This window comes from Ranitomeya variabilis, chromosome 4, assembly GCF_051348905.1.
Source record: "Ranitomeya variabilis isolate aRanVar5 chromosome 4, aRanVar5.hap1, whole genome shotgun sequence".
NCBI lineage: Eukaryota > Metazoa > Chordata > Amphibia > Anura > Dendrobatidae > Ranitomeya > Ranitomeya variabilis.
Window position 1 is genome coordinate 711,810,373 of NC_135235.1, and position 72,089 is coordinate 711,882,461.

Below are 72,089 nucleotides of genomic sequence, written 5' to 3' on the forward strand. Positions count from 1 at the left end.
GGGAAAAAACGCATCCAGCAAAAACTTTTGCTGGATGCGTTTTTTCTGAAAAAAGATGTTTTTAGACGGTTTACAGTTAACGCTAGTGTGAAAGTAGCCTTAAACAACCACAGTATAGCCGGATTAAAGTGCAGAGCAAACATTAAATTAAACATCCACAAATTGCAATAAAAAAATTAAAAAATAAAACACACATAAAAAAGAAAATGCGCAGATACATTCTATACTTAGATCTCTTGAAAGCAGATCTGAGCGAGAGCTTGTCTTGTGTGTGTCCTATGCTGCAGGCAATTGACAAACTAAGAAAAAACTTTATCTATATATATATGGGTTGTTTTGTCACTGTCTAGACACCGTCTAGACGCTTATCTTGTTATTTTATTAAACGACGCATGCGTCACACAACGCGCTGCGACACACGGACTTGCGCCCTCTGCGTTCTCAATTGACTTAAATGGGGTTTTTGACGCATTGGCAACGCATGCGTTTTTAAAAAAAATTTAGACGCTACAAAACTGCAACATGTAGCGTCGGCCGCGCCCTGCCAGGTGCGCCCAAACGACGCATGCGTCGGAAAACGCGTGAAAACGCATAACAACGCATGTCCATGCGCCCCCAATGTTAAAGATAGGGGCGCATGACGTATGCGTCGACGATGCTGCGCCCAAAGGCGCAAATGTGAACGTAGCCTTATTCTAATTTACTGAGATAATGACTTATGGGTTTTCATTGGCTGTAAGCCATAATCATCAACATTAACATAAATAAATACTTAAAATAGATCACTCTGTTTGTAATGACTCTAGGTACTATATGAGTTTCACTTTTTGTATTGAAGCACAGAAATAAATTAACTTTTTGATGATATTCTAATTTTGTGAGAAGCACTTGTATTTGAGTTAGTCCTGAAAAGGGCTGTTGGTTTAATGTAACACCAGCAGAAACTCTCCCTACACTATGTCCGTGTGCAATGCTCCAAACATGGCGTCACCAGGTCCTATACAGACTTGATGGTACTATACGGCGGGCAGACAGAGTAATGCCAGTAGCCAACATGTTTATGGCGGGCAGTCCGGTCTAATAGCCGCTAAACACGTGAGTATAACACCCAAATACCCGGATACTCGATCACGTACTGAGCCCGCTCTCCCATCACCACACATCAACCTTCTTGATGCATAGAAAACCCCCAAAGGCTGATTATAATCATGGCTCCGCTCCATACACCTCGTACACACACGGCTCCGCTCCATACACCTCGTACACATGCGGCTCCGCTCCGTACACACATGGCTCCACTCCGTACACCTCGTACACACACGGCTCCGCTCCGTACACCTCGTACACACACGGCTCCGCTCCGTACACCTCGTACACACACGGCTCCGCTCCTTACACCTCGTACACACACGGCTCTGCTCCGTACATATCATACACACACGGCTCCGCTCCGTACACCTCGTACACACACGGCTCCGCTCCGTACACCTCGTACACACACGGCTCCGCTCCGTACACCTCGTACACACACGGCTCCGCTCCGTACACCTCGTACACACACGGCTCCGCTCCGTACACCTCGTACACACACGGCTCCGCTCCGTACACCTCGTACACACACAGCTCTGCTCCGTACACCTCGTACACACACGGCTCCGCTCCGTACACCTCGTACACACAGAGCTCTGCTCCATACACCTCGTACACACACGGCTCCGCTCCGTACACCTCCTACACACACGGCTCTGCTCCGTACACCTCGTACACACACGGCTCCACTCCATACTCCTCGTACACACACGGCTCTGCTCCGTACACACACGGCTCCGCTCCGTACACCTCGAACACACACGGCTCTGCTCCGTACACCCCGTACACACACGGCTCTGCTCCGTACACACATGGCTCCGCTCCGTACACCTCGTACACACACGGCTCCGCTCCGTACACCTCGTACACACACAGCTCTGCTCCGTACACCTCGTACACACAGAGCTCTGCTCCATACACCTCGTACACACACGGCTCTGCTCCGTACACCTCGTACACACACGGCTCTGCTCCGTACACCTCGTACACACACGGCTCTGCTCCGTACACCTCGTACACACACGGCTCTGCTCCGTACACCTCGTACACACAGAGCTCTGCTCCGTACACCTCGAACACACACGGCTCTGCTCCGTACACCTCGTACACACACGGCTCTGCTCCGTACACCTCGTACACACACGGCTCTGCTCCGTACACACACGGCTCCGCTCCGTACACCTCGAACACACACGGCTCTGCTCCGTACACCTCGTACACACACGGCTCCGCTCCGTACACCTCGTACACACACGGCTCTGCTCCGTACACCTCGTACACACAGAGCTCTGCTCCGTACACCTCGAACACACACGGCTCTGCTCCGTACACACACGGCTCCGCTCCGTACACCTCGTACACACAGAGCTCTGCTCCGTACACCTCGTACACACACGGCTCTGCTCCGTACACACACGGCTCCGCTCCGTACACCTCGAACACACACGGCTCTGCTCCGTACACCTCGTACACACACGGCTCCGCTCCGTACACCTCGTACACACACGGCTCTGCTCCGTACACCTCGTACACACACGGCTCCGCTCCGTACACCTCGAACACACACGGCTCTGCTACATCCACACTGTAAACCCCTCCTGACCCCACACATAAACTTCCCCTCATCCAGCACCATGACAACCAGCACAGCAGAGTCCTGCATACACTGAGGCCCCTGATCATGTGACCACTGACTCCTCCCCTCCTGTGACCTCATCACAGGTCCTGTGCACAGAGCAGCCGTATAGGTGGAGTGCGGGTCTGCGGGTGGAGGTCGGTGCTGGAGGCTCCATTATTCTCTATGTGGAGTGCGGCTCTGCGGGTGGAGGGTCCACACCAGAACTGTAGCAGGTAAAGACCCCAATATCCACAGGTGTCCCTTCTAATTGGGGGAAACTATCACCTCTAATAATCCTCGGACAGTTCTGACAAACACAGAAAAGTGCCCCTTTATGGAGGTGACAGAAAGTCTGTTTAGTCTCTTTAGCTCCATAGTATCAGCTCTAATCCAATGGTGAGAGAGCGATTTACCCTGAAGAGTCACAGATTGTGGGGTTGTTATAAAATGTTATATTTAGGGGGTTTTGTGTTGTCTCCTTATAAGAATCAAAAGAAAACCAAAAACAATACCAATGGAATCCTAGACTACAAAAACAAACCAAAACACAAGGATTCCTAAAATATAACTTTTAATAAACAAAGTTAAAATGCAAAGTTCTAAAATTGAGGACAATACAATGAAAATAAGTAACAAGGGAACTAACTGACCCCTATCAAAAACCCTACTCCTATCCACTACCTATTTGCGGGGGTAGGCACCCTAAGTTTCTGCGGTTGGTGCCCCCGCTCCTCGAAGACTGGCCCTGTTGGCCCTACAAATACCCTATAATACCTAGAAAGGTAATGTCACAATTACTTTTCTAGGTATTATAGGGTATTTGTAGGGCCAACAGGGCCAGTCTTCGAGGAGCGGGGGCACCAACCGCAGAAACTTAGGGTGCCTACCCCCGCAAATAGGTAGTGGATAGGAGTAGGGTATTGTCCTCAATTTTAGAACTTTGCATTTTAACTTTGTTTATTAAAAGTTATATTTTAGGAATCCTTGTGTTTTGGTTTGTCCTTATAAGAATCACAATGGTTTTGTTCCTTTTCGCTGATAGATACAAACGACTATGAAAGACGGGAACCAAGGAAACCTGTATTACTCTCATAGTACGGGGCCTCCACACAGTATTGTCGGGAAACCTCCATATAGAGGCCGGTGGGGATGGAGTCAGTGACCGACTCTGGACAAATCTGTTCCTAGAGCCGCAGTAGAAGATGAAGATGTCGTCCTCATCATGAAGTCGTTATTTCTCCTGTCACGTGTAATGAATATCTCCTGCAGTATTACTAATGCCGATTCCAGGGTCGGGAAATGAGACGAGAATTAGCGTTATGGAAGATGAGCCTATGAGGAACGTATTCAGCTGCCGACTGCGAGGGAGAAACTGCTTGTTGTCTGTGGCCTAAATATATAGGTTTTATTAGTAGATGGAAAGAAGAAAACTAAACACTGTAAAATAGCAAATATACCATTGCTGCTTGGGTCCCCTCCAGTCTCTGTATTTTCTGCTCAGTCCTAACGAAGTTATGATTCTTACAGCCAATCAGTCACCAAAGCAGTGAGTAACATAGGCAGTGATTGGCAGCATGGAGGAGATGTCTTAGTCAGCAATTCAACTTACGTTCCAGTCCATACAAGACTAGAGAGTACAAGATCTACAAGTTTTATCTTTTTATGTTTTCCATTATTATCGCCAGGATTTTTATGATGTTACATCGGCTCATCTTTTTCTCATTCAGGTCTCTACAATATCCAATCCTCTGTGAAGATCTACTATAGAAGAGAATTTTCCTGATTTACCCATCAAAGATGGATATGGACAGAGACAAGATGGTAGAGAGGATATTACACCTCACCCTAGAGATCCTCTTCCGGCTTACTGGAGAGGTGAGAGATTCTGATGACATCACATTACATCATTCTTATCTATGGAAATAACAGATGGACAGAACTGGAGAGGTGAGGACTCTGGAAATGTCTGTAGTGAGATTTATTAATGTGTCTCTCCATAACCAGGATTACACAGTAGTGAAGAAGACCTCTAGTGAACGCTGTCAGGACCCTGTGTCTGAGGGATGCGGAAGACCCCTGAGCCCAATCACGGGGCCTCCACCTCACCTCCTGATACATGAGGACATCAATGACCAGAAGATCCTAGAACTCACCTACAAGATGATTGAGCTGCTGACTGGAGAGGTGACACTGCTGGGAATGCTGGGACATTATACAGTAACGCTATGAAGGGATCGGGGGGATGACGGTGTCATTGTGTGTGTCAGGTTCCTATAAGGTGTCAGGATGTCGCCGTCTATTTCTCAATGGAGGAGTGGGAGTATTTAGAAGGACACAAAGATCTGTACAAGGACATCATGATGGAGGTTCCCCAGCCCCTAAAATCACCAGGTAATGGACTGGACTAAATACAGACGGCCTATAATTATCTGTATGTAAATAATGAATTCAGTCCCAGTATGTGTTTCTTCCAGATCTATCCAGTAGGAGGACAACACCAGAGAGATGTCCCCGTCTTCTTCTTCCACAGGACTATAAACAAGAAGATCCCAATGTTCCTCAGGATCATCAGGTAGATAGAGAGGTGTCATGAGATCTCCCCTATGATGTGTAGACAACTGTGAAGGTTTTGTGCTCAGTTTTGTTTTATCCACCATTATTATGTTTTGTTTTGTTTTTTTTATTATCGCTGACCGCACCCACTGAGAGAAGGGATCCGTCCCCAGTAACAGGAAACCTACAGATGAAAAGGGGCTCACCTCCTCAGTTGGTTTCTTGTTCCTGCGGGAACCTGCACAGGAAAGGTTACCTTGGCCTGTTCCTGCCACCTGTGCGGTGTCTGGGGAACGGCTGGGGCTGTGGCACCAGAAGCAGCGTCTGGAGATCCCTGCCTGTCAGTCTTCACCCTCGTCTGATAGTGGATGATGTGAGGCCAGGATCCGGAAGAGGCTGTCCTGGCTCACGCGGTGCAGTAGGACCAGACCGGCACTCATCTTGTGGAGGGGGATGCGTGCATCGGCTGCCCTTCTCTTCCATCGGGCAGTGCTTCCGGGTTTAGGCCCATGCATGCGCACTGCCCATTCAACATTACTGAACTGAAATTGCCTGGGTTCACTTCCAGGGGTCCGGGGAGGCTTGTTCCGGAGATGGACGGGCTGTAAGCATAAGATCCGGCGGCCTCCTGCTGCCAATGTGTCCCAAAGATGTCCTCTCCAGGAGAATCTGAGGTGCACCCACAGGTGGTGGAAGTGCAGCCGGACAGCAATTTCAATAACAGCAGTGGGCGCTCCCAAGAGGGCAACTCCACTAACAAGAGTGTACGGAGTAAGCTGTACCATCTAGAACTCGTGCTGTGCCTCCGCTTCCAGAACCGGTACCACATCACAGCTTCACTGGGTGAGTGTTACATAACTCTGCCTACTAAGCTGACTCACCTTCTTTCTGTGTACCTCCCTATCAGGCTAAGAAAACTAAAAAAGCCAAGCACAAAGAATGTGCCTTGTGCTCACAACCCCTTCCTGACCTCTATCTTAAAACACTGTGTCAGAGTTGTATCCGCCAGACTTTAGAGGAGGAGTCCTCAGTTAGATCCGCTGATATATGATTAATGATAAGAGAGGAACTTCAGTCCTTAGGATGTTCAAACAGGCATAAGAAACATAAGTCTAAAGCAAGGAGTGTTACCCCTGTCTCCAGTTCTGCTTCCAGTAGTGACCAGGCTGGATTCTCTGGTGCTTCTGATTCATTGTCATCTGGTGAAGAAGGGCTATCTTTTTTTTCCCATAGAGAGTATGGATAACCTGGTGAAATCAGTTAGAAATAGTTAGAAATACCATGGGGCTTTTAGAGGTGAAAGAGGTTAGATCTACAAAGGAAATTATGTTTGCAGGTCTCTCGCAGAAAAAGAGACGAGCTTTCCCGGTTATTGGTGTGGTGAAGGATTTGGTCAGGATGGAATGGAGCAAGCAGGGACAGCGCGAGGGTTCCTCCCTTCATCTTCCAGGAGGAGGTATCCCTTTGTCCCTTTGAGGAAGATGACCGGACAGCTTGGTCCAAGGTGGACTCCGCAGTGGCCTCGACTTCTAGACATTTTGTCCTGCCTGTAGAAGATTCTGTGGTCCTATCTGACCCTCTAGACAAGTGTTTCTCAACTCCAATCCTCAAGACCCACCAACAGGTCATGTTTTCAGGATTTCCTTAGTATTGCCCAGGTGATGGAATTAATGCTTGAGCAGGTAATGAAATTATCACCTGTGCAATACTAAGTAAATCCTGAAAACATGACCTGTTGGTGGGTCTTGAGGACTGGAGTTGAGAAACATTGCTCTAGACTGCAAAGCAGAGACATTACTTAAAAGATCATGGGAGTCCTGCACCAGAGCCTTTAGACTGGCTATATCCAGAACATGTACAAAAATTGTACATGTTCTGGATGAAATTGTACAAAGTCTAAATTGTGCACAATTCCATGCCAAGGTGAGTTCCTGTTTGGCAGTGTGCTCGATTAGATCCTCACCAAGGCGGGAAAGAGAAAGAAGGGGTTCCCTAAACAGTCTGTTCCGTCCTACAGGAGGGCCTTCAGAAAGTGACCATTCGGTAGAAGGTGGCCTTATGAAAACCGAGATCGCTGGGAGACAAAGGAGACCAAACAAAAAGGTGCCCATTTTAGCGGATCCTCTCCCAGGAAGAGTAATAAATTCCATTGACCTTGACCTCCTGTGGGCGGCAGGTTAAACATTTTTTGCCACAGATGGCGGGAGATCACTTCTAATCCCTGGACCCTGGGCTTAGTAACATCGGGGTTGAAACTAGAGTTTTGTCGAATCCCCTCAGATTCCTTTGTCATCACCTCTCTTAGATCCCCGGCACAACAGGAGGCTCTTGAGTTGGAGGTTTTATGTCTATTATCTAAGCATGTCCTGGTGGAGGTCCCGGGAGACCAGGAGGGAAGGGGATTCCATGGGTAGTGAAACCGTCCAGGATAGTTACTACGAATGCTAGCCCTGATGGATGGGGAGCTCATATGGACGATAACCTGGCCCAGGGGCAGAGGTCCATAGAGGAGGCTGTTGACTCCTCAAATCTAAAGGAATTAAAGGCAGTCAGTCATGCTTTACATCGCTTTCTCCCACAGCTGCGGGGGACGCATGTGAGAGTTTTGTCGGACAATACCATGTCAGTTGCATACGTAAATTGGCAAGGCGGAACTTGATCAAAATTGCTGATGTCTACTGTGGTGGATGTTCTCGATCTGGTCGAAGCCCATCTCTTGTCCCTCTCAGCCCTTCACATCAGGGGAGTGGAAAATCTTAAAGCGGCTTCCTCAGTCGCCATACGTTATATCAGAGAGAATGGGGTCTCAGTCACCAAGTATTCAGGAATTTAGCGGACTTGTGGGGACTTCCGAAAATAGACTTGTTTGCTACCAGGGACAACAGAAAGGTCCAAAGATTTGCCTCCCTGGACAGAGCAGATCAGCCGGAGTTGGTCGACTCCCTCCAGTTCCCTTGTCGCTTCAGTCTGGCCTATGCGTTTCCTCCAATGATGGTGCCTCCACAAGTCATCAGGAAGATCAGGGACGAGAGAGAAAGGGTAATTCTCTTTGCTCCTTTCTGGCCCAAGAGACCTTGGTTTTCATGGCTCAGAGCCATGTCCATATCCGACCCCTGGCTCTTCCCACCAGATCCGGGCCTGCTCTCTTGCAGTCCATTCTGTCATACTTGGGTTAGAGGTCTCCACTTGACGGCGTGGAACTTGAGGCAGTTGTTGAAATTAAGGGGGTTTTCTGACAACCTGATTAGTACCAGTCTGCAGAGTAGGAAAGAATCCACGACCAAGATATACAGTAGAGTGTGGAGGAAGTTCCTTAATTTTCATACTGGGCCTTTCTCTAGTGAGGTTCCAGTTGCTGCAATTTTCGAGGGTTGGGAGCTGGGTTTTTCAGTTAACACATTAAAGGATCAGATATCAGCTTTTGGGAGCCCTATCTAGTCGTAATATTGCAGGAGATAGATGGGTTGCACGGTTTATTTCAGCGTGTGAGCGTAGCGACTCTGTACACATTGCTCGCTTGCCTCCCTAGGACCTGAATCTGGTCCTTGATGCCCTGATAGGTCCGTCTTCTGTCTTGTCGCATGAAAGTACATATCATTAAAGTACATATTAAATATCCCTGAAGGCAGAGTACGGCTCTGTTTGTGTCTTTTCAGAGCCACAGGAAAGGGTTTGGAGTCACAAGGAGCACTTTATCACATTGGATCACAGATACAATCTGTCTGGCTTACTCAGCAAAGGGTGAAGGTCCTCCGGATGGAATAAGGGCACATTCGGCACGGGCTATGGCATTCTCCTGGGCTAAGAAGGCGGACATCTCGATTGATCTGATATGTAATGCTGCAACATGGTCTTCACCATCTATCTTTTACAGCCACTATAGACTCAATTTGTCATCTGACTTTGTTTTCGGGAGACCTGTCCTCAATACGGTGGTCCCTCCCAGATGATGGTTCTCTGTAAGTCTCTCAGTGGGTGCTGTCATGGCGAGAATAAAAAAGGATTACTTACCGGTAATTGTATTTTATGGAGTCCATGACAGAACCCACTTCCCTCCCTTAGTAGCACATAATAGAGATGTGTATGTATTTCACTCGGGTGATGGTAGTATACGTTGAAGTATATGTTTATACATATTGAGTAGTTTTTATGAAGATGTTCTAATGTTTTCTTGGCGGTTCCTCTTGTACTCTGTAATCCAACTGAGGAGGAGAGGGGGACCACCCCTTTTTATCTGTAGGCTTCTTGTTCCTGGGGGTGGATCCCCTCTCTCAGTGGGTGCTATCGTGGACTCCATAAAATACAATTACTGGTAAGTAATCCGGTTTATCCAGTTTGTAATAAGAACGGTGGAGATGGCAGGATTAGAGCTGATCATAGATGTGACTTCTCCATCTGTCTGTGACTTTTACAATATTTGTTTCAGTGTGAAGATCTGACCCGTATTAATACTACAGAGACGTATGTGAGGGGTGATGACGAGTGGTGTAAAGAGGAGATTCCTACATATGACTACCCAGGTGAGTAGTAACCACTAAATGCAGAGAAGTCACAGATTCTTCTCAGCCACTGTCTGTGGCTGTTTTATCGGTGGTGTAGTCTGGCTGGATCACAATCGTGTGATCACCATTTTGCCTCGAGACCACAACATTCTCCTCCACCCAAAACTGTTCAAATGACTTTGGACTTTAAAAGCCCTTTTCTATAGAATATATAGCCTGGAGGGCCAACCTACACCCTGAAATTAGGAGACGATGGTCGTAACCTGCCCAGATCTGTAAACTCAAATGACAGTGTACGTAGAATGTGCTGACAAGTTAGAAAATCACTTGAAGAAAAATACTATGATGGGCCTGTAAGAGAAATTGGAGGGTAATGATGCTGTTGGCTTCCTATAACCTGTTATCTTATTGGATGAATTTACCTTCTTCCCCTTCTGTGCTGCTGAATGTGCTCATATGGTCCCCACAAGACCAGGTCCAGTCTTTCTGGACAAACTTTGCTTTTATGATCGACAACATTAAATGTGCAGTGAGGGCCTAGTGTGAATTTCTGTACTGTAAGGGTATGTGTCCACGTTCAGGATTGCATCAGTATTTGTAAGCCAAAACCAGGAGTGGGTGATAAATGCAGAAGTGGTGCATATGTTTCTATTATACTTTTCCTCTATCTGTTCCACTCCTGGTTTTGGCTTACAAATACTGATGTAAAATCCTGATGCAATCCTGAACGTGGACACATACCCTAACAGTTTCCCTTTTATACTGAATTTTCAATTTTACCTCTCGCCACGACAGCACCCACTTGAGAGAGGGACCCGCCCATAGGAACAGGAAACCCACAGAGATAAAAAGGGCTGTCCCCCTCTCCTCCTCAGTTGGTTTCCTGTTCCTATCAGAAATCCCTGGATTCCTACAGATGGAGGTGGTTGGAGCACCTCCAGATTACCTGAGCCTGTGCACCTGCCTGTGTGGTCCTCTCGATGACAGCAGGGGCTGCGGCATCAGTAGTAGCGGCGGGGGAGCCACTGCATGCAGCCTCCCCCCTCGTCTGTTCACCATTCGGCAGGTTCCGGACAACAAAGCCCGGCCTATGGAGGAGGCATGTGTGTGGGGCCGATCTTCCAGTTACCAGCGGTGGAGTGCAGTGCTAGAAGGCGGCGGAGGCTGCATCGTACGGGTAAGTCCATGCTGCTTCATTGAACCGGAAGTGGTCGGAGCACTTCCGGTTCGCGGCGGGCGGCGCGCTGCAGATGACCGCGCAATTCAAATGGCTGTCCCCGGCGCATGATGAGCATCCACCAGCGGTGGAGCAAGATAGCGCTGTCAAAATCAGCACTAAGGGTTCAAAATCATCGGCAAAAAGGAGTTGTCGTTCCATGGAAGGATCTGACACTCGCATGAGAAGTAAAACGAGGAGTAGAGATGCAGATCTACTCAGACCCCACACAGTGTGTCCACCTCCAGAACCGGTATGATGATGATGAAGATGATAGCTTCACTGGGTGAGTGTTTATGATCCTCTACCTATAAGCTGATCCCTTCCTTCTCTGCCTCTCCCCTTAGGCTAAGAAGACCAATAAATCTAAGTATAAGGAGTGTGCCCTGTGTATGCAACCCGTGCCCGACACGTATCTTAAAAGGTTGTGTCAAAGCTGTATAGATCAGACCTTACAGGATGAGGCGGCTGTTACGACCACAAATATCAGAGCCATAAAAAGGCAGGTGATCCAGTATCTGGGATCAAAATCCCTAAAGAAACATGGAAGTAAGCGCCTTTCTCCCGTTTCCAGTTCAGAGTCTGAAGAGGGCTTAATCTGATCCTTCAATACCTCAGGATCATCTCCCAGCTCTTCTGAGGATGAAGGCGGAGCATGTTTTCCAGTCGACAGTATAGACAACCTTATAAAATCCGTTAGGAACACTATGGGGTGTCCAGATACTAAGGAGGTCAGGTCGGTTCAGGACATCATGTTTGCAGGACTAGGTCAGAAAAAACTGCGTGCCTTTCCAGTCATATCCGCTATTAAAGACCTTGTCAAAAAAGAATGGTACAAACAGGGCAAAGGGTTTCTCCCATCATCTTCCAGAAGGCGTTACCCTTTTAGTGATGAGGAATTAGCAGTGTGGTCTAAAGTCCCTAAGGTAGATGCAGCGGTAGCATCCACCTCAAAGCAATCTTCCCTTCCGGTAGAAGATGCAGGAATCTTACTAGATCCACTAGATCGTAAGACTGCAGCTCTCCTTAAAAGATCTTGGGAGACGAACACGGGAGCCTTTAAACCGGCCATATCAGGCACATGCACAGCTAGGTCACTATTAGTTGGATAGACCAGCTGGAGCAACAGGTAAAAGGCAAGATCACAAGAGAAAAAATTCTCCAGACAGTTCCACTGATCAGAAGTGCTGCGGCATTTTTAGCGGACGCTTCAGCGGATTCTCTCCGTCTGGCAGCGAGATCAGCAGGCCTGGTCAATGCGGTTCGTCGAGCCCTCTGGCTGAAAGGATGGAAGGGGGATGCACAGTCAAAATCCAGACTATGTACAATCCCGTGCCAGGGTGAGTTCCTGTTTGCAAAGGTTCTTGACGACATACTCAATAAAGCAGGAGAAAGAAGGAAGGGATTTCCTAAACAGTTTCTTCCTTCTTATAGGAGAGCGTTAATAGAGTAGTCACAAACATTTTACATGTACGAATATATAATCAATATTCTATCAGAAGAAAATTTACTGTGAATGTCACCTGCATGCATGTCAGGACTATAATCAGGAAAAGTGCCAAAACTCCATATATAAACATCACAAAAAACGCAGTTAAATGCTCCCATAAAATGTATAAGTTTATTTAGAAACCAATAAAACATATATCAAAACAGAGGACAGATTAATCGATAACAATGAGGGGAAGTGAAGCGCTATGTGGCGGTACAAGTTGCCCAAGGACTACAAGGCTCCATCACTGCACAACCATACCAATGATTATAATTAATAAATAAACGACCCATGGCCATATCAAGTAGAAAGGATCAATATCCCTATGTATGGAAGCATAATAGCAATACACCGGGGTCCGGGGTGGACTCTAGGCTTCCCGCTGTAACACATACCAGGTATTATTATTGTTGCATATTTAGATGCATGTGGCCATGATTTGTGTATTGCTATTATGCTTCCATACATAGGGATATTGATCCTTTCTACTTGATATGGCCATGGGTCGTTTATTTATTACCGTATATACTGGAGTATAAGCTGAGATTTTCAGCCCACTTTTTTGGGCTGAAAGTCCCCCTCTCGGCTTATACTCGAGTCATACCCAGAGGTCGGCAGGGGAGGGGGAGCGAGGGCTGTCTAAAAATACTCACCTAGTCCAGGCGCGGTCCCTGGCTTCCCCGGCGCTGGCAGCAGCAGCTTCAGCTTCTTCCTGTACTGAGCTGTCACATGGTACCGCTCATTACAGTAAATGAATATGCGGCTCCACCTCCCATGGGGGTGGAGCCGCGTACTCATGACTGTAATGGGCGGTAACGGTGACCGCTCAGTACAGTTAGAAGCTGCAGCGCCGGGGAAGCAGGGACTGCACAGCGCCAGGACCAGGTGAGTATACGGGGAGGGGAGCGCAGCGCTGTGCGATAGTCACCTTTCCTCGTTCCGGGCGCCGCTCTGTCTTCAGCAGTGACTCTCAGGTCCGAGGGCGCGGTGATGTAGTTAGTGTGCGCCCTCTGCTGAACGTCGGTGCTGAACATGGAGTGGCGCTGGAACGAGGTGCGGGTGACTTGAAAGTGCCGGGGTCCTGAGCGACGGAGAGAGGTGAGCATGTGATTTTTTTTTTTTATTTTTCTTTTTTTATCGCAGCAAATGGGGCAAATATCTGTATGGGCATCTATGGGGCCATAATGTTTGTGCAGCACTATATGGGGCCATAACGTTTCTGCAGCACTATATGGGGCCATAACGTTTGTGCAGCACTATATGGGGCCATAATGTTTGTGCAGCACTATATGGGGGCCATAACATTTGTGCAGCACTATATGGGGGCCATAACGTTTGTGCAGCACTATATGAGGCAAGTGTCTGTATGGGGCCATAATTAACGTTTGTAGGGCACTACAGTATATGGGGCAAGTGTCTGTATGGAGCATCTTATAGGGCCATAATCAAGGTTTTTGCAGCACTATATGGGGCAAATATCTTTATAGAGCATCTTATGGGGCCATAATCAGCATTTGTGCAGCATTATATTGGGCAAATGTGTCTATGGAGGATCTTATGGGGCCTTTATTAACCTTTATGCAGGATTATATGGGGCATATTTTAATATGGAACATCTTATGGGGCCATCATAAACTGCATGGAGCAATATATGGGGCTCCTGATTCAATATGAATATTCAAAAACACTTAACCTACTGATGTCTCAATTAATTTTACTTTTATTGGTATCTATTTTTACTTTTGACATTTACCCTAGGCTTATACTCGAGTCATTAAGTTTTCCCAGTTTTTTGTGGCAAAATTAGGGGGGTAGGCTTATACTTGGGTCGGCTTATACTCGAGTATATAAGGTAATTATAATCATTGGTATGGTTGTGCAGGGATGGGGCCTTGTAGTCCTTGTGCAACTTGTACCGCCACATAGTGCTTCATTTCCCCTCATTGTTGTCCATTAATCTGTCCTCTGTTTTGATATGTTTTATTGGTTTCTAAATAAACTTATACATTTTATGGGAGCATTTAACTGCGTTTTTGTGATGTTTATTTATAGGAGAGCGCTTAGAAGACGGCCATTTAACAGGAAAAGGCCGTATGAGCCACAAAGGGATCGCTGGGAAACAAAGGAAACAAAACAGAAAGGTGCCTTATTTAGTTATCCCGAAACATCCAGACGTGGTAGATACCATCAGTAATGAAATCCCAGTGTTTGGAAGACTGAAATATTTTCACCACAAATGGGAATGCATAACTTCAAACCAGTGGATCCTTCGTCTAGTAAAATCCGGACTAAAATTAGAATTTTCCCAACTACCAAGGGATAATTTTATTGTAACATCACTGAGAGCGCCGGAACAGCAAGAAGCGCTTCAGTCAGAAATTCTGAGTCTTTTGGCTAAGAATGTTCTTATAGAAGTACCAAAGCATCAGGAAGGGAGAGGATTTTATTCCTCTTTGTTTCTGGTTCCTAAACCGGATGGTTCTTTTCGTACTATAATTAACCTAAAAAGATTAAATTCCTTTTTGCATGACCACACCTTCAAGATGGAGTCAATAAGGTCCACTGTTAAATTTTTGTTTCCTAGATGTTTCATGACTGGTCTAGATTTGAAGGATGCGTACTACCATCTTCCCATCTATGCAGAACATCAACAATACCTCAGAGTGGCGGTCAACCTACAGGGCCGGATCCGTCACTTCCAATTTACGGCTATGCCATTCGGCCTTTCCATGGCTCCTCGGGTTTTCACAAAAGTCATGCTCGTGGTGATGGCTTATCTGTGTCATCAGGATACGTTAATCGTACCTTACCTAGATGACTTTTTAATAATTGCAAATTCAGCCTCGCAATGTAAAGAACGTTTGGCTAATACCATTTCATCTTTGCAGGCTTTAGGTTGAATTGTGAACTTCAAAAAATCCAGGCTTCAACCAGAAACACTTCAGTCCTTCCTAGGACTAATCTTGGACTCTGTAAGTCAAAAATGTTTCTTACCAGAATCCAAAAAATTAACCATAATTTCAAAAGTTACTATGGCAAGGTCTAATCCTCAAATGTCCCTAAGAGATGCCATGTCTCTTTTAGGCTTACTCTCCTCCTGCATCCCTGCGGTTCAATGGGCCCAATATCATACTAGGGCCTTGCAACATGAGATTCTGTATGCACAATCACACTGTCAGGGTCCTTTAAATACAAAAATTACCCTATCAAAAGACATGATTAATTCACTGCATTGGTGGTTAGATAAAAATCATTTCTCCAGAGGTGTCTCATGGACAATAATCCCCTCTAAAATAGTCACCACTGACGCAGGCCCAGAGGTGTGGGGAGCCCATTTCAGTAAAAATATAGCTCAAGGTTGCTGGAATACGGTAGAGATTCAGCAGTCCTCCAACTGGAAGGAACTAAAAGCGGTTAATTATGCCTTAAATGCTTTCCTTCCTCAGCTCCAAGGATCCCATATGAGAATCCTATCAGACAACACAACATCCGTCGCATATTTAAATCGTCAAGGCGGAACGCGATCAGGAAGTCTGTCTTCAGCGGCAAACATTTTCAACCTAGCAGAACCCAATTTTCTGTCACTCACGGCTCTCCATATTAGAGGAGTAGAAAATTCAAATGCCGACTTCCTAAGCCGCCATGCACTCCGCCAAGGAGAATGGACTCTCAATCCTCAAATATTCAGGAGCATAGTGAAGATATGGGGTCTTCCACAAATAGACCTGTTCGCCACCAGAAAAAAACAGACAAGTGCAGATGTTCGCCTCTTTAAATGTAGTAGATCATCCAGACATAATAGACTCGCTCCAGTACCCGTGGAACTATGACCTAGCCTATGCCTTTCCTCCAATGATGCTGATTCCGTTGGTCATCAAGAAGATAAGGGAAGAAAAGGCCAGGATCATTCTGATAGCACCATTCTGGCCAAAAAGGCTTTGGTTCTCTTGTCTTCGAGCGATGTCAGTTTGCGATCCCTGGATTCTGCCAGTGATCCCAGACCTACTGTCTCAGGGTCCATTTTACCATCCACAAGTGAAAGGTCTTCACCTAACGGCGTGGAACTTGAGAGGCAAATACTGACATTAAGAGGGTTTTCTCAAGAACTAATTAACACCTTAATGTAAGCAGGAAGAAATCTACAACTTTAATATACAGTAGAGTATGGAAAAAGTTCCTGACTTTCTATACAAAACCCTTCTCTAGCAAGGTTCCTATTAAAGCCATCCTAGAGTTCCTACAAAAAAGCCATGCATTGGGTTTGTCAGTCAATACGTTAAGGGTTCAGGTGTCCGCTTTAGGAGCCCTCTATAGTGCTAACATAGCGGGGGACAGGTGGATAGCAAGATTCATTAGAGCATGCAAAAGATGTACCCTAGTACATATCCCACGTTTACCTCCCTGGGACTTGAATCTAGTTCTTGATGCTTTAAGTGAACCCCCTTTTGAGCCCTTACATTCTATTCCTCTAAAAAATCTCACGTATAAGGTAGCCTTATTGATAGCCTTGACCTCGGCCAGAAGAGTAGGGGACATCCAAGCTCTCTCCATAGACCCTTCTTTCTTAATGATATACCAGGACAGGGTGGTTCTCAAGCCTGATCCATCATATCTTCCCAAAGTAGCATCCTATTACCATAGATCTCAAGAGATCGTGTTGCCTTCCTTTTATGACAATCCATCAAATCCAGAGGGAAGAGAAGCTACATACAGTGGGGTAAAAAAGTATTTAGTCAGTCAGCAATAGTGCAAGTTCCACCACTTAAAAAGATGAGAGGCGTCTGTAATTTACATCATAGGTAGACCTCAACTATGGGAGACAAACTGAGAAAAAAAAATCCAGAAAATCACATTGTCTGTTTTTTTATCATTTTATTTGCATATTCTGGTGGAAAATAAGTATTTGGTCAGAAACAAAATTTCATCTCAATACTTTGTAATATATCCTTTGTTGGCAATGACAGAGGTCAAACGTTTTCTGTAAGTCTTCACAAGGTTGCCACACACTGTTGTTGGTATGTTGGCCCATTCCTCCATGCAGATCTCCTCTAGAGCAGTGATGTTTTTGGCTTTTCGCTTGGCAACACGGACTTTCAACTCCCTCCAAAGGTTTTCTATAGGGTTGAGATCTGGAGACTGGCTAGGCCACTCCAGGACCTTGAAATGCTTCTTACGAAGCCACTCCTTCGTTGCCCTGGCGGTGTGCTTTGGATTATTGTCATGTTGAAAGACCCAGCCACGTTTCATCTTCAATGCCCTTGCTGATGGAAGGAGGTTTGCACTCAAAATCTCACGATACATGGCCCCATTCATTCTTTCATGTACCCGGATCAGTCGTCCTGGCCCCTTTGCAGAGAAACAGCCCCAAAGCATGATGTTTCCACCACCATGCTTTACAGTAGGTATGGTGTTTGATGGATGCAACTCAGTATTCTTTTTCCTCCAAACACGACAAGTTGTGTTTCTACCAAACAGTTCCAGTTTGGTTTCATCAGACCATAGGACATTCTCCCAAAACTCCTCTGGATCATCCAAATGCTCTCTAGCAAACTTCAGACGGGCCCGGACATGTACTGGCTTAAGCAGTGGGACACGTCTGGCACTGCAGGATCTGAGTCCATGGTGGCGTAGTGTGTTACTTATGGTAGGCCTTGTTACATTGGTCCCAGCTCTCTGCAGTTCATTCACTAGGTCCCCCCGCGTGGTTCTGGGATTTTTGCTCACCGTTCTTGTGATCATTCTGACCCCACGGGATGGGATTTTGCGTGGAGCCCCAGATCGAGGGAGATTATCAGTGGTCTTGAATGTCTTCCATTTTCTAATTATTGCTCCCACTGTTGATTTCTTCACTCCAAGCTGGTTGGCTATTGCAGATTCAGTCTTCCCAGCCTGGTGCAGGGCTACAATTTTGTTTCTGGTGTCCTTTGACAGCTCTTTGGTCTTCACCATAGTGCAGTTTGGAGTCAGACTGTTTGAGGGTGTGCACAGGTGTCTTTTTATACTGATAACAAGTTTAAACAGGTACCATTACTACAGGTAATGAGTGGAGGAAAGAGGAGACTCTTAAAGAAGAAGTTACAGGTCTGTGAGAGCCAGAAATCTTGATTGTTTGTTTCTGACCAAATACTTATTTTCTATTCGCCACGACAGCACCCACTGAGAGAGGGGATCCGCCCCTAGGAACAGGAAACCTACAGAGAGATAAAAGGGGCGGCCCCCCCTCGCTCCTCAGTTGGTTTCCTGTTCCTAGAAGGAAGCCCACAGAGAAGATCTCTGTAGACACTGTACAGCGGTGTCTGAAAAGAGGAAAAACTCGCCTGGATGCCGCCTGTGCGTCTCTGCTGAGCGGCAGGGGCTCCAGAGCGAGTAGAAGCAGAGTCGGGGATTCCTGTTGGTTCCCTCCTCATCTGCACCGGCCAAATAGTGGGGCCTGGAAAGCTCCAACGATCTCCCTGCTGGGACATCGTTGTGGAAGGAAGACCATGGCGGTATGGTTACCTGAGATCCCGGTCTGGAAGGTGTGGTACGGAACAGCGGTGGCTCCCCCCGGTCCCTCAGGTACGATGCGTGGGGTTGTAATGCCGGAAGAAAGCGGCAGACGCCGGCGCATGCGCAGTGCGTCCGGAATCCCGGATGTAGTATGGCCGACCCCCGGAGGTCGGCATTGCATTTCCGGGGTAGCGGCCATATTGGATTCCTCCTGGCGGTGTTCGCAGGTGTCCTGGTGCAGGTAATTAAAAAAAAAAAAAAAATGGGTTGCAGCTGCGGGGGCTGAGATTGATAGCCCACACTATAAAAGTCTGATAGGAAGGGAAAAACAGTGTGCATTATGTCGTCCCACGAGGAAGTCAGTGAGCACCCTGTAGAAGAGCCACAAAAGCAAAGTGGTAATGCTGCAAAAAAGAATAGTGGACACTCCAGGAAGAGTGATTCCACTGAAAAATCAGGAAGGAGATCATCCCGTTCCACATCCCAGACCGGACGATCCACCCAACAATCGGTATAGTATGCTTCAGAATGTTTGGGTATTCAGCTCCTTCAGAGCTTATATTGGTCTCCTCTGCTCATGTCCCTCTAGGCAAAAAGCAAGGAGAAGACCAAGCACAAGCAGTGTGCTATATGTATTGAGCCCCTGCCTGACTCTTATCCAAAAACGTTATGTCAGGCATGCATAGATAACACCCTGCGGCAGGAGGAGTCCGTTAAAATGGACGAAATACGGCTCATGATTCGGGAGGAACTCCAATCGTTGAGTGGTGGTCCCTCAGGCAGTGTTGAGAAGAGAAGTAGGAGAAAATCCTCACCCAATGCTGACACGTCGGCGGAAAGTGGGGAAATTGATTCAGACGTCTCCCACTTGTCTGGTTCCTCAGATGAGGAGGAATATGTCTGTTTCCCGACTGAGGGAGTAAATAGTCTAGTCAAATCAGTGAGGAAAACGATGGGGGTGTCGGAGGTTAAAGGACCCCAAACGGCCCAGGAGGTTATGTTCGCAGGTCTATCTCAGCGAAAGGGCCACGTATTCCCAGTGAACCAGACTATAAAAGACCTCATTAAAAAAGAGTGGAGCAAGGGGCAGAAAGGGTTTACACCAGTATCCTGTAAGAGACGTTACCCCTTTGAGGACGAAGATTTAAACACCTGGACTAAAGTTCCAAAGGTCGATGCGGCTGTCGCATCCACTTCCCGCCGTTCTTCCCTACCAGTGGAAGATTCAGGCTCCTTATCTGATCCCATGGATAGGAAATCGGATGCACTTTTGAAAAAATCGTGGGAGGCCTGTGTCACTGCATTTAGGCCGGCAATCTCCACCACATGTACCAGTAGATCTATGCTGGTTTGGTTAGACCAGCTGGACCAGAATATCAAGAATGGTATATCTAGAGAGAAATTGAGGGCATCCATCCCCTTAATTAAGAGCGCTGCGGCATTTATTTCCGATGCCTCCGTGGATTCTCTCCGCCTGGCGGCCAGGACAGCCAGCCTCACAAATACTGCCCGCCGAGCCTTATGGTTAAAGAACTGGAAGGGGGATGCCCAGTCCAGATCCAAGTTGTGTGCCATACCCTGTCAGGGTGAGTACCTCTTTGGAACTATTCTGGATGAGATACTCACTAAGGCGGGTGAGCGTAAAAAAGGTTTTCCTAATCCCTTTGTTCCTGCTTACAGAAGGGCATTTAGGAGGCCAGCATTTGGCAGAAAGGGAAGCTTTAAAGAGCAATGGAGGAACAAAGACTTCAGGCAGAAAGGCAATTTGTTTAACAAACGTCCCTTCAAACCAGCTGAAAAATCCCGAGAACCCTATTCCACCAGTGGGCGGTAGACTACTGGGATTTATCAATCAGTGGAGAGAAATAACTATCAACCCATGGGCCATAAAATTTATATCCTCAGGCCTTACTCTAGACTTCATCCGAAAACCTCCGGATTCCTTTCGGCTCACCTCCCTAAAGTCCAAACTACAACAAGAAGCATTGGAAGTAGAAGTCAAGTCCCTTCTTGCAAAACGGGTCTTAATAGAGGTTCCGTCATCTCAAACCGGGCAGGGGTTCTACTCCCCCTTGTTTCTGATTACAAAACCTGACGGATCCTATAGAACTATTTTTAATTTGAGAAATCTAAATATGTTCATAAAACCCACAACATTTAAGATGGAATCCATTCGATCAGCCATTAAAAATTTGTTCCCTAACTGTTACATGGTAGTACTTGATCTCAAAGATGCTTATTATCATCTTCCCATACACCAGTCGCACCAGCAGTTTCTTCGGGTAGCAGTAGTTATAGACGGTCAAGTTCGTCATTTTCAATATAGAGCAATGCCCTTTGGTCTGTCTATGGCTCCTAGAGCCTTTACTAAGCTGCTTTTGGAAGTAATGTCCTTCCTACGGTTAAAAGACACATTGGTCATCCCATATCTGGACGACCTACTAATTGTGGGGAAAAATTTCTTACAGTGTGAGCAAAGGTTGGAGGAGGTGGTATCCTCTTTACAAAGGCTGGGTTGGATTATTAACTGGGAAAAATCCAGACTCCAACCCGTCACTTGTCAGAAATTTTTAGGTCTCCTCCTGGATTCAGTAGACCAAAAATGTTGGTTGCCTGATGATAAAAAGTATTCGATAATTAGTAAAGTAGATTTAGCTATCAAAAAGTGTAATATGTCACTGAGAAATGCCATGTCATTGTTAGGTTCACTATCATCATGTATCCCTGCGGTTAAATGGGCTCAATTCCATACCAGGCAGCTGCAAAAATTGGTATTGCAGGAAGACACAAAAGATAGGGTACATTTAGATCGAACAATTTTCTTAACGGCAGAGGTAGTACACTCCCTTACATGGTGGTTAGATTGGGGAAATCTATCAGAGGGGGTACCATGGGTCATCACCCCTTCTGCCGTAGTAACCACGGATGCTAGTCCGGAGGGCTGGGGAGCACATTTTGGTGGTCAGGTGGTTCAGGGCCTTTGGTCCAGGTCAGAGTTAGCTAATTCTTCTAATGTAAAAGAATTAAGAGCCATATATTATTCCCTACTCAACTTTCTTCCCCAGCTACGAGGCTCTCACACAAGGGTCCTCTCAGACAACACCTCGGCAGTAGCCTATTTAAATCGTCAAGGAGGTACACGATCAGAAAATCTTATGAGAGTCTCTTCAGACATCATGACGTTAGCCGAAAGTCATCTGTTGTCCTTGTCAGCGGTGCACATCAGAGGTATAGACAACATCCGTGCCGATTTCCTCAGTCGCCATACCCTTCATCAAGGGGAATGGATGCTCAGCAGAGAGATTTTCCGGCAGATAACAGACCGATGGGGCATGCCACAAATAGACCTATTCGCAACAAGGTCCAACCGTCAGGTCAAAACATTTGCTTCCCTTTGCAGACTGGACAACCCCGACATATTCGATGCCCTTCAGGTACCATGGACATTCGACCTGGCCTACGCATTCCCTCCATGGAATCTATTACCTATAGTAATAAGAAAAATAAGGGAGGAGGGGGCAAGAGTTCTGTTGGTGGCCCCATTCTGGCCCAAAAGGCCATGGTTCTCCTGGCTCAGGGCAATGTCGACTACAGACCCTTGGATCCTGCCTCAGACCAAGGACCTGTTGTCTCAGGGACCGTTTCTCCATCCTCGGGTAAAAGGCATGAATCTGACGGTATGGAATTTGAAAGGCACTTACTAACTCTAAGGGGTTTTTCCAGTGGGCTTATAGATACTCTTATGAAGAGTAGAAAGCCTTCCACTACCCAAATCTATGTCAGAGTTTGGAAAAAATTCCTTAAATTTCATACTGCACAACTTTCCGCTGAAGTTCCTATATTTGCAATATTGGAGTTCTTGCAAAAAGGACTTGAATTAGGACTGTCGGTAAATACTCTAAGAGTCCAGGTTTCAGCTCTAGGAGCCCTCTTTAGTTATGATGTGGCGGGAGATAGATGGGTTTCTCGTTTTATATCAGCATGTGAACGATCAAAACCTATTCATATACCACAGGTGCCTCAGTGGGATCTATCTCTGGTCCTAGATGCCTTGACACAAAGCCCGTTTGAGCCGCTACATGAGGCCTCATTAAAGAACATCTCGCTAAAAACAATACTGTTAGTAGCGTTAGTATCCGCTAGAAGAGTGAGTGATCTCCATGCCTTGTCTATTGACCCTCCTTATCTATCCGTGACATCTGATAGAATAATTTTAAAGACGGACCCTTGTTATCTCCCTAAGGTAGCCACTAGTTTTCACAGATCCCAGGAGATCCTGTTACCTACCTTCTATGAAGACCACTCGACTCCAGAAGAAGCCAGGCTTCATACCCTAGATGTTAAGAGAACTATTCTAGCCTACTTAGAGAGGACTAGGGACTGGAGGAAGAGTAGGGCTCTCTTTGTCTCTTTCCAGGGAAAAACCAAGGGTTCCAGAGTTACAAAGAACACGCTATCACGCTGGATTAGAGATGCCATTATCCTGGCGTATAAAGCTGGAGGAAGAGATCCTCCAATGCATGTGGGAGCACACTCCACAAGAGCCGTGTCGACCTCCTGGGCAGAAAGGGCGAACGTGCCGATAGATCTTATATGTAAGGCTGCAACTTGGTCTTCACCAAACACCTTCTATAGACATTATAGATTAGATCTGTCTGCTGCTTCTGACCTGACCTTTGGGGTTTCGGTTCTTGATTCAGTTAACCCACCCAGTATATAGTCTCTGAAAATCTCTCAGTGGGTGCTGTCGTGGCGAATAGAAAATATCGGATTACGTACCGGTAATGCTCTTTTATAGAGCCCACGACCGCACCCATTCGATTCCCTCCCTTTTCTTTATTTAGTTGCACGTGGTGTCTTGATAGGGAGATGTATATAATAGAATAATATGGTATGAGGTTGTAAATATGTATATATGCCTAAACCTAATAAGACTAAAAAACCTGGCGGCGGTTCCTCCTTTTTCTCTGTAAAACAACTGAGGAGCGAGGGGGGGCCGCCCCTTTTATCTCTCTGTAGGTTTCCTGTTCCTAGGGGCGGATCCCCTCTCTCAGTGGGTGCTGTCGTGGGCTCTATAAAAGAGCATTACCGGTACGTAATCCGATATTTTCCACCATAATATGCAAATAAAATGATAAAAAAACAGACAATGTGATTTTCTGGATTTTTTTTTCTCAGTTTGTCTCCCATAGTTGAGGTCTACCTATGATGTAAATTACAGACGCCTCTCATCTTTTTAAGTGGTGGAACTTGCACTATTGCTGACTGACTAAATACTTTTTTGCCCCACTGTATGTTGGATGTGAAAAGAGCAGTCTTAAATTACAAATAGAGAACCCAGTCCTGCAGACAGAGTAGGGCTCTGTTTGTATGTTTTCAGGGTCACAGAAAAGGCCACGAGGTTACGAAGGCTACCTTGTCCCGCTGGATCAGAGATGCCATCTGTCTGGCCTACTTATCAAAAAGCAAAAATCCTCCAGAAGGAGTGAAAGCACATTCGGCCCAGGCTGTATCATCCTTGTTGGCAGAGAATAAAGACATCTCCATCGAGCTCATATGTAAGGCCGCAACCTGGTCGTCACCCTTGACCTTTTATAAGCATTATAGACTTGATCTATCTTCTACATCTGACTTGGCATTCGGGAGAGCTGTCCTCAGCACGGTGATCCCACCCAGGTGAAGGTTCTCTGTAAATCTCTCAATTGGGTGCTGTCGTGGCGAAGGGTAAAAAGCCGGATTACTTACAGTTAATGCCCTTTTAATGAGCCACGACAGCACCCTGTCACTTCCCACCCTAGTTGCTATGTATGGTTACATATACGGTATATTTTGTTCATGGGTGAATATAAATAAGATAAAACGTACAAAAGTTTACGGACATATATTAATTTAACAACGGCGGTTCCTCTCGTACTCTGAAAAACAACTGAGGAGGAGAGGGGGACCCTTTTTATCTCTGTAGGTTTCCTGTTCCTATGGGCGGGTCCCTCTCTCAAGTGGGTGCTTTCGTGGTTCATTAAAAGGGCATTACCGGTAAGTAATCCGGCTTTTCTTTTAAAACCAAATTAACTTCAAGGAGAATTGTGATAAACTACATAAAAAACATTACACCTGTGCCATGATATATCTCTAAGCTGTGTGGCGCTGATGGCTGTAATATACAGTACAGACTAAAAGTTTGGACACACCTTCTCATTTAAAGATTTTTCTGTATTTTCATGACTATGAAATTTGTACATTCACACTAAAGGCATCAAAACTATGAATTAACACGTGGCATTATATACTTAATTTCAGTTGTTTCACACTTTTTTGTTATGTCTTATATTCTAGGTTTTTCAAAGTAGCCACCTTTTGCTTTGATGACTGCTTTGCACACTCTTGGCATTCTCTTGATGAGCTTCAAGAGGTAGTCACCGGAAATGGTTTTCACTTCACAGGTGTGCCCTGTCAGGTTTAATAAGTGGGATTTCTTGCCTTGGTGGGGGCCATCAGTTGTGTTGTGCAGAAGTCTGGTGGATACACAGCTGATAGTCCTACTGAATAGACTGTTCGAATTTGTATTATGGCCAGAAAAAAGCAGCTAAGTAAAGAAAAACGAGTGGCCATCATTACTTTAAGAAATGAAGGTCAGTTAGTCAGAAAAATTGGGAAAACTTTGAAAGTGTCCCCAAGTGCAGTGGGAAAAACCATCAAGCGCTACAAAAAAACTGGCTCACATAAAGACTGCCCCAGGAAAGGAAGACCAAGAGTCACCTCTGCTTCTGAGGATAAGTTTATCCAAGTCACCAGCCTCAGAAATCGCAGGTTAACAGCAGCTCAGATTAGAGACCAGGTCAATGCCACACAGAGTTCCAGCAGCAGACACATCTCTACAACAACTGTTAAGAGGAGACTTTGTGCAGCAGGCCTTCATGGTAAAATAGCTGCTAGGAAACCACTGCTAAGGACAGGCAACAAGCAGAAGAGACTTGTTTGGGCTAAAGAACACAAGGAATGGACATTAGACCAGTGGAAATCTGTGCTTTGGTCTGATGAGTCCAAATTTGAGATCTTTGGTTCCATCCACCGTGTCTTTGTGCGATGCAGAAAAGGTGAACGGATGGACTCTACATGCCTGGTTCCCACCGTGAAGCATGGAGGAGGGGGTGTGATGGTGTGGGAGTGCTTTGCTGGTGACACTATTGGGGATTTATTCAAAATTGAAGGCATACTGAACCAGCATGGCTACCACAGCATCTTGCAGCGGCATGCTATTCCATCCAGTTTACGTTTAGTTGGACCATCGTTTATTTTTCAACAAGACAATGACCCCAAACACACCTCCAGGCTGTGTAAGGGCTAATTGACCAAGCAGGAGAGTGATGGGGTGCTACGCCAGATGACCTGGCCTCCACAGTCACCAGACCTGAACCCAATTGATGGTTCGGGGTGAGCTGGATCGCAGAGTGAAGGCAAAACTGCCAACAAGTGCTAAGCGTCTCTGGGAACTCCTTCAAGATTGCTGGAAGACCATTCCCGGTGACTACCTCTTGAAGCTCATCAAGCGAATGCCAAGAGTGTGCAAAGCAGTCATCACAGCAAAAGGTGGCTACTTTGAAAAACCTAGAATATAAGACATATTTTCAGTAGTTTCACACTTTTTTGTTAAGTATATAATTCCACATGTGTTTATTTATAGTTTTGATGCCTTCAGTGTGAATGTACAATTTTCATAGTCATGAAAATACAGAAAAATCTTTAAATGAGAAGGTGTGTCAAAACTTTGGGTCTGTACTGTACATTTATTCACACCTGCAGGAGATGTGTTGGCATGGCTCGAGCCCTGGTTTCATGGATTCACTCCACATCATAAATTACCGTATATACTTGAATATAAGCCGAGATTTTCAGCCCATTTTTGGGGGCTGAAAGTCCCCCTCTCGGCTTATACTCGAGTCATACCCAGGGGTCGGCAGGGGAGGGGGAGCGGTGGCGTCTAATTATACTCACCTGCTCCTGGTGCGGTCCCTGCAGGTCCCTGGCGCCCCAGCTTCTTCCTGTACTGAGCGGTCACATGGTACCGCTCATTACAGTAATGAATATGCTGCTCTACCTCCCATAGGGGTGGAGCCGCATATTCATTACTGTAATGAGCGGTAACGGTGACCGTTCAGTACAGGAAGAAGCTGCGGCGCCGGGGAAACAGGGACAGGAGCAGGTGAGTATAACGGGGAGCGCAGCGTTGCGCGATACTCACCTCCCCGTTCCGGGCGCCGCTCCGTCTTCAGCGTCTTCTGCAGTGACGCTCAGGTCAGAGGGCGCGATGACATGGAGTGGCGCCGGATCGAAGTCAGGTGAATATTGAAAGTGCCGGGGGCCTGAGCGACGGAGAGGTATGTTGTTTTTTTTTGTTTGTTTGTTTTTTAAATCGCAGCAACAGCAAATGGGGCAAGTGTCTGTATGGAGCATCTTATGGGGCCATAACATTTGTGCAGCACTATATGGGGCAAGTGTCTGTATGGATCATCTTATGGGGCCATAACGTTTGTGCAGCATTGTATGGGGCAAATATCTTTATGGAGCATCTTAAGGGGCCATAATCAAAGTTTGTGCAGCATTATATGGGGCAAATGTCTGTATGGAGCATCTTATGGGGCCATTATTAACCTTTATGCAGAATTGTATGGGGCATATTTTAATATGGAGCATCTTATGGGGCCATCATAAACTTTATGGGGCTCCTGATTCAATAAGGATATTCAAAAACACTTAACCTACTGATGTCTCAATTAATTCTACTTTTATTGGTATCTATTTTTACTTTTGACATTTACCGGTAGCTGCTGTATTTCCCTCCCTAGGCTTATACTCGAGTCATTAAGTTTTCCCAGTTTTTTTTGTGGCAAAATTAGGGGGGTCGGCTTACAATCGGGTCGGCTTATACTCGAGTATATGCGGTACATTAGGCTTTCAATCCTCAATAATTCTGATTAATGTACAATCTCTCCTGAAATGGGGGGCACTAATACTTTCTCCACTCTTCTAGACAGGACTCTCATAATTTCTCCAGTGGTTCACCATAAATGGGTGCTCTGGTTTAGTGTTTGAGCTCTCCCCTCATACATACGTTGTTGTTGGGGATGTATCATAGAATAAAAAAACTGCCTATTTTTTTACCTGTTCATCTGTATGATATTTTGATTGTGGTGGGATCACCCTGCCTCAGTTATCTGAATCTGTAACTCCGTGGTAGTCCTTAACCCCTTTCCGACATCGGGTCACCGATGGGTTGGCATGACCACCAGTGGTCTCCTGGAGACCTCTATGGTTGTCACTGCTGGCTTGCACGTGGTGGGAGCACATACAAGTGAGTAATCCTGCTACATCCAGGTGATCTGATCATCGCTTATATGTAGCTGAGCCGATTGGGTTATGGCAGCTTCTAGTCCAAAATAGAAGTGTCCATGGAGACTATTGAAGCATGCCAAAAGTAGAATTTTTTTTTTATAAAAATATAAAAAAATATAAAAGTTCAAATCACCCCCTTTTGCCCTATTTAAAACAATAAAAAAATCAAACATAAACCTATTTGATATCGCCGAGTTCAGAATCACCCAATATATCAATATTAAAAAAGAACTAACCTGATTGCTAAATGGCGTAGCGACAAAAAAAGTCAGTGCCAGAATTACTTTCTTTTTTTTGGTCTCCATGACATTGCATTAAAATGCAATAACTGACGATCAAAACATCATATATGCACCAAAATGGTATAATTAAAAATGTCAGCTCAGTGCGCAAAGAACCAGCCCTCCCCCAACCCAAGATCACGAAAAATGGAGAAGCTACGGGTATCGGAAAATGGTGCTATTTATTTATTTATTTTTTAACCCCTTCCCGACCTGTGACACAGCGTAGGCGTCATGAAAGTCTGTGCCAATCCGACCTGTGACGCATATGCTGTGTCACAGAATGATCGCGTCCCTGCAGGCCGGGTGAAAGGGTTAACTCCAGTTCCACCCGACATGCAGGGACAGGGGGAGTGGTACTTTAGCCTTCGCCCCCCCCCGACCCCCCCCCCCCCCCCCCCGTGGCTACGATCGCTCTGATTGGCTGTTGAAAGTGCAACAGCCAATCAGAGCAATTTGTAATATTTCACCTATGAAAATGGTGAAATATTACAATCCAACCATGGCCGATGCTGCAATAGCATCAGCCATGGCTGGAGACCCCGAACTGCCCACCCCACCGACTGATGGCGGCGATCTGCAGCCGCCGTCAGTGTTCCGTACCCCTCCGTCCTGTCCTAAGCGCCTTCCTCTCCCATCCGACACTCCCCACCCTCCCCTCTGCCCCCCCCTGTTGTCCGATCGCACCCCCCCCCCCCATACTTACCTAGTCCCGGTGTCCCTCCCGGTGTCCTCGGTCTTCTTGCATGGGCGCCACCATCTTGGAAAATGGCATGCGCAGTGCGCCGGCCGATTCGTTCTTTGCACATTTTGATCGCTGCAATAGGTTCTATCACAGCGATCAAAATAAAAAAATAGTAAATAACCCCCCCCCCCTTTATCACCCCCATAGGTAGGGCCAATAATAAAATACTGAAAATATATATTTTTTTGTTTTTCTGTTAGGATTAGGGGTAGGGTTAGGGGTAGGGTTGCACTTAGGGTTGCACTTAGGGTTGCACTTAGGGTTGCACTTAGGGATGCACTTAGGGTTGCACTTAGGGTTGCACTTAGGGATGCACTTAGGGATGCACTTAGGGTTGCACTTAGGGATAGTGTTGCACTTAGGGATGCACTTAGGGTTGCACTTAGGGATAGAGTTGCACTTAGGGTTGCACTTAGGGATAGGGTTGCACTTAGGGATGGGGTTGCACTTAGGGATAGGGTTGCACTTAGGGATAGGGTTGCACTTAGGGATAGGGTTGCACTTAGGGATAGGGTTGCACTTAGGGATAGGGTTGCACTTAGGGATAGGGCTGCACTTAGGGATAGGGCTGCACTTAGGGATAGGGCTGCACTTAGGGATAGGGCTGCACTTAGGGATAGGGCTGCACTTAGGGATAGGGCTGCACTTAGGGATAGGGCTGCACTTAGGGCTAGGGCTGCACTTAGGGCTAGGGCTGCACTTAGGGCTAGGGCTGCACTTAGGGCTAGGGCTGCACTTAGGGCTAGGGCTGCACTTAGGGCTAGGGCTGCACTTAGGGCTAGGGCTGCACTTAGGGCTAGGGCTGCACTTAGGGCTGCACTTAGGGCTAGGGCTGCACTTAGGGCTGCACTTAGGGCTGCACTTAGGGATAGGGCTGCACTTAGGGATCGGGTTAGAATTAGGGCTAGGGTTGGAATTAGGGTTAGAATTAGGCTATGTGCACATGGTGCAGATTTGGCTGCGGATCCGCAGCGGATTGGTCGCTGCGGATTCGTAGCAGTTTTCCATCATGTTTACAGTACCACATAAACCTATGGAAAACCAAATCCGCTGTGCCCATGGTGCGGAAAATACAGCGGGGAAACACTGCGTTGTACTTTCCGCAGCATGTCAATTCTTTGTGTGGATTTCGCAGCGTTTTACACCTGCTCCATAATAGGAATCCGCAGGTGAAATCCACACAAAAACACACTGGAAATCCGCGGTAAATCAGCAGGTAAAGCGCAGTGCGTTTTACCTGCAGATTTTTCAAAAACTGCGGAAAAATCCGCACACAAATCCGCAACGTGGGCACATAGCCTTAGGGTTAGGGTTGGAATTAGGGTTAAGACTAGGGTTAGGGGTGTGTTGGGGTTAGGGTTGGGATTAGGATTAGGAGTGTGTTGGGGTTAGTGTTGGAGTTAGAATTGAGGGGTTTCCACTGTTTAGGCACATCAGGGGGTCTCCAAACGCGACATGGCGCCACCATTGATTCCAGCCAATCTTGCGTTGAAAAAGTCAAATGGTGCTCTCTCCCTTCCGAGCCCCGACGTGTGCCCAAACAGTGGTTTACCCCCACATATGGGGTACCAGTGTACTCAGGAGAAACTGGACAACAACTTTTGGGGTCCAATTTCTCCTGTAACCCTTGGGAAAATAAAAAATTGCAGGCTAAAAAATTATTTTTGAGGAAAGAAAAATGATTTTTTATTTTCACGGCTCTGCGTTATAAACTTCTGTGAAGCACTTGGGGGTTCAAAGTGCTCACCACACATCTAGATTAGTTCCTTTGGGAGTCTGGTTTCCAAAATGGGGTCACTTGTGGGGAGTTTCTACTGTTTAGGCACATCAGGGGCTCTGCAAACGCAACGTGACGCCCGCAGAGCATTCCATCAAAGTCTGCATTTCAAAATGTCACTACTTCCCTTCCGAGCCCTGACGTGCGCCCAAACAGTGGTTTACCCCCACATATGGGGTATCGGCGTACTCAGGAGAAACTGGACAACAACTTTTGGGGTCAAATTTCTCCTGTTACCCTTGGGAAAATAAAAAAATTGTTGCTAAAAGATCATTTTTGTGACTAAAAAGTTAAATGTTCATTTTTTACTTCCATGTTGCTTCTGCTGCTGTGAAACACCTGAAGGGTTAATAAACTTCTTGAATGTGGTTTTGAGCACCTTGAGGGGTGCAGTTTTTAGAATGGTGTCACTTTTGGGTATTTTCAGCCATATAGAACCCTCAAACTGACTTCAAATGTGAGGTGGTCCCTAAAAAAAATGGTTTTGTAAATTTTGTTGTAAAAATGAGAAATCACTGGTCAAATTTTAACTCTTATAACTTCCTAGCAAAAAAAAAAATTTGTTTCCAAAATTGTGCTGATGTAAAGTAGACATGTAGGAAATGTTATTTATTAACTATTTTGTGTTACATAACTCTCTGGTTTAACAGAATAAAAATTCAAAATGTGAAAATTGCAAAATTTTCGCCAAATTTCCATTTTTTTCACAAATAAACGCAGAAATTCTAAAGAAATGAGGTATCGCGCTAAAACCACTATAGACAACTTGTGCTACAAGTTGTGTGATAAACCTATTTTACCCACAGTAGATTAGACTGTCAAAATTGGTGACAGGCACATGTGAAAATGAAAAATAAACATAGGCACTTACTGCGTCATGGAGGATAGTGCCGCTAGGTGTACTGATCTGCGGATGTTGATACTGAAGGTTTCAGACCACAGGACGACAGGAGACTTGCTCTTTTGTGTGAAAAGCCCGCAGAGCCAGAAGCTCCCCGGCCGGTGGTGATCCTGGATGCGCGGCTGAAAAAATGGCCGACGCTGCTGAACTATGCAGCGTGTGACGTCACAAAGGCTACGGAGCTAGAAAGGGGCCAAAACTAACCAACGCGTTTCTAGGGACTGCGTCCCTCTTCGTCAACCAACTAACGCGTTGGTTAGTTTTGGCCCCTTTCTAGCTCCGTAGCCTTTGTGACATCACACGCTGCATAGTTCAGCAGCGTCGGCCATTTTTTCAGCCGCGCATCCAGGATCACCACCGGCCGGGGTGCTTCTGGCTCTGCGGGCTTCTCACACAAAAGAGCAAGTCTCCTGTCGTCCTGTGGTCTGAAACCTTCAGTATCAACATCCGCAGATCAGTACACCTAGCGGCACTATCCTCCATGACGCAGTAAGTGCCTATGTTTATTTTTCATTTTCACATGTGCCTGTCACCAATTTTGACAGTCTAATCTACTGTGGGTAAAATAGGTTTATCACACAACTTGTAGCACAAGTTGTCTATAGTAGTTTTAGCGCGATACCTAATTTCTTTAGAATATTTTGGTTCACCTGTGGGTGTGACAGGGGAGGCACGGCACCTGTCTGGTATCAGCAGCTTTTTTCCCAGTTTGTCACGAGCGCCAGTGTGATAATTCTTTGTTGGTTAAACGCAGAAATTATCGACCTAAATTTACCACTAACATGAAGCCCAATATGTCACGAAAAAACATTCTCAGAACCGCTAGGATCCGTTGAAGCGTTCCGGAGTTATTACCTCATAAAGGGACACTGGTCAGAATTGCAAAAAACGGCCAGGTCATTAAGGTCAAAATAGGCTGGGTCATGAAGGGGTTAACAAAGTTTGGATTTCTTTTTTCACCACTTAGATAAAAAAGAACGTAGATATGTTTGGTGTCTATGAATTTGTGGTAATCTGGAGAACCATACTGGCTGGTCAGTTTTAGTATTTAGTGAATATAGTAAAAAAGCAAGACAAAAAACAACTGTGGGATTGCCCTTTTTTTTCCAATTTCACTGCACTTGGAATTTTTTTTCCCGTTTTCCAGTAAACAATATGTTAAAACTAAACTCTCGTTCAAAAATACAACTCAACCCACAAAAAACAAGCCCTCACATTACAATATTTAACAAAAAATAAAAGTTATGGCTCTGGGAAGAAGTGGAGCAAAAAATGAAAATGCAAAACCAAAAATACCTCTGGTCGTTAAGGGGTTAAAAAGGTCTCCATTCCCTTTTCCAAATGCTTGAGATCTAAATTTATCAAACGTCTGCTCTACACTATTGGGCTATATGCACACAATCCATTTTCGTGGCATTTTTTTTTACGTCTGTAAATGCTCCAAAAATGCAATGGAATACTAAAGCAAGGGAAATCAAAGACAATCCTGAAGTGTACTGCACATGATCAGTAAATTTCTGTCCGTATTTGTATTGTTTTATTTTCTGCAGCATGCCAATTCTTTTTGCGTTTCTGCTGCGTTTTTGACTCTTTGACTTCAACTGAGTCAGTCAAATCTGCAGCTAAAACACAGGTGTACAAAGGTTTGCGGACTAGCTTCAGATTTGCTGTCAAAAACGCTGCAAATTGTCAAAGGGAAATACTGTCAAAAGGAGGAAGAGTGTGTAGGCGGAGAATATGTATGTCTGTGTGTGGGCGGAGAATATGCATGTGTCTCTGTGTGTGAGCGGAGAATACGTGCGTGTGTGTCTCTGTGTGTGGGCGGAAAATGTGTCTGTACTCAAGCGACGGACATGTATACCCAGGCGTCGTCTGATGGGACTACTACTCCCATCTGGCTACATCTTTTGACAGGAGGTAGTCGCTACTGCAGTGTACCACTGAGCCCCCGTGAAAGTTCACTGGAGTTGATTAGCTGATCAGCTCCGGTGCTCTCACTTACGGCATCGCTGTATGGGAAAGTTCTCACACAGCGGTAGTGCCCTAAGTGAGAGAATCGCAGCTGATCAGCTGATGAACTCCAGTGAACTCTCACAGCAGCGCAGTGTTACACTGCGGGAATAATTACCTCCTGTCAATGTATCACTGGAGGCCAGGTATAGCAGTCACATCTCCTGATGTGACTGCTCTACACGTGAGATCGCCGTGGGACACTTGATATTAAATGGACTACGGCGGACAGGATAGTATATGTTCGTTTATTATTGTTTTGATTGTTTGCGGGAGACAAGGGAGTTGGAGATTAGGCATTCAGTAAATATGGTACATTTTGATTCAATAAAGGAGTCTGTGATTATTTCAAATAAAGGACTTTATTCTGGGTGTCTGTGTTTTATACAATATCATTAGGGCTAGTAATGGATAGGTGTCTTATAGAAGTCTCTCCATTACTAACCTGTGGGCTTGATGTCACCTGATAATACAAAGGCGACATCAACCCCACAGATATGAACCTCACTTGCCAACGCTACAGGGCAAGTGGGAAGAGCGAGGCTAAGTGCCAGAACTGGCGCATCTATAAGATGTGCCATTTCTGGGGTGGCTGAGAGCTGAAGTTTCTAACCTGGGGGATGCCAATATCCATGGTCCCTTCCCAGGCTATTAATAACACCCTGCAGCGGTCTGTCAAGCCTTAGCTGGTTCGAGCTTATAGGAGGAACCCATGTCAATTTTTTTTCTGGGGTTTCCCTGTAAACTAGCCAGTAAAGGCTAAGCAAATAGCTGTGAGCTGATATTTATACTCGTAGCCTGCAAATCTTTGGCTTTTGGCTCCTTCCCAGAATATTTACATCAGCTGTCGGCTTTCCCTCTGCTGGTTATGAAAACTATGCGGGAGCCCGGGCAATTTTTTAAAAAATATTTTGAATAATAAAACAGATATTGCATTTCATGCAGATTTCTGACAATTGCTTTTTTGTTACAGCATATGTAGGTTAATTATGTTAATGCTCCTACATAGGCTGGGGTGTCTTTATTTAATATTAATGAGGATATCTTGTTGAACAAGGAAATTACATCACAATTATAATTTTTTTTTTTAAATATATCTTTATTTAGCTCTTTGGATATGCAAAAACGCATAAAACCACGTGTATTGTCAGCTGCGTTTTTCTGCCAAGAGATGCAGAAACCGTGTAGCAAATACGCAATGTGCGCACACAGCCTTATATATAGTTTTATTTAAAAGTATATTTCTTGTTGAAATTAATGTGATAGTTTATATTGCTATCGTAAAGGCCAATATTTTCTAAGAGCCACTGAGTTCCATACTCTAATTACCCCGACGAGGTTTTGCCGTTAGTTACTCATTGTTTCTTTTTATACTTAAAAAGACTGTTCAGCTTGATTATTTCAGTAGGTGTGTTATATAGTTGCAGTTTTGCCCATCATCCTTTAACTTCTTTAACCCCTTTACATCTGGATTTACACACAGACCCCTAGGCTTGGACCACATTGATATTTGCATTTCAGTAGTATGAGATGACAAGAAGAATAGTCAGGTAGTCTGGCTACAACCGTGAGGGAAGAGAAAATACAAAATCAAAAGACACAAGAGTAGTCAGTAAACAGGCCGGAGTCACAACAGGAAACAAATACCCAAGCTGGGAGCTGAGTACAGAGGACTGAACCAGAGGAGAACCAGCCTGTATCTCGCAGCTTCCAGCAATATGCTTCAAGCTTTAGTGGGGTGTGGTGCTTTCCAGTTGGCTGAAGTAAGGAGCAGATTACTCTAGCTGGACAGCGTGCACACCCAAACCCATGGATGGTACCCCTGCCAGAATGGATGGTATCACAGGTTGCAGGCAACTTAAACTTGGTGGCTCGACAGTCTGCGCCCCCCAGAGCTTCTGGTTCTTATGTCTCCTCCATTACCAGCGCCGCCTATAGAATGAATAAGCAGACGGCATAAGAGCAGATCCCAGAGAAGCTGGGACAGAGCATTTGTAAAAGCCCTAATATGACAAAATGTCAGAAAACCAGAGCAGTAGAAATCCCTATAAAGTGACTCCATTTTGGACAGTATAACCCTCTGTGAATTAATCTTTAGGAGTAGTGACAATTTTGACTCCACAGCCACTTTCCGTTAATTAGCGCACAGTGGATGTTGGAGAGTAAAAATGGAAAATTTACCGTTTTATTACCCAACACATAGTGCCAAGATTGTGCTCCAGAAGACACACGCACCATAAATTAAGTGGGTTCTTCTCACTATAGTAATGCCAAATACATGGATGCTAAATGTGGTTTGAGCACACTGCAAGGCTAGTAAGCGAGGGGGAGATTTAACTTTGGAGAGTGGATATTGCTAGATTGGTTTATGGAAGTGATGTTGCTTTTCAAGCCACTAATAATGTAGAAACCTCTGTTTTTTTCCATTGACAGATGATGGACCTGAGAGGGGACTTGTTTTTTGTAAGATGAGTAGAACTTTTCATTGGTATTATTTTGTCTACATAACATTGTTTGGTGGCTTTTTATTCCATATTTGGGAGGCAGCATGAACAAACTGTTGACTGTTGAACCCCACGCTCCACTGGTTCATCCTATGATGTTTTCTATTAGACTGTGAACTGTCATTTTGTTGGTGAATAATTCAAATATATTACATAAGTTGCCATTTTTAATGACCGTTTAAGTAGAAATGTTCAAAAAATATTAAATTGTTGATATTTCGTGGAAAAATAATTGGTTTTATTCTTAGCAGATTACTGTACCAGGAGATCAGAGGGGCAGCTTTCATCTTCAATTTTCAAATCAGAGGATCTTGAGATCACACGGGATACAATTGAAGTGAATGTCATTACGCCAGATATACCATCATGCCTTCACAGCAAAGATCTGTCATCTGATCCTTTGAAATGGGTCCTGTCTTCTGATTCCTTACCAACTACTAAGGAAAATCAAAGTCATAAAATAAGCATTAAAGAACAAACTGCTCCTAAATCAAAGAAGCCGTTTTCACCTCCCGAATATGGAAATAGCTTTCCGCTTGAAAAGCATTTTCTTAAACATCAAACAATTCACACAGCAGAGAACAGATGTTCTTGTTCAAAATGTGGGAAATGTTTTAACCATAAATCAAATTTGCTTAAGCACCAGAGAATTCACACAGGGGAGAAGCCTTTTTCCTGTTCAGAATGTGGGAAATGTTTTAGCCAGAAATCATCTCTGCTTCAGCACCAGAGAATTCACACAGGGGAGAAGGCTTTTTCCTGTTCAGAATGTGGGAAATGTTTTATCCGGAAATCGTCTCTTGATCACCACCAGAGAACCCACACAGGTGAGAAGCCTTTTTCCTGTTCAGAATGTGGGAAGTGTTTTAACCTGAAAGTGCATCTTGATCAGCACCAGAGAACCCACACAGGTGAGAAGCCTTTTTCTTGTTCAGAATGTGGGAAATGTTTTAGCCAGAAATCAGATTTGCTTAAGCACCAGAGAATTCACACAGGGGAGAAGCCTTTTTCATGTTCAGAATGTGGGAAATGTTTTAACCAAAAATCAGATTTGCGTACGCACCAGAGAAGTCACACAGGGGAGAAGCCTTTTTCCTGTTCAGAATGTGGGAAATGTTTTAGCCAGAAATCATCTCTGCTTCAGCACCAGAGAATTCACACAGGGGAGAAGGCTTTTTCCTGTTCAGAATGTGGGAAATGTTTTATCCAGAAATCGTCTCTTGATCACCACCAGAGAACCCACACAGGTGAGAAGCCTTTTTCCTGTTCAGAATGTGGGAAGTGTTTTAACCTGAAAGTGCATCTTGATCAGCACCAGAGAACCCACACAGGTGAGAAGCCTTTTTCTTGTTCAGAATGTGGGAAATGTTTTAGCCAGAAATCAGATTTGCTTAAGCACCAGAGAATTCACACAGGGGAGAAGCCTTTTTCATGTTCAGAATGTGGGAAATGTTTTATCCAGAAATCGTCTCTTGATCACCACCAGAGAACCCACACAGGTGAGAAGCCTTTTTCCTGTTCAGAATGTGGGAAGTGTTTTAACCTGAAAGTGCATCTTGATCAGCACCAGAGAACCCACACAGGTGCGAAGCCTTTTTCTTGTTCAGAATGTGGGAAATGTTTTAGCCAGAAATCAGATTTGCTTAAGCACCAGATAATTCACACAGGGGAGAAGCCTTTTTCCTGTTCAGAATGTGGGAAATGTTTTAGCCAGAAATCAGATTTGCTTAAGCACCAGATAATTCACACAGGAAAGAAGCCTTTTTCCTGTTCAGAATGTGGGAAATGTTTTAGCCAGAAATCAAATCTGCTTAAGCACCAGATAATTCACACAGGGGAGAAGCCTTTTTCCTGTTCAGAATGTGGGAAATGTTTTAGCCAGAAATCAAATCTGCTTAAGCACCAGATAATTCACACAGGGGAGAAGCCTTTTTCCTGTTCAGAATGTGGGAATTGTTTTAGCCAGAAATCAGTTTTGCTTAAGCACCAGAGAATTCACACAGGGGAGAAGCCTTTTTCCTGTTCAGAATGTGGGAAATGTTTTAGCCAGAAATCAGTTTTGCTTAAGCACCAGAGAATTCACACAGGGGAGAAGCCTTTTTCCTGTTCAGAATGTGGGAAATGTTTTAGCCAGAAATCAAATCTGCTTAAGCACCAGATAATTCACACAGGGGAGAAGCCTTTTTCCTGTTCAGAATGTGGGAATTGTTTTAGCCAGAAATCAGTTTTGCTTAAGCACCAGATAATTCACACAGGGGAGAAGCCTTTTTCCTGTTCAGAATGTGGGAAATGTGTTATCCGGAAATCAGATTTGCTTAAGCACCAGAGAATTCACACAGGGGAAAAGCCTTTTTCATGTTCTTAATGTGGGAAATGTTTTAAACGGAAATTGTGTTTTCTTAAAGGAGTTGTCATCATGTTTTGCCTTGTTAAAATAAAAAAAAAAATCATATTCACCTTCCGTACCGGTGCTGTTCCAGTGGTATCGTCACTCACATTCCTGGGGCTCATGAGGTTGTTGCATCACACAAGCCCTGTGCCCAATCAGCCCCAGCTTCACTGTCCCCGCCCTCGATGTATTGAACATGAAGCCAGTAGGGTTGAGCGAAACGGATCGGACATTTTCAAAAATCGCCGACTTTCAGCAAAGTCGGGTTTCATGAAACCCGACCCGATCCCACTGTGGGTTTGGCCATGCGGTCGGCGATCTTCACGCCAAAGTTGCGTTTCGTATGACGCTTTCCCCGCCATTTTTTCAGCCAATGAAGGAGTGTGGGCAACGTGATGACATAGGTTCCGGCTTGTTTTCTGCGGCGTCACAGGGGGTATAACTGCCATATTACCGTTTGGGATGTAGCGATTTCCACAGTCCAACACAACCAATGCTTTGCACGGAGGGGAGAGAGAGAGAGACTTTGATTTCCCATTGACTTACATTGGGTTTCGTGTTTCGGTCGATCCCCGACTTTTCGCGATAATCGGCCGATTTCAATCGACTCTACTTTTGAGAAAGTCGGGTTTCGCGAAACCCGACTTAATCCTAAAAAAGTAAAAGTCGCTCAACCCTAGAAGCCAGTGCTGTGACTTCTCTTTGACTTCCTCTTATTGTTCGATTTGTTTGAAGGTGAGAACAGTGAAGCCAGCGCTAATTGGAAGCAGGGCTCATATGACATAAAAACCTGAGCCCCCGAATTGCAAGTGCTGACACTGCTGGAACCGCGCCAGCATGGGAGGTTTACAGAAGTGTTTATATTTTAACAGGACCAAACATGAGGAATGAGAAGTCAAAATCCCACACAGAGGAAATGACATTATCATACCTAGAGTGTGAAAAATGAATTACTGGAAAATAGTATTTTGTTGACCATCAAAAATAACTCAAACTATATACATTATTGACAAATTGTACAAAAACATATAAAAGACAGACTTATTATTGAATGAGAAAGGGAAATTACTATATTTCATGGTCTATAATACACACTTTTTTATTAGATAATTTTTATTAAGAAAATTACACAATAGTTTTTACAAAGAGACATCAGTAGGACAAATATTTTCAATGTTACATGGTATCATTATATGTTATTGTTCTACATAAAATATAATAAAGTTGTCATCTTCCAAGGATTCGATTTATTTATTTATTTTTTTCATTCAAACTAATACAACCATCCCTCCCCGATAATACTTCTGAGAAATCTGTATTCATATTATTTTTTTTGTGGTGTGTATACATTAGAATATCTGCCATTCAGTTATCATAATTAGTTTGCATGTGTACTCGCCCTACTTATCTCATTTAACCTGGATTGATGATACTACAAGTGTTCATGAAGCCAGAAATTGCCATATGTTATTTCTCTGGAGTACTCTAGATGGTAGACATGGAACATTCAACCAGGTTCCCCAGATGTTGTCAAATTTCCAACCAAATAATATGGTTTTGCTTATTTATTAACTCATTAACTGTCGGTGGTTGACCATCTGGCCAATGTTGTGCAATAAGTTTGTAAGCTTGATACAATGTTCGCAAAAGATCTACAGCCATTGGGGATTCAAAACTTCCATAATCCGCATCACCTCTGCTTCCTATTTTAATGTAGCGGTCAAGGGATGGTCTCCCATGTGAGACTGAGAGAGTTTCTGATAGATGTTTGAAATTAAGCCGGTGGTGTATTTTGCCGCTGCTATTGAGTCTCTAGTAAATATTTCGTATATCCGGTGCCACAGCACTAAAATGAGTTATGCATGCAGATCTAAGTTGTAGATATCGAAAGAAGAGGCCGTGAGGCAATGCAAACTCTTTTTGTAGTTTGTTAAAGCTTTTAAGTGTTCCATTTCCTACTAACTGATCTAAAGTCTGAATTCCCCTTGATTCCCAACCTCTGAAACCAGTAAATTTGTCAAAGTCCACCAGTCGCTGATTTTGCCATAATGGGGTAAAATTAGAGTATTCCCTTATCCCAAACAGTCTCTCCTCTGTCCTACACGTTTTACATTATTGCTAAGGTCTCAACAGGATAACTCCTAGCAATTGGCTGGAAGCCATCTTACAGGTGTAGTAATTATACTAAATAGCTCTGAAAAACAAGCTGGAGGGTATTCAGTATATGCTTGTGCTGCCCCTTTAAGAATGAAGGAGTGTGCACATGTGTGTACTAGGTGCGCCGCTGCAGCACTCACACAACCAGGAAGCAGGAAAATGCAGATGATTTGCCGAGGGTCTGGGGCAGTGAGTAAGCCGGCATCCCTGCATGGAGGGGGAAGGGGACACCATGCAGGAGTGCCAGTAGTAGTACTACAAACACACTACGCCGTCATGGATTAAAATCTTTCAGGGCACGCAAGGTCCTGATACTCACGCCAGCATATGTCAAGGCCCGTTAGAAGTTCCCCAATGGCCATCTGATTGATCCACAGGAGGCAAGGGAGAAGATCATGTTGTCAGATGAGACAAAATAGTACTTTTTGCTATCAACTCCTCTCGCGATATTTGGATATTTGGAGGAAGAAGCAGAATGAGTGCAACTCCAAGAACACTGTTCCAACCATGGAGCATGGTGGGGAAAACATCATACTTTGGGGTGCTTTTCTGCAAAGCAGACAGGACAACTGCACTATATTGAAGTGAGGATGAATGGGTCATGGATCGCAAGATTTTGGCCTTCTTTCAGTAGGTGCATTGAAGATGGGTCGTGGCTGGGTCTTTCAGCATGACAATGACTCAAAACACACAGCAAGTGCAACTAAGGAATGGCTCTGTAAGAAGCATTTCAAGGTCCTGGTGTGCTTAGCCGGTCTCCAGACCTGAAACCAATAGAAAATCTTTGGAGAGAGCTGAATATCAATGTTACACAGCAACCGCCCTGAAATCTGAAAGATTTGGAGCAGATCTGTATGGAGGAATGGGCCAAAATCCCTGATGCAGTGTGTGCAAACTTGGTCAAGAACTACAGGAAATGTCTGACCTCTGTTATTTCAAACACAGGTTTCTGTACCAAATATTTAAAACGTTATCTACTACCCTAATTCGTTTCATTTTTTATTCATTAATCTATTATTTGGCCAGTAAATGCATCCATACTCTTATTATAGATATATACCTTTATCATGCAGATAGCATCACTTGGTGTCTGCCAGATGCAACTCTGATGTTTTTAAATCACTTCTTGTCCCCAGGCGTACTGTTTTCTAATACTACAAGCTCCATCATGCGTTGCAGTGGCCTGTGAGCTAGCACTTAGCACGTCTTCTCCATTATATATATATATATATATATATATATATATATATATATATATATACATATATACATATATACATACATAGACATATGCACACACATTTCCTATTCTTTTGCATGTTTGTGACACTTACATGTGTCAGATCACCAAACAAAAGTAAATATTAGACAAAGATAACACAAAATACAGTTTTTAAATGAAGGTCTTTATTATTACAGGAAAAAAATCCAAACCTACAGGGCCGTGTGTGAAAAGTGATTGCCTCCTAAACCTAATAACTGGTTGGGCAGCCCTTAGCAGCAACAACTGCAATCAAGTGTAACACCCCAGGGTTCTGGTTGTTACAGTGGCATTGCTTTCCTCACGGGGAGAGTGATGTTACGCTTGGAAGCGAGGAAGGATATCTTTTATCATGCAATCACAATACACACATGTTCACCCTCCAGGCCGCAAGGGGGAGCTTTTGATCCTATTTCTAGGTGACTCCCCTGTATGTATGTATGTATGTATGTTTGTATGTATATATATTATATTGTGGTTTGGAGGGAAAGTGAGTCAGATAGTGCCGGACAGCAGTCTGAGGCAGGAAGAACATATGAGGGGCCGTGCAGCCACGAGAAAGTGCTGCAGCTCCTGGACAGAGGTTATTATTATTGTTTATTTATATAGTGCCATTAATTTTATGGTGCTGTACATGAGAAAAGGGGTTCCAGATAACGTTTATAGTAAACAAATTTACAATGACAGACTAGTGCAGAGGGGAGAGGACCCTGTCCTTGCAGACTTAAGGTACCGTCACATTAAGCGACGCTGCAGCGATATCGACAACGATGCCGATCGCTGCAGCGTCGCTGTTTGGTCGCTAGAGAGCTGTCACACAGACCGCTCTCTAGCGACCAACGATGCCGAGGTCCCCGGGTAACCAGGGTAAACATCGGGTTGCTAAGCGCAGGGCCGCGCTTAGTAACCCGATGTTTACCCTGGTTACCAGTGTAAAATGTAAAAAAACAAACAGTACATACTCACATTCGCATCCCCCGATGTCCGCTTCCCTGCACTGACTGAGCGCCGGCCCTAACAGCAGAGCGGTGACGTCACCGCTGTGCTGTGCTTTCACTTTACGGCCGGCAGTCAGTCAGTGTGGGAAGCGGACGCCGGGGGACGCGAAGGTGAGTGTGCAGTGTTTGTTTTTTTTACACTGGTAACCAGGGTAAACATCGGGTTACTAAGCGTGGCCCTGCGCTTAGCAACCCAATGTTTACCCTGGTTATCAGTGTAAAAAATCGCTGGTATCATTGATTTTGGTGTCAAACACGACGATACACGCCGGTCTGACGACCAAATAAAGTTCTGAACTTTCTTCAACGACCAGCGATATCACAGCAGGATCCTGATCGCTGCTGCCTGTCACACTCAACGATATCGCTAGCCAGGACGCTGCAACGTCATGGATCGCTAGCGATATCGTTTAGTGTGAAGGTACCTTTACATTCTACGGGATTAAATGAGATTATACTGAAAGCAGAACAGATTGCAGTGAGCGTGCAGGAGAGAGAAGCACAGGAGAGTGATACCAGTGGACAGAGCAGTGAATTAGCTACCTCCCTGCCTGGCGCAGATTACCGGTAGCTGGAACACCGAGGTTGTGAGGGACTCTAAGACTGACAGCAGAAACCGGCAGGACACCTGGATTATATATCACCTGTTCGCTCTAATACCCAGGAGGCACAGTGACAAATAGAGCCCGGGTCATGATAGAGATCCTGTAAAAAGACTCGAGTCACCTGCCATATGGGTTTATGTCCCACCTTCATGGAGGACAGAGAGAACTGTGAGGACCTTATCAGAAGTCATAGGCAGTAAGGGACTGTGGCTGCCTGAAGTCTTCAGTAAACCAGGTAAAGAGACTGCAAACGTGTCCTCGTTCTTTACTGCACCATTTACCATCTTTCATCTACACACCGGGAGCCCTGGGGATATACTTCACCTGTGGGAAGTTGTACCATCTAGCTTCCCTAACATCACCCCAGAGGACCCCTTAAAGCAGCGTTGGTGCCCACTGACAGAATACCACAGGTGGTGTCATGAATATGAACTTTCAATTTCCCTTTTACATGGGCGCCCAGGGCCACGAACCGGATCGCCACCGTGACATCCCTCTGTGAACACCGGACCTGGTACCAGGTACCCCAAGGCCCTGGAGGGTGACTCATTTTGGCATCACAAACAGGATGGACCAACCCTGAGAATCGGGTCATGTGTGCCTAAGAGACTGTGTTGTGCTGAAAGACTGTTAATTGTGAATTGCTGCCAAAACTGCCACCATTATAGCGCCACGAGGAGCGCTGGGGAAGAAAGGTGAGCCATCATGGGCGGGGACTAGCTGTGGGGCACGAAAGCAATGGCCGCCCACTCCAAATAATTTTGCACCATGAGGATATGCCCGTCAGCAACTCAGATCCGCCTCCTGATCCTGAATGGCAGGAGGAAGATGAAGCTCCACCCCCAAAGGAGAGAGCGGGAACCAGATGAGGATGCAGCAAGGAACATGAAGGATGACATGGCGAGCAGACCGGACCTGGAGCGTGGGCTGGAAGGTGAGGACTCCCCCAGCCACCAGGATGGAAGCCGCGGCAAGCTGTCACCAGAAGTCCCAGAGTTCCTGAAAGAGGAGGTGAAGGAGCTGAGCGACCAACTCCTGCGGATGCAGCTGAGAGCCAAGACCAAATGGAAGGTGGCGCTGGGATTGAAACTGTAGGAGCAGCGTCCTATCCGGCGGCCCCTGATGTCAGCAGAGGAGACCGGCACCGGAGACACCACAGCAGCAGGTAAGGAGACCGACCGTGACCCATTAGCCGAGGAACTCCTAGTGGGCCCGCTAGCTGCACCACCATGTTATGGATCCTTACAGATTCAGATCCTGGGGGAATGGGACCAGGCCAATGGGATGGAAAGCCTTATGAGAGCCCCGATCCCACCCACCAGTATGCCAGGTGAGATAATACGCCGAACAGACAGTGTATCACTGGGAGAACCCTGGGACAGGTCTAATGGGGTTCCCCGGGGCAGAAAGGCAAGAAGGAGAAATAATGGAGGTCCATAGCTGGGAGGAGTATCAGCAGCAGCTCGCCTATAAGTGGAAGTAAAGGACAAGGCATACCAAGGTGGGCGCAAAGCATTTGATAAAAGATCTATGCGCTAAGGCTCAGGCCCGCAAGGACAAACAGACTAACCAGGCCCCCGCTGAGGCAGGGCACTGTTGTGGCCTTTAAGCTAAAAAGAGGTTGGGGGTTCATCAAGGAGCCAGGCTTGTATGCTGAGGTGTTTGTCAACCGGGGAGATGTGGAATCTCACCTCAGAGAAGGACACTCGGACAGGGACTTATATCCAGGGGACACTGTAACTTTCACTCAGCATTTTGGTGACAAGTGATGGTATGCCTTAAGCGTAAGGAAACAAAGACGCAGCTTCTAATTTAAAGGGTACCCAACCTAAGACACCAGCAGTGCCACCTAGAGCCAAAGTGGTCACCACTACTGCTCCAATTTCAACACCAACCCCTAAAGCCTTCACCAAGACCACAGTGCGTACCATTACCACAACTGAAACAGCAGTGGCTACAGTACCAGTGATCACGTGTACCCAGGCCATGCAAACTCCTATTGCAGGACATGACCTGACTGTACACGAATACAAGACACATGATGTCTACCTGTCACCAGGCGTAACCTTGACTTATGATCTTCCCAGGCCAGGAAGTAACCAGTGCCAAGTGTTGTCTTGGAAGCAGCCAAAATAGATAAGCTTGAATATGACTGTGAATAAGTTAACTGTTTGAAAGTTCGTTTTACCTGGCCAAGGTTTTTGCACTAAAGAGTTCAATTGTTTAAAGGACATTCGTATCATGGACAGTGAATGATTCACAAACTTTATTGTATATAGTTGGCACCTATTTAGGTGCTTTCTACTGGTTTTACAAAGAAGCTTTAAAAGAACTGTTTCAAATGTTGCCTTGAATATTGATTTGTTTACAGAGACCTGAAGATCGCGTTGTTCCGGTGTTCTGGAAGGAGTCCCCGGATCCAAGATGGCTCCTTCCGGGTCCTGAAGTGAAGTGGCTAGCCGGCGCCTGCTCACACAGTGCTATGCAAAGTGTCAGATCAGCGATCTGATATAATATAATGATGTCCCACCCTGGGACAATGTTAGAAAGTAAAAAAAAAATATATAGAATGTATAAAAAAATAAAAAAAAATCCCCAAATAAAAAAAAAAAAAAAAAATTCCCAATAAATCCATTTATTTATGTAAATAAAAAATAAAAACACTAAAAGTACACATATTTGGTATCGCCACGTCCGTAACAACCCGCTCTATAAAACTATCTCACTAGATAACCCCTTCAGTGAAGACCGCAAAAAAAAAAAAAAAAAAAGTGAGGCAAAAAACAATGCTTTATTATCATACCAGCGAACAAAAAGTGGAATAACACGCGATCAAAAAGACGGATATAAATAAACATGGTACCGCTGAAAACGTCATTTGTCCCACAGAAAAAAAGCCACCATACAGCATCATCAGCAGAAAAATAAAAAAAGTTATAGCTCTCAGAATAAAGCGATGCAAAAACAATTATTTTTTTTATATAAAATAGTTTTTATTATGTAAAAGCACCAAAACATAAAAAAGATATACGGTAAATGAGGTATCGCTGTAATCGTACTGACCTGAAGAATAAAGCTGCTTTATCAATTTTACCACATGTGGAACGGTATAAACGCTCCCCCTAAAAGAAATTCAGGAATTGCTGGGTTTTGTTCATTCTGCCTCTCAAAAATCAGAATATAAAGCGATCAAAAAATGTCATATGCCCAAAAGTGGTACCAATAAAAATGTTAACTCGTCCCGCAAAAAACAAGACCTCACATGACTCTGTGGGCCAAAATATGGATAAATTATAGCTCTCAAAATGTGGTGATGCAAAAACTATTTTTTGCAATAAAAAGCGACTTTTAGTGTGTGACAGCTGCCAATCATTAAAATCCGCCAAAAAACGCTATAAAAGTAAATCAAACCCCCCATCATCACCCCCTTAGTTAGGGAAAAATAATAAAATTTTAAAAAAATGTATTTATTTCCATTTTCCCATTAGGGTTAGGGTTGGGGCTAAGGTTGGGGTTAGGGCTAGGGTTGGGGTTAGGGTTGGGGCTAAAGTTAGGGTTGGGGCTCAAGTTAGGGTTTGGATTACATTTACGGTTGGGATTAGGGTTAGGGGTGTGGTTAGGGTTATGGTTGGGATTAGGGTTAGGGGTGTGTTTGGGTTAGGGTTTCAGTTAGAAATGGGGGGTTTCCACTGTTAAGGCACTTTAGGGGCTCTCCAAACGCGACATGGCATCCGATCTCAATTCCAGCCAATTCTGCGTTGAAAAACTAAAACAGTGCTCCTTCCCTTCCGAGCTCTCCTGTGTGCCCAAACAGGGGTTTACCCCCACATATGGAGTATCAGCGTACTCAGGACAAATTGGACAACAAATTTTGCGGTCCAATTTTTCCTATTACCCTTGGGAAAATACAAAACCGGAGGCTAAAAAATAATTTTTGTGGAAAAAAAAAAAGATTTTTTATTTTCACGGCTCTGTGTTATAAACTGTAGTGAAACACTTGGAGGTTCAAAGTTCTCACAACACATCTAGATAAGTTCCTTGGGGGGGTCTAGTTTCCAACCTGGGGTCACTTGTGGGGGGTTTCTACTGTTTAGGTACATCAGAGGCTTTGCAAATGCAACGTGATGCCTGCAGACCAATCCATCTAAGTCTGCATACCAAACAGCGCTCCTTCCCTTCCGAGCTCTGCCGTGCGCCCAAACAGTGGTTCCCCCCACATATGGGGTATCAGCGTACTCAGGACAAATTGGACAACAACTTTTGTGGACCAGTTTCAACTGTTACCCTTGGGGGAAAAATTGCTGGCTAAAAGATCATTTTGTGGAAAGAAAAAATGATTTTTTAATTTTCACAGCTCTACATTATAAACTTTAGTGAAACAATCGGGGGTTAAAAGTGCTCACCACACATCTAGATAAGTTCCTTAGGGGGTCCTCTTTCCAAAATTAGGTCACTTGTGGGGGGTTTCCACTGTTTAGGCACATCAGGGGCTCTGCAAACACGACATGGTGTCCGATCTCAATTCCAGCAAATTTTGCATTGAAAAGTCAAATGGCGCTCCTTCCCTTCCGAGCTCTGCCATGTGCCCAAACAATGGTTTACCCCAACATATGGGGTATCAGCGTACTCAGGACAAATTGTGCAATGACTTTTGTTGTCCAATTTCTCCTGTTACCCTTGGTAAAATAAAACAAATTGGATCTGAAGCAAAAATGTTGAGAAAAAAAGTTAAATGTTCAATTTTTTTTAAACATTCCAAAAATTCCTGTTAAGCACCTGATGGGTTAATAAACTTTTTGAATGTGGTTTTGAGTACCTTGAGGGGTGCAGTTTTTAGAATGGTGTCACTTTTTTTTAGGCATTTTCTGTCATATAGACCCCTCAAAGTCACTTCAAGTGTGAGGTGGTCCCAAAAAAATGGTTTCGCAAATTTTGTTGTAAAAATGAGAAATCGCTGGTCAATTTTTAACCCTTATAACTTCCTACCAAAAAAATTATGTTTCCAAAATTGTGGTAATGTAAAGCAGACATGTGGGTAATGTTATTTATTAACTATTTTGTATGATATGACTCTCTAATTTAAGGGCATAAAAACAACGTTTAAAAATTGCAAAATTGCCAAAATTTTCACCAAGTTTCCATTTTTTCCCCAAATAATCGCAAGTCAAATCTAAGAAATTTTACCACTATCATAAAGTACAATATGTCACGAGAAAACAGTCTCAGAATCACCAGGATCTGTTTAAGCATTTCAGAGTTATGACCTCATAAAGTGACAGTGGTCAGAATTGAAAAAATGGCCTGGTCAGGAAGTTGAAAACAGGCTTCGGGGTGAAGGGGTTAAATATTATAGCAAAAAGTTTAAAAATTGAAAATAAAGCTAATGTTCAGTTTTGCACTTTGAGTAAAGAGAAATCTAGATAGTATACCCATAAGGGTAGTTGCCATTTATAGGATAAGTTCTTTTTGAAAGTATGCATACAATGTATATATGTTTAGTAACGTTCAAGCATCAAATCCTCCCATAAAGGGAAGCCAAAGTTTACATTAATTAACTTGTTTCATCTGTTTACAGCATTTAAAAATTTGTATGTCTTTTTGCTAATTTATATTGTTGTTCTTCTTTTCCTAGTCCGGGAACACTGGATTTAACGGGGGGTGTAACACCACAGGGTCCTGGTTGTTACAGTGGCATTGCTTTCCTCACGGGGAGAGATGTCACGCTTGGAAGCGATGAAGGATATCTTTTATCAGGTAATCACAATACACACAACATGTTCACACTCCAGGCCACAAGGGGGAGCTTTTGATCCTATTTCTAGGTGACTCCCCTGTATATATATTGTGGTTTGCAGGGAAAGTGAGTCAGATAGTGCCGGACAGCAGACTGGAGCAGTCTGAGGCAGGAAGAACATATGAGGGGCCTTGCAGCCACAAAAAAGTGCTGCAGCTCCTGGACAGAGATTATACCAAAAGCAGAACAGATTGCAGTGATCGTGCAGGAGAGCGAAGCACAGGAGAGTGATACCAGTGGAGCAGAGCAGTGAATTAGCTACCTCCCTGGCTCGTGCAGATTACCGGTAGCCGGAACACCGAGGTTGTGAGGGACTCTAAGACTGACAGCAGAAACCGGCAGGACAAATGGATTATATATCACCTGTTCACCCTAATACCCAGGAGGCACAGTGACACATAGAGCCCGGGTCATGATAGAGATCCTGTAAAAAGGCTCGATTCACCTGTCATACGGGTTTATGTCCCACCTTCATGGAGGACAGACACAACTGTGAGGACCTTATCAGAAGCCATAGGCAGTAAGGGACCACCGCGCTATGAGGAAGGCTTTTAACTCCACCTAGTAAAAGGGACTCTGGATTCGCTTCCAAGCCAGCCGGACCCTGCCTGCCCTGTGACCTGGACTGTGGCTGCCTGAAGTCTTCAATATACCAGGTAAAGAAACTGCAAACCTGTGTCCTCGTTCTTTACTGCACCACTCACCATCTTCCATCTTCACACCGGGAGCCCTGGGGAATACTTCACTTGTGGGAAGTTATACCATCTAGCTGCCATAACATCACCCCAGAGGACCTCTTAAAGCAGCATCAGTCCCCACTGACCGAATACCACAGGTGGCTTCACGAATACAAACTTTAATCAATTTCCCTTTTACATGGGCGCCCAAGGCCACGGACCGAGTCACCACCGTGACATCCCCCTGTGAACACCGTAACTGGTACCCCACGGCCCTGGCGGGAGACTCACAAGCGTTTGCGATAACTGGCAATGAGTTTCTGGAGTTATTTTGGCCACTCATCTTTGTTGAATTTCCGAGCATGAACCGCCTTTTTAAGCTCATGACACATCTCAATCGCATAGCTCCCAATCGTCCCGGATTCAGCTGGACTATCCTGTCACATCTCAGCTGTTCTCCCAACTTCTATACTCACCTCTCTGACATTTTCATTTCTTCCATAGGTCCTCCTCCTTGGAGGGTGGGGCTGCTTCTCTCTGCTGAGCGCATACATTATATGTAATATTCACTCTCCCTCTAGTGATTGGTCTCTCCAGAACTATGAACTTCCATCTCAGTATCTGCAGGCTGTTGCTTTACCAGTGAGCCAAAGCTCACAATGCTGGAGATGGAAAAATTTGGTCATATTGACCTCTATATTGCCGGCAATGCACTCAGAAGCAGAGTATACACATCCATAGCAATACATTGTGTATACAGTTGTGCTCAAAAGTTTACATATCCCAGGAGAATTTTTGCTTTCTTGGCCTTTTATCAGAGAATATGAATGATATCACAAAAACCTTTTCTCCACTCATGGTTAGTGGTTGGGTGAAGCCATTTAATGTCAAACTACTGTGTTTTCTCTTTTTAAATCATAATGACAACCCAAAACATCCAAATGTCCCTGATAAAAAGTTCACATACCCTGGTGATTTTGGCCTGGTAACATGCACAGAAGTTGACACAAATGGGTTTGAATGGCTACTAAAGGTAACATCCTCACCTGTGACAAATGCCAGCGTTCCGGTAATTGAAAAATGGTTACCACGCCCCCGGACCGCCTCTGGTAAGTTGCTGTGTGGTCGCTGGGGAGCTGTCACACAGACAGCTCTCTCCAGCGACCAAGCGACTTCGGCATCGCTGAAACTGTCTTCAGCGATGCCGAAGTCCCCATGTAAAAAAAAAAAACACTACATACGCACCTTCTGTCGTCCTTCATGTCCCTCGGCGCTTGCCGCACTGACTGTGTCTCAGCGCCGACCGGCCGTAACAGCGGTGCCCAGCGATGAACCGCTGTTACTGCAGGTTCACCGCTGGGCTCTGCTTTACGGCCGGACGGCGCTGAGACAGTCAGTACGGCAAGCTCCAGGGGACGTGACGGACAACAGACGGTGAGTATGTAGTGTTTTTTTTTTTTTACTTTTAGGAGGGGGCAGAACGCTGGACACAGGAGGGGGCAGAACGCTGGACACAGGAGGGGGCAGAACGCTGGACACGGGGGGGCAGAACGCTGGACACAGGAGGGGGCAGAACGCTGGACACAGGAGGGGGCAGAACGCTGGACACAGGAGGGGGCAGAACGCTGGACACAGGAGGGGGCAGAACGCTGGACACAGGAGGGGGCAGAACGCTGGACACAGGAGGGGGCAGAACGCTGGACACAGGAGGGGGCAGAACGCTGGACACAGGAGGGGGCAGAACGCTGGACACAGGAGGGGGGCAGAACGCTGGACACAGGAGGGGGCAGAACGCTGGACACAGGAGGGGGCAGAACGCTGGACACAGGAGGGGGCAGAACGCTGGACACAGGAGGGGGCAGAACGCTGGACACAGGAGGGGGCAGAACGCTGGACACAGGAGGGGGCAGAGCGCTGGACACGGGGGCAGAAAGCTGGACACGGGGGCAGAAAGCTGGACACGGGGGCAGAAAGGTGAAACGGCATGATTGGAGACACGGGGCAGGATGACAGACATGGCGGCATGACTGGAGACACTGGGGCATGACTGGAGACACTGGGGCAGGAATGGAAACGGGGCAGAATTGAGACACAGGGGGCATGATTGCAGAAATGGGGGCTTGATTGGAGACGGGGCAGAATGGTGATACGGGCATGATTGGAGACACTGGAGGCAGGATTGGAGACAGATGGGGCAGGATCATGGGGCAGGATGGATACGATGGAGACAGATGGGGCAGGATGGGGAGATCATATGGTGCAGAAAGGATACTCATGAGGGCAGGATGGGAGAACATATGGCTGACGCCAGGAATGAGACACACGGGGGCCAGGATGGGGAATATTATTACCATAGGGACTAATTAAGGGATATTATTACTGCAGTGATGTATTTATTTTTTGAGGACACTGTTTTAAATGAGGGGGCGGTCCTGTTACTGTGTAGAGTGACACTGTCGCCTCTTTTTCTTTATGCGGTGTAATGTAGAAGTTCGGAAAAATTAAGTAATGTGTTCTACAAGCGGAGCGCGAGATAACTCTGTTATTTCCTGCAGAGACGAGTCCTGGCTGGAAGACATGATGGCGGTCTGTGCTGGATGAAAGATGAAGGACTTAACCTAGAGACGTCACTGGTAAGTCAGTGTTACCTATACACTGACACTATACACTGTATACTACATACAGAGCTCCTGTGTATAATCTCACTAGTGATCACTGTATTACCTCTACACAGACACTGCATACTAAGTACAGATCTCCTGTGTATAATGGCACTTATGGTGATAGTGTGGTGCTTTTTTTTTATTACTGATCAGAATTGTAGTATTCAGTCACTATGTGGTGGTAATATGTGGTCTGGACATGGTGTTGCGGTATTTGTCCCTTGTATGTGATATTATTCGATCACTGTGGTGGTAATATGTCATCTGGTCATGGTGTAGCGGTATTTGTTCTTTGTATGTGATATTATTCGATCACTGTGGTGGTAATATGTCATCTGGTCATGGTGTAGCTGTATTTGTTCTTTTTATGTGATATTATTGGTCATTTTAAAAATTGAAAAATAAATAAAAATATACCTAAATTGTATTGCATATTTTAACAAATATTTAATAGGTTACAGCAGAGTAGGGCCTCACCAAAAGAGTCTACCGTGTTATGGTGGCGGCTTACAAAATCTTTTGGCCAAAACAAAAGCTGCCGGCTATATGTGTGATCTGGTGATGGGAACGGTTAGGGTATGTGTCCACGTTAAGTAAACGCTGCGTGTTTGACGCTGCGTGGGGCCACAGCGTCAAACACGCAGCGTCCAGATGTTCCAGCATAGTGAAGGGGATTTTATGAAATCCCGTCTCCACTATGCGTGGTAACACGCACCCGGCGGCCCTGCGACTCCGGACATGTGGCGCTTCTTTTAAGATCGCAGCATGTCCGTGTTCCTTGCGGCAGTCTTTGAATGACTTTAATACCGTATGTCACAACGTATTCTTGTCATTAAGGGAGACAAACTGCTTCCAAAAATATGAATCGTGCCACTGGGCGTGGCTTATTAGTATGGGCGGGGTTATTGAAAATGGGCGTGGCCAAAATTCCGGCCGCCGCGACTTAGAGGACCTGTTGTTAAAAATTTGAATCCCACCCCTGCATCAGCTGAAATACTGGACTCTCTGAAAACTAGCGGTGTGGCTGTTTCAAGATGAACAATAAGGAGTCACTTGAAGAAAAATGGGCTGTATGGTCTGGCTGAGTTGCCAGATGAAAGCCATTACTGCGCAAATGCCACGAAGTATCTCACCTACAATACGCAAAACAGCCCAGAGACAAGCCTGAAAACTTCTGGAACAAGGTAACTCGGATGAGACCAAAATTGAACTTTTTGGCCACAACCATAAACGTTACATTTGGAGAGAGGTCAACAAGACCTATGATGAAAGGAACACCATTCCTACTGTAAAGCACAGAGGTGGATCGCTGATATTTTGGGGATGTGTGAGCTACAAAGACACAGGAAATTTGGCTAAAGTTGAAGGAAAGATGAATGCAACACGTCAGCAAATACTGGAGACGTACTTGGAAGTAGAGTTGAGCGACTTTTACTTTTTTAGGATCGAGTCGGGTTTCGTGAAACCCGACTTTGTCAAAAGTCGGGTCGGGTGAAATCGGCCGATTATTGCGAAAAGTCGGGGATCCGACTGAAACATGAAACCCAATGCAAGTCAATGGGGAAGCAAAGTCGGCAGTGAGTGGAGGACAGGAAAACACCTACAGGGCCCATTTTAATGCCAAAAACATCAATTCTTGTTACTTAAGCTTGTCAATCTTAATTTGCCTTATAATAATAGTTAGGCATTGAAAATTGGGGGTCATTTGGCTAAAGTTGTGGGGGGGTAGGGCTGGCTCAAGTTTTCCATGGGCCCAGGAAATGCGGACTACGTCACGGCAGTGGAGCAGGGAGAGGTAAGTATTTCAACTTTGCAAGTGCTGTGATCCTGAATAAGCAGGGGGGCTCACTCGTTCACATTGGCACTGGCACAGGGCCCCTCAAAGTACGGCGGTGTGTTGGACGGCGGGGGTGCCTCCCACCAGCAGAGACACTTTTGCGTACTATGAGGGCCCTGTGTAAGGTGGTATAGTATGCGGGAAGGGGAACCTGAGTTTCAGCAGGGTCAGATTCAGGCTGTGTAGAGTGCAAGGGGAATGTAGTGGTCTGGGTCAATGTACCAGCAGACTCCTCTAGCAGTGGCTGGGCAATGGGCAGGATGAGAAGGAAACAAAGTTAGTAGGCCCAAATAATAAAGTGAGCTAAATGCAGTTCAAATATGGTAACAGGACTAAACAGGCGGCATTGCTTTGTTCAGTGGAAGACAACTGTAATGAGTGGCAGGCACAGTTAGTAGGGCCAAATAATAAAGTGGGCCAAATGCAGTTCAAAATTGGTAACAGGAGTAAACAGCCGGCACTGCTTTGTTCAGTGGAGGAGAACAACAAGCAGCGGCAGACACCGTTAATAGGCCCAACCAAGCAAGTAGGCCAAATGCAGTTAAATATCTGATATAGGCTGAAAGCCTGAAAATTGAAGCTCAGCTTTGTTCAGTGGAGGAGAAAAGCAAGGAGCGGCAGACACCGTTAGTAGGGCCCAACCAAACAAGTAGGCCAAATGCAGTTTCATATTGTAAATATAGGCCGAAAGCCTGAACATTGAAGCTCCGCTTTGTTCAGTGGAGGACAGCTGTATTGAGTGGCGCAGACAGACACAAGTAGTAGGCCAAAAATAAAAAAGTAAGCTCAATGCAGTTTAAAATAGGTTACAGGGGTACACAGGCAGCACTGGTTAGGTCAGCGGAGGACGATTGCAAGGAGTGGAGCAGACTTACTAGGCCTAAAGTAAAAAAAGTAGGCTCTATGCAGTTTAAAATAAGTTACAAGGGTACACAGGCAGCATTGGTTAGGTCAGAGGAGGACGATTGCAAGGAGTGGAGCAGACTTACTGTCAGGACTCTGAACATTTTTTACCTTTTGTGCACTACTGCCCTTTTCCAGGATGGCATCTTTGGTCTCATGTGCACTGTGTCTTCCTGCTATAAAACTCCACCCCAGCCTTCAGTCTGTGCTACAGTATTCTGCCTTGCACCCAGCTCCTGACCTCTGATTACTCCCTGGCTATATACCTGCTCCTGTGAACCTGTGTGGTGATCCTGCTACTCTGCTCTGAGTTCCTGCTGCAAACACCAGTTTCCAGTAATCTTCCTTCATCTGCTGCTTGTGTTTACTTCCATCTGCATTTGCTGGACATGTAAGCTGTTTCTGCTCTGCAAAGACCTGAGATTATTAACCAGGCCTCCCTGGTTGAGCTAAGATATGATTTGAACTGCCTTATAAGCTTATCCATCTGTGTTTGGACTAAGACAAGGATTTATTCGTGTCAAGTATCCTCAAGAATAACTATGCTTCATAGACTTTCTACTTGATTGCATTTTCCTCTGAAGTTTCCTATAGACTGCTAAGCTGCGTTTAATATTTACACCAAGTGTTGTGGACTTGAGTTTCTCTCTGCACCTGTTTGAATCACCGTGTGATAATATAGACTTTACCACTTATAAAACTGTGTCCTGTAGTTGTCTTATTCCACGCAAAGAGTCTGCTGAGTTATCCCCTATAATTATTACACTTACTAGGCCTAAAATGAAAAAGTAGGCTCTATGCAGTTTAAAATAGGTTACAGGGGTACACAGGCAGCATTGGTTTGGTCAGCGCAGGACGATTACAAGGAGTGGCGCAGACTTACTAGACCTAAAATAGAAAAGTAGGCTCAATGCAGTTTAAAATGGGTTACAGGGGTACACAGGCAGCATTGGTTTGTTCGGTGGAGGACAACTGGAAGAAGTGGCTGACACAGTAAGTTGGCCAAAATAGTAAAGTAAGCTAAACGTCTGCAAAAAAAATGTTCCTAAATAAACAGGTGGCAAAGCTAGGCACGGGTGGGTTCCTCTGCTGAGTAGAAGACAGTGGTAGTTCGCACAAAGTATTCACAGGTCTAAATGGAGGGCAGGGCCCCTGTATATTTTTACGATCATCTATCATTTCAACAAATTTGTATTGGCAGTGCCATTGAAGGATTTAACAGCACAGACTAAACAGTGGTGGAGCAGTGAGAGGTAAGTTTTGCAAGTGGTGGAGCACTGTTTGAGCTGGGGGGAACACTCTCTTGTGGGCGGCGGTACTGGCCCAGGGCCCCTCATATTACGACGGTGTGTCTGATGTTGGGTGTGCACCACCACCGCCAGAAACACTTCATTGTACTATGAGGGACCCTGTGCCAGTGCCGTCGGCCAAAAGTGGGCACACCCACCTGTCCAGACAAACTGCACTCGCACGGGTGCTTGCGCCAAGTGGTGACCACGGCCCCGTGGGGGAGGTCAGCCCATTTAGGGAGGTGTAAAAACGGCCTATGGTGGACATTCAGCAGCTGCAAATGGAGGAATTGGAGCAGTCAGTAAGAGGAGGCCAAAAGCAAGACCTTTTTACAGGAAAGCTACGTGTCAGCAGGGGAAGGTGGGGCAAAATAATTAGAAATCCATGATTGGTTCATTTTAATGAAGGTTAGATCATCAACATTTTAGGTAGCCAGACGAGTCCTTTTTTCGGTCAGTATTGAACCAGCAGCACTGAATACTCTTTCTGATAGCACACTAGCAGCTGGGCAAGCGAGCTCCTGTAATGCATATTCTGCCAATTCAGGCCAGGTGTCTATTTTAGATGCCCAGTAATCAAAGGGGAATGACGTGTGAGGGAGAACATCGATAAGGGAGGAAAAATAGTTCGTAACCATACTGGAAAAATGTCTCCTGTCACTTTGAATTGATGCAGCAGTACCTGTCGTGTCTGCGGCCATTGCGAAATCAATCCACAACCTGGTCATAAAACCCCTCTGTCCAACGCCACTTCTGATTTGTGCATCTCTAAGGCTGGTTTCACATTTGCGTTTGTTGCCGCAGCGTTTGTACCGCATATAAACGCATGCGTCGTGTTTTCCTATATTTAACATTAAAAACGCATGCTTTTTTTTGTTCGCGTTTTGCCGCGTTTGACGACGCATGCGTCGTCTCGTCGTTTGCGGCTTGGCGCGGAAATACAACATGTAGTAATTTCTAGAGGCATCTATTTGCCGCCAGGAAACGCATGCAGTCGATTGCGACAAAAAAACGCATTGCTGTCTATGTAAACGCATGCATTTTTTTGCACATGCGTTTGGTTGCGTTTTTGAACGCATGCGTTTCAATTGAGAAAAACATGTCTAGACACTGATAAGCCACCCCCCACCATCAAGGTGATAAAAGGGAGGGTGTGGACAGTTGCAGGTCACTTCTCACCAGACACTGAAGCAGACGAGACTCAGGCTACATCCTTGGAGGAAACAAAGACACTGAACTATGTGAGTATATCCTATCCAATGCCTTCATTTTCTATTTTCTGTCTCTACATGTCCTAATTTCTGCCATTTCTTTCTTTCTACATGCATCAGAATGTCTTCTTCGTATTCTTCATCTGGTGAGGAGTTTCGGCCAGGACAGTAGGAAGTGGAGCATGTCCTCAGTGAGGTGAGTACTTGCCTCGTCAGATTGGTAAGTATTCACTGTCACATCGACACATGTGACAATTTGATATTTTCTGTTTTTTAGCGCTCTTCTACTGTGGCTGAGACAGGGCAGGAGCAGCGGAGTCAAGGTCCGGTGGAAAGGCGGCAGCGGGTACGTATACAAGGCTGACTGTCCTCCGTGTATTATTCTTGAATCTTCCTTTCTTTACACTCGTATTTCTTACTTTTTTCTTCTGAAATCCTTTTGTATGTTGACTTTCCTATTCATGCCATTTCTCAGCATCTTTTTTCTTTCTTTTGCTTATGTAAATTGAGCAAACTTTAATGACTTTCTTTAATTTTTAGGTTTCACAACGGGAGGATGACCTAATCGAAAATGACTTCCTTATCACCCTGGTCCAGGAGCGAGTCCCGTTGTGGGACACCCGGGATCCACTGCACTCGAACAACATCACGATCCGGCGGTTATGGAATGAGGTGGCCCAAGCGATGTGGGATGGCTGGGACAACGCCCCGACACGGGTCCGAGCTGCATTTGGTAAGTATTGGACTGCAGTGTGAAGCAGCAGAGACCTTGGTCGTGCTCACTCGACTGTGTGTGATGAAAGAAACTCTCAGGAGTTTCTCTCAGCACACACAGTTGTGTGAGCACGACCAAAAGTCCTTTTTCTGACCACAATTTTTTTTTTTACAGTATCCAAAGTCAAAACACGTTGGCGTTCAATGAAGGACCGCTTCAACAAGGACCTGCGTCAAGAGAGCCGTGTTCCCAGTGGTTCAGGAGCAAGGATCAGAAGATACAAATACCATCGAGTTCTGGCATTTTTAAGACCGGTCCTTGCCCAGAGAACGTAAGTATTTATCACGTGCATTAGGTTGTGTTGTATTGCCATAATCTGTATTTTTTTATTCCACAGAATATTGCGTCTGGTAATTTTTTTGATATTAATTATCTTTTTCCTTTTTTCACAGCACATACAGCACGACTGTCGGCCCAGGTTCTGGAGCGGTCCTTCATCCGACAGCCATGGACCCGTCCCAGCCATCCGCCAGCGCAGCAGCAAGTGGGCCTTCCACACTAACTGGAGACCAGGGAGCTGGTCCATCAGGTCTTCCCCTTTCGCAGTCCTCTTCCACTGCCCCCTTTTTTTTGGGCTCATCCCGGCAGCGGCAGAGGGCTTCGGACAGGTCACTCATGCTCGAGTTTTTGCACTTGAGCTCGGTTTTACACGATGCGATCAAGGCTTTGGGTGACCGAATGGATGTTTTGCATAACCTCTTAAATGCACGTATCCAGGAGGTCAGCAAAAGCCTTGATCCAAGTGAAAGCCGATCTCCAGAGGCCAGCACATCATTTTTTTAATCAAATTGAGCAGGGCATGTCGGAACAGCTTACTCCTGATCTCCAGCTGAGTGTCATGCAGGCCTGCAATGCTGCTTACGTGCAGGCTATGCAGCAGAGTCGGTATTTTCAGCAGACAGTGGGGGCATATCCACCTGTGCCTTCACTGTCACGCTTGATGTCCACCTCTGCTGCATCCCACTGCATGGCCACCTCAATTCCTTCCACAGCCGGACACCACTACAGTACCACAACCATGCCGAGTGCAGTTGGACATCCCACCGCCACCACCATGACATCCGCTGCTCCTGCTTGGACCTCCTCCACGAGGCAGCAGGACCCTGGCATGGCCTTCCGTACTGCCTCCTCCATGATGCAGTAGGACCCTGGCATGGCCTTCCGTACCGCCTCCTCCACGATGCAGCAGGACCCTGGCATGGCATTCCATACCGCCTCCTCCACGATGCAGCAGGACCCTGGCATGGCATTCCGTACCGCGTCCTCCATGATGCAGCAGGACCCTTCCATGGCATTCTGTACCGCCTCCTCCACGATGCAGCAGGACCCTGGCATGGCCTTCCATACCGCCTCCTCCACGATGCAGCAGGACCCTGGCATGGCCTTCGTACCGCCTCCTCCACGATGCAGCAGGACCCTGGCATGGCATTCCGTACCGCCTCCTCCACGATGCAGCAGGACCCGGGCATGGCCTTCCGTACCGCCTCCTCCACGATGCAGCAGGACCCTGGCATGGCATTCCGTACCGCCTCCTCCCCGATGCAGCAGGACCCTGGCATGGCATTTCGTACCGCCTCCTCCACGATGCAGCAGGACCCTGGCATGTCCTTCCCCTCTACGAGCGCTATGGACTCTGGCATGGCTGCACCCTCTACGAGCGCTAGGGACTCTGGCATGGCTGCACCCTCTACGAGCGGTATGGACTCTGGCACAGTGCAGCCGGACCCTGACAGGTCACCCGCCACCACGCCATGCCATATGAGCCCACCAAGACCTCCCACAACCAGGCAAGCCAAAAAAAAGGACCAAAAATTAAAAAACTGAGGACTCTTAGCATTCCTCACCCTTCACCTCCCAATGTGTCTGTAATGTCAGGTTTGTCTCACCCTTCCAGTGCGTCTGAAGTCTCTCATGTGTCAAGCCCCATCCCCGAACTTCCAGACCCGTCTAGTTTCATTGCCCCTTCTCCTGCCACCTCTGCGTCGTCCACGGTTACCCAGGCCTCAGTACTTCACACCCCCCGTTTACATCACTCTACCCTGTTATGGATCTGGTGGTTAGGAGCACCTGGAATGACCTGATAGTCAAAACTGCAAAATAGAGCGAGCTCTGGGAAGTGGGAGCTCTGCTGACCGCAGCCCTGATCCTATTATCACACACACTAGAATTAGCCGTGGATCGTGCCTGACTCTGCCTAGACGACTCTTCACAGCCTGAGAGGTAACTACCCCTAAAGAGAAACAAAGCCTCACTTGCCTCAGAGAAATTCCCCAAAGGAAAAGGCAGCCCCCACATATATTAACTGTGAGTTAAGAGGAAGGTACAAACACAGAGATGAAAAACAGGTTTCAGCAAAGGAGGCCAGTCTTACTAAATAGACAGAGTATAGATAAAGGGAACTTTGCGGTCAGCACAAAAATCTACAAAAGCCACACAGAGAGAGCAAAAAGACCCCCGCACCGACTCACGGTGCGGTGGTGCCCCTCTGCTACCCAGAGCTTCCAGCTAGCAAAACAAAATCATGATAACCAGCTGGACAGAAACTTAACAGGTACTAAGGAATATATTCAGTACATAAATGAACAACAAATGAGCTTAGCAGGGACTTAGCTTCAATTGAAGTGAACAGGACATCAGAAAGATCCAGGAGAGATCTGAACCAGTACTGATACATTGACAGCCGGCATCAAGTAATGATCTGAGCGGAGTTAAATAGAGGAACCAGCCCAGTCCTAAATGATGCAGCTGAGGAAGCTACTTCCAGACCAGCAGCTCCACTTTCAGCCATCAGAGGGAGTCCACGGACAGAACTCACAGAAGTACCATTCCTGACCACAGGAGGGAGTCCGAGAACGGAGTTCACAACAGAACTCACAGAAATACCATTCCTGACCACAAGAGGGAGTTCGAGAACAGAGTTCACAACACTACCCCAAGCCAGCGCAGTAAAGAATAATTTTTTTTCAGTTAACAAAATAAAAAAAGTTTGATTTGCCACAATTATGTTTGGTTTATTGTGTCTTCTGCCGCCAGCAACACACACCGTGCACCATGAAACTTCGCCACACACTATTTTTTGGGGCCACATCATATCTCCACTAGTTAAAAATAAAAAGACAGCAGCTTTATGTGTCTTTAGTATACAGATATAAGGTGGCCCAAAAAATATTACATGTATCTCCATAATCTCTTTTGGTCTGTGCTTAGTTTGCCACTCTGAAGAGAAAATGGTGGAAATACAGTGCAGACCTCTACTAAACAGGTCAGGTGTCAAAAACTCTTTATTTCTGACACCTGACCTGTTAATTAGAGAAATACCTTGTATAACCACCATTTTCTCTTCTTATATTACACACAACTTGAGGGACAATGGTGGTCTATGCTCACCTGCACAGGTGTCAGAAATAGTGAATTCATGAGCCTGTATATGTTTATCATGAATTCATTATTTCTGACACCTGACTTGATGAGTATAGATTGTGTGACAGTGATTCTCTTCATCTTGTGTCCAATGGATACAGGAGAAGAGAATCATGACGCAATGACGTCAACAAGCTTACCAATAAAGCAACATGGCTGCCACTACTAGCAGTATGTGGCCAGTGTTGTATATCAGTATTTGTAAGCCAAAACAAGGAGTGGAACCATTAGAGTTAAATTATGATATTAACATAACTAGCACTTCTGCTTTTATCACCCACTCCTGGTTTTGGATTACAAAAACTGATATTAAATACAGATCAAATATTGGAAGTTTAAGACACCCTGGGTTTGGAGAGGAAAAAGATAGGAGACACGGTCAACTCAACCAAAACTAAAGTTTATTAATGAGAAATATTATAAAGTTTATTAATGAGATATATTATTATCATTGTAGAAAATAACTGGTACAGATCGAATTACAACAGGACATTTACACTACATTGTCCTGCCATGACACACGTCCAATATCTGAATCAAAAAAGGCCGCAAATTGGTCCCGCATTTGACCAACTGCTGCTGTGGACCGCAACGGGTGATGCTGGAAATCGGGCAGTGGGTGTGCAACTGGTTCATCAAGTTCAATGTGGGGTTGCTCCTTAACCATTATATAATTATGCAGGACCACACAGGCTTTGACCACCTCGTCGACTGTTTCCACATTTAGATTTATGGCTGATGCAAGAATGCGCGATTTAGCGACCAGAATGCCAAAGGCACACTCTACAGTTCTTCGGGCCCTGGTCAGTCTGTAGTTAAAGATCCTTCTAGTGTGGTTCAAGTCCCGACTGGAATAGGGCTTCAGTAGGTTTTCACACATCTGAAAGGCCTCATCCCCAACCATAACAAATGGCATCAGTGGTCCTTGAGTGTTGGGAAGAGGTTGTGGTGGGGGAAAATTTAAATTTTTGCCATACACACGGCGGCCCATATCCGAGTTCTTGAAAGTCTGCCACGGCCAAAAGCTCCAATGTCCACGGCGATGAAGCGACAGTTCGCATCGGATATTGCCGTGAGCACAACAGAAAAATATTTTTTGTAGTTGAAATACTCCGATCCTGTTCTGGCAGGTTTGATAATGCGGATGTGCTTTCCATCCACCGCTCCTAAACAGTTGGGGAAATCACACACACTCCAGAATTTCTCTGCAATTTCTAGCCACATGTCAAAGGTGGGTAGGGGTATAAATTCTTCCCGGAGTACATTCCACAAAGCCCGGCAGGTGTCCGCAACTATTCCAGACAGGGTGGATATACCAAACCGGTATTGGAAGTGGAGGGATGATAAACTCTCTCCGGTGGCCAGAAATCTGTAAGAAAAACAAACACAAAAACCATTACAATCTATTCTTTTTATGGTGTGATTATGCTCAAGAAAGAAAGGAAAATACCCCAAAAATACATGTCAGAAAACACTAAATTTGGACTGTCATTGGTTTAGAATTTGAACGTACTTTAATGTAACCAGCAGACGCTCCTCGGGTGGAATAGCTTTACGGAGCTGGGTGTCCTGTCGCCGTATGGCTCCTTGGACACGAGACAACAAATCCAGGAATGAGTCTTGCGACATTCATGTGTATTCCTGGAATTTCTCCGGTTGGCATTAAGCTCAGCATAGAGCGTGTGGTAGGCTCCACGGCTCTCACGTAGTTCGATAATGGGGTGCCTCCAAAAACGCCTACGTTGTCTCCTTCTCCAGCTTTGGCGATTTCTGTCTGGCTCCCAAGCGAAAGCACAGGCAAGAAACAACTAGAAGCTGAAATCCAGGTTGAACTAAAAGCTCTCCATGCGAAGATCCATCATGACACAGGATACAGTAGCAAACTGTAAAAATTTCAGTAGCCCTAGGGTCTATATATAGAGATTCCATAACACACGCCCTCTGTAGTCCCATTGGCGGTGTCTGGTTATCTTTATTTTTCTCTTGTGAAATTTCTCATCATGCGCACCAGAAACGCAAACGCAGGAAAAAACGCATGTAAACGCGTACAAACGTGGCGTTTTTTTAAATGCATGCGTCAACGCATGCGTCAAAAAAACACCGCGTTTGTACGCGTTTACATGCGTTTTTTCCACCACTTGCGGATGCGTTTTAAACACTGCGGATTTAGATGTAAATGTGAAACTAGCCTAACACCTCCAAACCAAACGGTCTACAAGAGTTGCTTGTTTGGTAGCCAATATTTGCTCAAGGTTCTCATGTGGCATGATATTTTGCAATTTCCCTTTATAGCGTGGATCCAGGAGGCAGGCCAACCAGTAATCGTCATCGATCATCATTTTGATAATGCGGGGGTCCCTATTTGGGATACGCAAGGCATAATCAGCCATGTGGGCCAATGTTCCAGGTGTCAAATCACTGCTTGTGCTGGGTTGAGGAGCACTTTCTGGCAAATCAATATCACTTGTCTCCCACAAAAACCCTGTACCCGACCTTGCAACGCCACCAGTTTCTATTGCCCCCTGAGAAGCTTCCTCCTCCCATAAATATTCATCCCCATCATCCTCCTCCTCCTCCTCCTCTTCGTCCACCACCTCGTCCGGGAGAGTTCCCTGAGCAGACTATGGCTGACTGTCATGAAGGCTTCCCTCTTCCTCGACTGCAGACGCCTGCTCCTTAATGTGCATCAAACTTTGCATCAGCAGACGCATTACTGGGTTGCTCATGCTTATGATGGCGTTGTGTGCACTTACTAGCCGTGTGCATTCCTTAAAACACTGAAGGACTTGACAGAGGTCTTGTAGCTTCGACCACTGCACACCTGACCTCCATGTCTGCCATCTAACTGCCTGCCCGTGTATGTATGTATGTATGTATGTATGTGTATCCTCCCACAAATACATTACAGCACACCTCTGTTCGCACAGCCTCTGAAGCATGTGCAGTGTGGAGTTCCACCTTCTTGCAGCGTCGATTACTAGGCGGTGCTGGGGAAGCTTCAACGATCGCTGATGGTTCTGCATATGGCTGAAGTGTACGGGCGACCGGCGGATGTGTGAGCAAAGTCTTCGCACCTTCAGGAGCAGGGCTGGTAACCCCGGATAACTTTTCAGGAAGCACTGCACCTCCAGGTTCAAGGTGTGAGCCAGGCAAGGTATGTGTTTCAGTTCTGAAAGGGCTATGGCAGCCATAAAATTCCTTCCGTTATCACTGACTACCTTGCCTGCCTCAAGATGTACACTGCCCAGCCATGAATGAGTTTCTTGCTGCAAGAACTCGGCCAGAACTTCCGCGGTGTGTCTGTTGTCGCCCAAACACTTCATTTCCAACGCAGCCTGCTGACGCTTACCACTAGCTGTTCCATAATGGGACACCTAGTGTGCAACACTGGCAGCTGCGGATGGAGTGGTCGTGCGACTGCGCTCTGTGGACGAGCTTTCGCTTCTGCTGAAGGAGGAGGAAGAGGAGGGGTGGCGAATGCCTACAGCCAACTGTTTCTAGACCGTGGGCTAGGCAGAACTGTCCCACTATGGCTGTCCCCTGTGGACCCTGCATCCACCACATAAACCCATTGTGCCATGATGGACACGTAACGTCCCTGGCCATGCCTACTGGTCCATGCATCTGCTGTGAGGTGCACCTTTCTACTGACTGATTGCCTGAGTGCATGGACAATGCGGTCTTTGACATGCTGGTGGAGGGCTGGGATGGCTTTTCTCGCAAAGAAGTGTCGACTGGGTAGGTCATAGCGTGGTACTGCATAGGCCATCAGGGCTTTGAAAGCTTCGCTTTCAACCAACCGGTAGGGCATCATCTCTAACGAGATTAGTCTAGCAATGTGGGCGTTCAAACCCTGTATATGCGGATGAGATGATGAGTACTTCCTTTTCCTAACGAGAGTCTCTCTTGTAGGGTGAGCTGGACTGGAGAGCTGCATATGGTGGAACTAGCGGGGGTGATTGTGGACATGGCAGATTGAGAGAGGGTTGGTGAGGGTATTCTTGCTGTTGGCCTACATACAGTGTTTCCTACCAACAACCTGGTGATTCCCTGACTGCTTTGGCCTTGGGGCGATACCTCCACATTTGCTGCAGGTGGTGTCCTAAACGGTGGGCTTACAGTGAGGGAAGCAATGTAGCGTTGCTGACTAGCTTCATGCAGAGCGGGTGCACCTACGTTACTGGACGTTTGGTAGTTAGTCCAGGCTTGCAAGTGCATGCTGGTTAAATGTCTACGCATGCAAGTTGTATTTACATTTTTGACATTCTGCCCTCTGCTAAAGGTCCTTGAGCATTTCTTATAGATAACTTTGCACTGATCATTCGGATCTTGGTAAAAAAAATTACCAGACTGCACTCTTTCTACTATCGAATACTTTTTCAGGCATTGCATGCTGTGCTACTTTCACGGGATGGCCACGCTGTCCTAAAACTGTTTTTGGTTTTGACACACAGTTTTGGCCAGATACGGGCCTGCCAGATGAAAGCTGTTGCGATGTTGATGCCTGCTGCGGCTCATACTCCTCCACTTCAGAGCAACTGACAGCGGCACCCTTTTTCCCCAATGGCTGCCAATCGGGGTCAACAACTGGGTCATCTATCACCTCCTCTTCAATGTCCTGTGCACCTTCCTCTGTGTCACCGTGTAAGGTGCTATAGCGTTCGGGATGGGGCACCATAGTCTCATCAGGGTCAGGTTCTGGCTCAGTACACTGCGAGGGCAATGTTGTGATCTGAGTCAATGGAACAGCATAATAATCTAGCTGTGGCTGTGCATCTGTGCACTCCATGTCCGATTCATCTTGTAATGGGCTGTTAACTATTTCCCTTTCTAACCCAGGCACGGTATGTGTAAAGAGCTCCATGGAGTAACCTGTTGTGTCGCCTGACGCATCCTTCACTGTTGTTCTTTGTGAAGGACACAAGGCAGGGACTTGTTCCTGACCAGGAGCATCCACTGACGACTCGCTGCTTTTAAATTTTGAACTTTCTGAAGAGGAGGCGAAAGAGCTAGAGGCTGAGTCAGCAAGGAAAGGCAAAACTTTTTCCTGCTGCTCCAGGTTTAAAAGTGGTTTTCCTACTCCCAGGAAAGGGAGCGTTCGAGGCCTTGTGTAGGCAGACGATGACGCTGGCTCAACAACTCGAGCCTTAGGTGCTATTTTGCTTTTACCACTACCACCAGATGCTCCACTACCACCACCACCATCATTACCAGCTGGCAATGACCGCCCACGGCCTCGACCTCTTCCACCAGACTTCCTCATTCTTGGCAAAATGTAACCAAACTAACAACCGTTATATGGTACTGTAAAACTGCAGCGCCCCAGAGTCCTGGTCGTTGCAGTACTGTTGCTCCGCCACTAAGGGGGGCTATGGTACGTCTGATGGCACTGAAGGAGTTCATCTGACCAGGTATCACAGACACCAATACATTTCACAGTCTGGCCTCCAGGGGGAGCTAAGGGCACTATGCATTAGGCCACTCCTCACAGTCTGGTAAAACTGGGGGTTGGATAGGAAGTTAGATCAGAAAGCTGACTGAGTTGGAACCAGGCAACACCTTGTGGCAGAGGGTGTTGTGGGGGAAGATTTAGAGGGGTCCCTGTCAGGGGTGGGATCCTGACAGAGGCCTAGCAACCAGAGAGAATGTTACGGGACCGCGCCTGCACGATATAGCGGCGGTACCCCAAGAAAGGACAAAAAGCGAGGTTTATTGTGCTGAGTGAGAAACGAGATCAACGCAACAAGGAGAATACCAGTAGGAGTCGTGCTGTAAGACGAGGCAACATCCTACTGAGGCGCGTAACCGGTGGCCGGAACGCCGAGGAAGTATAGAGCTCCAGGCCAAACTTCAAACCTACGGCAGGACAGTCAGTTATAGGCGGGCTGTCTCACCCAATTGACCTAGGAAGACACAGGGGGGTAACAACAGGAGTGGGGCGACGCTAGAGTCCCGGAAGAGCTCCGAGCCTCCCCGTCATATGGGTGCGTCCTAACCATAAGAACTGGGGGACGTGGAAGAACATCAGAATCCAGTTGTGAGGGAACACGAGAAACAGACACAACAGTTGTGGTGACTATCCCGTAAGCACAGCAGGGAAGGACCACAACACACAAGCGCTAGAAGGTAGGCACAGATTTCCACCTGCAAAGGGAACTCTGGAGGTGCCATCGGACCGGCAGGACTTGCGCAGCCTGGTTAACCGTATTCCGGACTGAGGACCCTGAAGCCTTCAGTAAAGAGGTAAAGAGACTGCAACCTGGTGTCCTCGTTATTTACTGTGACCAGCACTGCACCGCACCATAACATCGTCATCCCCTACCTCCACCTTCATTGTACGCCCCTCAGCAGGGTCACGGACCGGGTCTAGCCACCGTGACAACCCCAGAGCAGAGACTCAGAGGCCCGGTACCGGGTACCCCTCGGCCCTGCGGCACTGGGGGCGCTACAACTTGGCGTCACGAACAGGATCTACTTAAGCCTGAAGAATCAGGTCATGTGTGCCTTGGAACTGTGATTTACTGTGCTTGGACTGATTTTATTGCAAGGACTGTGTGTTGCCATTTACCACCAAAATCTGCCATTACAACGCCCTGAGGAGAACGCAGGAGAAGAAGAGGGGCGTGGAGTGGGCGTGGACCAGCTGAAGAGCGCGAAAGACAATGGCCGCCCAGTCTAAACATTTTTGCATCCTGAGGCCGTGTCCGTCAGCAGCCGAGGTCCGCCTTCTCATCCTCTTTGGAGGGTGGAGACCATGGAGACGGGGCCGCCCACGAAAGAGACCGCGGGAGGAAGACACTGGAGAAGGAGCAAAGATGGTGACGCCGGGAGTACCGCGTGGGAACGACCCGACCCAGCATGAGGCTGCACCACCCGACAAAGCCCCAGATGCCCCATCGTTGCAGGGACTGGCCCTTACGGAGTTACCGACGGGCAGACCTAACTGGCCGCCCTCTGAGGAGTGTGTGGCCACAGCCGAGGCCCGGCAGATAGCATGCCGCCTTGAGGCCGACGCTCGTGTGATCGCTCGGCTGGGTCAGCCTACGGAGGTCCGCCTAACTCCGGTGTCCCCTGCTTCCTCCATCCCGGCAGCGGCAGAGTGTGAGCTGCAGGCACAGGGCCTGAGGATCCTGCCGGAGGCAGAACACCTGCAGTGCCTGATGACAGCATGGCGGAACAGACCCCAGCCTGCAGCCCAGGTCGATCTGACGAGCGTCGAAGAGACCCCGCCGTCACACTGGGGTGTTGTGGTGTCCTTCAACTCCCGGAAAGGAAGGGGAGTTATTCAAGAGATCGGGGAGCCACTAGAGGTCCGTGTTGACCGAGAAGAAGTGGAGCCCTGCGGGGGAAGGTACGATTGCGACCTGGAGCCTGGCGACGCAGTGACCTATAGGGACTAGTAGTGGAGGGAGTGGAGGGAGGTCGGCTGGATGGCTCGGGGCGTCCAGCAGTGTGTCGCGCTCCAGGCTGCTGCCAGAACGTCTGAGGATGAGCCTCCTGCAGGGAAGGTGGCGGAACCCGTCCCCGCGGAATCTCAGGAGGTCCGGGCCCCGTTGGCCGGGTGAGGCCTGGAAGGAGACCGCCCCCTGCGCTGCCAGAAATTGAGTAAGCAAGAATGCTTTATAAAGTGTAAATAGTTAACTGTTTGTCCTTCTGATGTTTTTGCTGCTACAACCTGTTAAATATGCTTATTCTGCACATTTATTTAAATCAAGACTTAACCAGGTGCGTTATTCTTAAAAGAAAAATGTCGTCATATTCTCATAAAAAGTATAGTGGTTTATTGATTGTCCATAGAAAAATCACTTTGCAGCAAAAACATAAAACAGATGAAAATAGTTACGAACGGATTGTCCATGTGTAGAGATCAGCATTAGTTACCCCTCTTTCCCAAGTTCTGAATGGAAGCCATCTGTCTGTGTGTCTGAAGTTTGAAGGTCATCATGGCTGCTACCAGTTGTTCCTTCTTCGTCTGTCGTCCATGATGGTAGAGGCAGGAGGTGACAGTCCCACATGACAAAAAGACCCCCACACCCTCCTAAGAGACTCTTATATATCTTCTCTACAGATCACGTGTTCCCTGTATATGGAGTGGACTTATGCTCTGAGCTCCTATATACATAAATAGCTTTTGTAACGTCAGCATGAAACAATATGCTCTATACTGCATCAAGACCAAGAATAAGTCAATGAATTAATATTTAACAATTCCCCCTTTTGAGGGTGACAGACATTCATTGATTGGAACCCTCAAATTAATAAAATCTTCTTTCTTCTTTTCTTCTTCTTTAGCAAAATAATTTAGTGTTCATAATATCAATAATAATAATAATAATAATATTGTTCTACGTATTCAATAATATAATGATATGTAAATTCATGTTATGGTAAGCCGTGACCAATATTCATATAAAATATATATGATTATACTTCCCTATATCTACTTGAAGCATCTCAGGTCTGATGTCATCTGGTCTTCATTTTGATGTCTTCTCCTTGGTTCTTTTTAGACAATCTTTTTCATAATTCTTATGAAATAGATGATAGCATGTAGATATTGTAGAGACTGTCTGTCATGTGTCAATCAAAGTCCATAAATTCAAATGTTGATAAGAAAACAAAGTTCATAGATGAAATGTAGCTTTAATATCTGTGTAGTGTCACCTTTAAAAACCTGGACTTACATTGGCTCGCCTTGGAAATCATCTGGAATCTCCAGATCATCCGTAGTGGTCTTGGAATAGGTGTTTTTGGTCAGCACAGCAAGAGTTAAATTGACTCTTCCCTGCTAAATATAGCACCATGACCAGTCTTTAGTGCACTGGGCACATGTCAGGGTTGTAGCGTCCTGACAATCGCCTGTTCACCAGCTTTCATGGAAGTCTTATAGGTGATAGGAAACCACTGGAACATAATAACACAGTTCATCTTAGCATCATAGGATCATCGTCCTCTCCGTGGTTGGCAGGTAGGATATTGTATTCATACTTGTCAGTGATGGATGCTGTAGTTGTGAATGGTGACATGAATTGTATTCGACACAGTCTATTATTACTCAGAAATCATAGCATTGTTACCTTGTGGAACTCTGGATAACGTTTTTTCTTCTTGCAACTTTTAATTGAATATAAAAATATGAAAAGTCTTTATTAACGTAACTTTAGTATCTTGATTGAAGTCTTCATTCCCTATTCTATACCAAATCTGGTAATTTTCCTAACTTATAATATCATAGCTTACCATAGCAATCAATAATATCCATATAATTATTATCAGAATATTAATATGGAACTCATATTTGGAAAAATAAAATAATAATAATAATGATAATGAAAAATGATAATATATTATTAACCATCTTCTTCATGTGATAGGACATTTTTATGTCATGGGTGTAATTTCTTTTTTTGAACCCATAGATGTCAGTGTGTCTTTTATGTAACAAGTGCTGATATTACTAAAACTTTATTAATAAACTATAACCAATAATATGTAAGAATGTGTAGCCATGAACCAAAATAAGAATATATATATATGAATAAA

At 45.8% G+C, this 72,089-nt stretch overlaps 1 protein-coding gene across 1 annotated transcript; it reads left to right on the forward strand.

Moving 5' to 3' along the window:
* Positions 1-2,826: 2,826 nt before the first annotated feature.
* LOC143768228 (uncharacterized) lies at positions 2,827-39,005 on the forward strand. Its single transcript, XM_077256921.1, has 8 exons — positions 2,827-2,940; positions 4,435-4,582; positions 4,712-4,891; positions 4,975-5,098; positions 5,182-5,279; positions 9,687-9,780; positions 36,819-38,860; positions 38,973-39,005. The coding sequence occupies exons 2-8, from the start codon at positions 4,505-4,507 to the stop codon at positions 39,003-39,005; spliced, it is 2,649 nt and encodes an 882-aa protein (XP_077113036.1). The 5' UTR covers positions 2,827-2,940; positions 4,435-4,504.
* The last annotated feature ends 33,084 nt before the right edge of the window (positions 39,006-72,089 follow it).

Excerpts from the sequence above, each read along its gene's own strand:
- LOC143768228 (XM_077256921.1), top strand. The coding sequence starts at position 4,505 with ATGGATATGGACAGAGACAAGATGGTAGAGAGGATATTACACCTCACC. Across the intron at positions 5,280-9,686 it reads ATGTTCCTCAGGATCATCAG|TGTGAAGATCTGACCCGTAT; the intron begins GTAGATAGAGAG and ends TATTTGTTTCAG. Across the intron at positions 38,861-38,972 it reads GTTCAGAATGTGGGAAATGT|GAGTTGTCATCATGTTTTGC; the intron begins GTTATCCGGAAA and ends GTTTTCTTAAAG.